This window comes from Mustela putorius, unplaced genomic scaffold (assembly GCF_011764305.1).
Source record: "Mustela putorius furo isolate JIRA1106 unplaced genomic scaffold, ASM1176430v1.1 tig00003869_pilon_pilon_pilon, whole genome shotgun sequence".
Lineage (NCBI taxonomy): Eukaryota > Metazoa > Chordata > Mammalia > Carnivora > Mustelidae > Mustela > Mustela putorius.
In genome coordinates this window covers 32,681,470-32,753,558 of record NW_025422021.1, presented here as the reverse complement: position 1 = coordinate 32,753,558, position 72,089 = coordinate 32,681,470, and the positions used below count along the sequence as shown (strand labels likewise).

At 45.6% G+C, this 72,089-nt stretch overlaps 1 pseudogene; it reads right to left on the bottom strand.

Moving 5' to 3' along the window:
• Positions 1–28,682: 28,682 nt before the first annotated feature.
• On the bottom strand, positions 28,683–28,807 carry LOC123388027 (annotated as a pseudogene).
• Positions 28,808–72,089: the final 43,282 nt, after the last annotated feature.

Genomic DNA, 72,089 nt, shown 5'->3' with positions numbered 1-72,089 from the left:
AGCCAGCCCACATCTGGTTGAACTTCCATCCAAGCTTCCAGCACCCCACCATGGTCAGGAATGGAAACTTTCAAGCCAGACAGACCTGGTGTCAATTGCCCACAGTGAGATCTGGGTGAGGTTATGAAGCCTCTCGTGTCTCTCTGTTCCTGCCCGTTCCTGTGCCAGTGACACAGTGACAGTAATTCCTGCAACAGGCCACAGAGCTGTGCAGATCAGGCTTCTGGGAGCACTGTGGATAGAGCATGGGCTCACGCCAGTGCCTCCACGGGAGGTGTGCCCAGAGCATCCGTACCCTGCTCTCTCCAGGTCCCCTCACTGTGCTCCAGCTCTGCTTCTCATTCCCTCTGGCTGCTCAGTTCATCTATCAGATACTGTCCCAGGGCCCAGGGGAAATGCCGGTTGTCTTGGCCTGGGTTAGGGCCTCCACTTCCAGTAAGGGAAAGGCTCCTATCGGACTGATTAGGCAGCCCCCAAACAACACTCAGGGACAGATGTGAAGGAGATGCCGCAGAGCAGAGCACACCGATGCTCCAAAAGAAGGCAGAGAAGCTGGCTGGAGCCTGGAGACATGCTAGCCTCCAGGGTCTGCCGCTGCTGGGCTGTGGGGCCCGGCTGAGCCCCAGGAGCACCCTAGGATGAACCCTAGACCCACTTGCACAGTCATCCAGTTTCTCCTTGTTCTGAAATCACCTGTCTGGTGTAGACTTGTGCAGCAGGAGGATGGGTTGGCTGCTGTTATGTTCTTCGTCAACCTGGCAGTTGTGCCAAGGAGGGGCTCTGGCTTGTGTGGCCAAGACTGAGGCTGCGAGTGGACCGAGCCCAGAGCCCCCATCCCGCCCACAAGCAGCAAGGCCTGGGGGAGCACGCTGGTTGCGGAGGTGCTCTGGCTTGCGCTGAACCGCACCCCGCAGCAGGGGTCCCAGCACTGAAACATGTGACAGCCAGACCTCTCGGACACTGTCACACTTGCATGTTGGTTCTCTTCTGGAGAAGTCGGTAGCATGGAAGGAGGAGCCAGAGCAGCAAGCTGGTCCACCCAAGCCTTGGGAGGAGTCGCTGAGCTGGTCCTGAGAGACTGCTGTCCCCAAAGCTGGAGGGACCCTTCCAGACAGGGGGAATGGACTGTGAGAAGAGAGCAACACATGCTGTGCTTGGGGAGGGCACAGGGCACACATGGCCAGGGGGGAGTGTGGTCTAGTTCTGAGGGACACTGCCATCACTCAGCGACCCTGTCCCCAGACCAGAGGCTTCCTACTTTACATGGCTGAAAACCTTCTTAGATGGGGTCTCATGTAGAAGCTCTTTTTTTTAAAGTGAGAAGAGGGGGTCTGGAGCCCCATCTGCTTAGGCCAAGCCCTTACTGCTCTGACTAGATGTCTATGTGTGTGTGGTATATGGTGTGTGTGGGGGGTGTGTGTTTACTGTGTGTGGTGTATGTGGTGTATATGTGTGGAGTGGTGTGTGTGGTGTGTGTAGTGTGATGTGTGGTGTGTGTGTAGCATGTGGTGTGCGGTGTGTGGAGCGGTGTGTGGTGTGTGGTATGTGGTGTGTGGTGTGTGTGTGTGTGGTGGATGTGATATGTGGTGTGTGTGTAGTATGTGGTGTGTATGTGTAGAGTGGTGTGTGTGGTGTGTGTAGTGTGATGTGTGGTGTGTGCGTGTAGTATGTGGTGTGTGGTGTGTGGAGTGTGTGGTGTGTGTGTAGTATGTGATATGTAACATGTGGAGTGGTGTGTGGAGTGTGTAGTATGTGACATGTGGAGTGGTATGTGGTGTGTATAGTGTGATGTGTGGTGTATGTGGTGTGTGTGTGTACTATGCGGTATGTGGTGCGTGGAACGGAGTGTGTGGTGTGTGTGTAGTTTGTGGTGTGTGACGTGTGGAGCAGTGTGTGGAGTGTGTGGGGTGTGTGTGTGGCGTGTATGGTCTCCCCAGGCTTCTGACGTGACTGTCCTGAGATGCGCTGAGGAGTGGTGGCGCCCGTTATGGTGGATGACGGGAGCGATTCTCTCCAAGTTGGTCTCGTGTCGTTGGAAGGAAAGCCCAGGGCTCCACAGGCTCCTGGGCTCGTCTTCCTGCGGCTCCAGCTGCCCCGCGAGGGAGACCCCTGTCTTGGCCGCCACTGGGGCTTGTCCTTCAAACCCACCCTTCCTCCCTTTCCGGCACTGGGATGGCGGTTCCTGTCAGTACGAACTTCGCCATTGCGTGGCCTGTTGTGTGGCCCATTGTGTGGCCCAGTGTCCCTGCCACGGACCCACCTGTGCTTTAGATGGCAACAAGGCTAACTCCTTGGTCCTCAGAAATCCCGTGTTCGCCTCACAGCTCAGAGAGTCATCTGTGCACTCTAGCTGTCGCTCTTTTCTGGGGACAGTGGCTGGAGGAGCTTAGCCTGTCCCATGTGGTTGCTTCCCATCGTGTCTCTTCAGGTCCATGTGCATTGAGTTATCACCTCCCAGCCGGCAGTAAATATCCTTGAGTGAAACACAAAAACTCACTCAGCCACACTTCATGGAATGACACTGAGGATGAAAATCCTGCCGGGAGGTTTTTGCTCCAATGGCTCTGGGATCAAGGTCTTCAAGTCTGCCCCGGTAACCCAGCCGTGAGAAATTGGGTGCCATAGGCACCTGGAACTCCGGTGAAGAACACTGTAGTCACCTCCTCTGTGCTGTCCTCTCCTGAGTGAATGAGGCCACAGTGGTTGGTGGGGGGGCTATCCCAGGCTCACATCCAGGGTGATCCTTGCTCCTTCTCCTTTCTGGTTCCCTCTGTCCAGTTAGCACCCTGTGCCCCACCGCCAATGGTCATGCCTTAGTGTGAGACACCAGGAGCTCACGTCCTGAGTCCTCCTGGTGCGGTTTGCAGGGGGTTCCTTCCCTCTGGAGTAGACACGTATCCAGGCATGCTGGGGACCTCTTACCGCTGAGGGACGGCTGTGACCTTCCACACAGAAAGAGTCCCAGAGCCTCTGCTTTCTGGGGCACACAGACCACCCCGAGGTCACTAGAGTTTGCATCACGTAGTTCTGCGTTCGAAAGGGGCCTCAGAAATGAGCAGGTGAGACCCAAGGGGAAAAGAGGTCTGCCTGAGGCTGCCTCTGCAAGGTGGGTGGCCCTTGACCTATCCCCCAGGGCTGTGCGAAAGTGCTGGAAGAGGAGAGGGCATGGAACATGGACAGGGCTTGGAGCTGACAGCTCGCCCCAGGTAGGCAGTTCAGATGTGTGTCTGGTTTTGCACTGACCCCCTTTGGTGGAAGCCCTTTGGGCCTGAGGCACCACACTCCAGCCTGCTGAGGGGTGCAGGCACGAGGGAAAGCCTTGTGTAGGAGGACAGGGTGGTGAGGCCCTATGGGGCTGTGATCCGGGTAACCTTCTTCCTCCATGGGCCTGCTGAGGACAACATGGCCTCTTGCAGGCACTGCTGGCTCTTGGACCTGTGTCCCTTCATGCCCGGCTGTGGAAGGGGGCCCAGGAGCTACAGTTTGGTGAGCGCCGCCCCCCTCCAATGCTGGATGCAACCCACCGACCTCCTATGGGTTGGGGCCTGGGGTCTTTTTGCAAGTGGGGCGACTGGGCGAATGGTCTGTTTCCTAAACACTGTTTGCAAACGTGATGTGTGCCTGCTAGAAATTACTCCTTTCTTCCTCTCGCCTGCTCTCCCCCGCCGAAATACCGACCTGGAAAACATCAACGTTGCTCTCACATGAAGCATTTTTTCGGGCCTGACACGGAGAGGTCTGATGTAGAAATTGAAATTTCACACTCTGAAGGGTCCAAATGGCCCCAGAGGTCAGCAGGCGGCTTTTGCGTCCGCCCACTGGTGAGTCATGGGGAGAGATGCCGCCCCAAATTAGCATCAGCAGACACTCGTGCGTCAGAGGTTCTGTGCGCTAAAAAGGTTTGCTTGACATCTGTGTCCGCACTCCCCCCCGCCCCGCAACCCCAGCACACACTCAACAATATGAAGCCAAGGGGCACGTCCCACTCATCTGGTGAATACATCAGCTGAATGCAATCTGCTTTCACAAACAGATGTGTGTGTGTGTGTGTGTGTGTGTGTGTGTTTGCGGGGGGCGGAGGGGAGGGGCTCTGAACACTGGTTAGAAGTTGCCGGAAGGTTCTTTACGAGGTTCTTGTTTTGTGGGATGGGATGTGGAATGGCCAGAGAGTTTACTGGAATAGAAACACACCTAATTTGCGTGCTCGAGCTAGGTATCTAAAAAGATTTTTTCAAGTCCCCGTCCAAAAGAAGCGGTTCTGTTTTTCATCTCGATCTGTTTCCCTGAAGAGACCAGCAAGAAGTAGAGAGGGCCGGGCGTCCGACCCCGGCTGGCTTGAATGCTGGGACCCAGCTGTGGGCTTGCAGAGCCCCCCGTGGGGTCGAACCTCGGGCCAACGGCCGCGTCCTGGGGGCCCTTCTGAGCCACAATCGCTTGCTCATCCCTGCATGTTCCGCCTTATTTTGTTTGGGGCCCTGGTCTAGACATTGGCTGTGAGCCGTGCACACAGCAGTGGGCACGTGGGTGACACAGAGGCAGCCCCAGCACGGACATCTGCTCCCCACGTAGGCCACGAACTGCATTCCAGACCTTGCTTTATCACTTGCATTCTTCACGTGTTAGCCACTCTCCCCTCCTTCATGCAAACCTCAGATGTCTTGGAGGAATGTTTATTTTATTATGGGATCCCAGAGGAGATTGCCATTTCCTTTCTAAATTTCCCCCGTCTTGCATTGCTCCCCTGTAAAGCGTCTCCCTCTGGGCGCTTCCAGCTGAGGAGCCTGAGGTGGCTCTTCTCGGCCCTGACAGAACCAGAGGAAGGGTGACTCCCAGTTCGAGAAGGTCTGTAGCTGTTGACATCTTCAGGAAGCTGAGCACCAGGACCCCGAAAGTGAGCCGTTTTTCCACGTCAAGAAGGACGAGCTGGTGCAGCTAATCCAAAAGATCGGTGATGCCAGCTTGTCTCAGGTCACCTGACCCAATGGCCACCTGGTCAGAGAGATGGTGGAAACCTCTTTTCGAAGACCAGGCTGCCTCTGAGGGCTGTGCAGTGGGACACTGTAGATCTCACTCCCGGTCCCCGCTCCAGTGGCGTCTATGAGACGGGCCTTTGCTCTCCCTCAATTCACTGTCCGGCTCTGAATCAGGGGGCTGGACTGAGAACATTCCAGCCCTCCAGCTTTGATGTTATAATTCCCAGGCCTTTGGGAGCTTGGATTCCCCCACACCTCCGAACAAGGAAACAAACCCAAGCTCTCAGAGCCCTGGAGGAGGCCTGCATCAGGGAGGCAGTGTGGTGGCGGACTGTGGTGCCCGTCTCCTGGTGTTGGCGCTTTTGTGTGACCCGCCCCCTCCCCCGCACCACAGCTTGCTCCAACCCCTGGGAGGCGAGAGCAGAGTCGTGGGGGATGCTCCCTTGCTGGCTTCGGAGAGTGTGCCTCCGTGCTGTGAGCCAGAGCATGGAGGGGCCACAAGGCAAAGAGTGGTGGTCAGCCTCTGGGTGTGGAGTCGCCGCTGACACCTGGGACCTGAGCCACAAGGAGAGGAATCCTGCCAACCGAGGTGGTAATGTTTTGTTACTCAGCAAAACAGCACCGATAAAATGGACAGTTGATCTCCTCCATGGTAGCCCTTGGTAAGTGACAGCTGGTTGGCCCATGTCCGCGCAATAGACCCCCACCCCCACCCCAAGTTTCACTGGCAGGTTGGCTCATGCTCTTCGGGTCTAAGAGGACTTCACGTAAGCTCCTGCCAGGTTGCTGATGGAGGGGGGAAACGGTGCAGAAGATTGGCAGTCCCAGTGCTAGTGGGGCACTTAGCCAGGGGACCACTGGGTCAGCCAGGAAGTGAGGACAGGGTGACTTGCTCGAGGGGCTTGCGAAGCGAGCCCCAGAAGGAGGAGGAATGCAGCAGGGGGTCCTGGGGGCAGTGGGGGACTGGAGAGCTCTTTCCAACCATCTGCATGTCTGCAGCAGCCCTAGTGTGCCATGCAATTTGAGGGTCAGGAGCAGGGAAGGAGGGAGCATCCCAGGGTAAAGACGAAGGGACTCAGGCAAGACAACAGAGCTGCCTGGAGTCAGACGGGACCATGGTGGGCATGCAGGGGGACTGGCCAACACAATGGTTTTTTACCTAAGCTGAAGGACCTAGGGCCATCCATGCCTCTGTTGAGAGCAGGAAGGGGCGTCTGGAGATAGAGGGGTGACCCGAGTTCTGCGGGTGGGAGCCACTGTCCAGCGAGGGAAGAGGAAAATTAGCTCAACCCATGCTTTGTCACAGTTGGAGTCTACCTGAGGAAGGCTGAACAAATGCTCAGCAACCTGGGGATGGTTTGCCTCTGGCCCATGGCTGTTTGCACAGGCAGGTGCATGGGGAGTCTTTCCCTGGATGGATGGACAGATGGATGTAGCTGTCTCCTGGGGAAGGTACACTTATGGGATGAGAAGGAATGGCTGGCTGACATCCCAGGTGCTGTCACCTTTATATGTAAATTATTGAAATGCACAGACGAGCAGCACCTGCTTTAGGAGGGCGCTGGTCTCCAAAATCTGCCGTGTCCTTGTAGTCTCTGACCACTGGGGCTCTGGACGTGTCTGTCACATGACTCATGGATGTGCGTCTTCTATCTTCTGAGGCTGGCCTGACCTGGCGTCTAGGAAAGGCAAAGGCTTCGGGGTCATCATTTGTTTTCCCATGAAGCTTCCAAATACTGATGTTGCTGAATAGAAAGGAAGCAGAAAGAAACCAAAATGATCTTTTTGGGTGTCCTTTGGGATTCTCCAAGTCTTTTTCACGGATAAGCTGGTGAGGCAGTGAGACCAGCGTTTATCCTGGGAGACCAGAAACCGGACTCCAAGGTGGGAAGAGGCGAAACCCTGGCCGGACCAAATCTCAGTTGTTAGCTCCGGGCTGTGGTCCCATGCATGGCTGGAGTGGGGAGACCGCAGAGCATGGAGGAAAATGACCGTCCGCTCGGCGTCCTGCGCGGAAGGGATGCAAAGATGTCACCCCCGACTTTCGATGGCTTCAGGAATCTGGCCCCCTTGCCCTCTCCTTTGTGCCGGCAGCTGTCATTTGGACATGTAACAGCCGTGCTTGGAGGGAAGTGGATGTGGCCCAGGCCAGCGCTTGATGGACGGGCTAAATTATCTGCAGCTGGTCCTCCCCGCGCCGGAGCCTTTGAAGGTTTGCTGCCTGCAGAAATCAGGCCTCCTGTGGGAGGGGAGCATCCCAGAACGTCAGGGGACAGAGCCTTGGTGTGGGACTGCCGCTTGAGGGTGGCACTCTTCCTTGGGAGTAGCTGGTGGACTGCAGGCACGTGATGGGCCACATCGCTTGAGCAAAGGCTAGTATCCCCGCGGTTTCTAACTCAGCCGGCTGAGATTTTTCCCTGGGTGGGGCCCGAGTCCAGGTGTCTTTCCCAGGTGCCTGGCTCACTTGCCCCCGTGGGACGGGGCTGTCCCGAGGATGCAAGGGAAGGGTCAGGCATGTCTCGTGGACGTGCTGCCCTTCCTCTGGAATGGAGTGCATGTGCCTGATAAAAGGCATTTGCTTCAAGGCCGAGAGAGCCCAAGGTGAAGACCCATCACTGCCTGCGTCCAAGGAGTGTGGCATCTCCTGGTGGTCCATGGGCGCCCATGTGGACGCAGAGACACGTGTCCAGCCAGGAAGGAAGGTACGCAAGCACATCGCATCTCGCACACAGGCCTCCCCTGGGGCTGGCAGGACAGCAGGCCCTGAGGTGTGGGATCATGGTGACCCCAAGGCCCTCTCTTTGCAGGCGAGGAAGAGAGGCCTAGAGAGAGGGAAGGAATGGTCCAGCGGCTGGCTTAAGCAAGAGGGGCTATTTTTACATCCCTGCGGGCAGGACAGGCTCTGCTGAGAGAAATCCCAAGCTTAGGAACAGCTCAGAACTGTGTTTGAACTACCCGGGGTTCCTTTTCCCGAGACCATTGGCAAACCACGCCTTTGAGGTTTAGATTTTTTCTGCTTGATCCCATAGGCAGGTGAATTTTCTCAATTTTCGGGGAAGTCTGAACAAGATGTACTCAGCTACTACATGTTACTGAGAATAAAAACAAAGTGACTTTTCATCATCAGCGTTTGCCGCCAGCAGCTCTTGACAGCCGGGGTTCTGAGTATTAACTTTTCCCAGCGTTTCAGTTCTTGTTAAAATAGGATTTCCTGGTTCATCTCCACCTTGAACCTGAGGTCTATGGAAAGATTCTTCTTAGCTGACATTCAGGACTCCATTTAGAGGCACAAGAACTTGAAATGCTTTGAATTCAACTGTTGGAAGCCTTCAAAGAAACGGAAAAGAAAACCCAGTGCATAGTACTTTGCAGGAGAAAAAGGAAAAGCATGAGGAACAGAACTTACCCCTAGGATTCATTAAAAGAGGGCAATGCGTTCTGCCCGATGGTTCCCCATGGGCAGCCACCTGCACAGTGCTGGGATGTCCGTCTCGCCAAGTCCTTTGCGCTCGCTCCAGAAAAGTGGTTATCTTATAAATCTTCAGTGACCTTTTCCCTATATAAATTAAAGCAAAGAAGTGAACTTAAATATTTAAAGGAGGAAGTTGAAAAGGAGAGTTTTCTGGGGGGCTCCACTTTTCTAGAAGATTCTACCCATCCAAATTGTGCTGTCACCTGCGAATCTCCACACACTGGTTTCCAGGTGAAGTGTGACCTCACACTGTTTCGTGGTCAGCCCAGTGCCATGAGTCTAAGGAAGTGGGATGGAATGCTTTTGGGCTCCTTATGGAACTGGTCAGCTTCGGTGCTGTGGCTGACTCATCCATCCTTCGAATCCTTACTGAAACAGGGTGCAGAGGAAAGTCATAGCTGAATCCCAGGAACCAGCCCCCTCAGGTGGCCCTTCAGATGACACAATCCTGACAAAAGGCCACAAAGACGGGTATTTCCGGAGAGCCGAGAAGTGTGGTGTGCTTTTTGTGATCAAGCTGGTTCTGGGGTGGGGGGGGGAGTCCCCTCATGCTGAGGATCAGATATTAAAGAACCCGGTTCTGCAATACCTGTACCACTTAAAGACGTTCTCAGGGAACAAGGACACATGGAACATCTCAGGAAATCCACTAATCCACTTCGAATCTTCCTTCTTCTGTTCCTATGTAATGCCGAGAGCCAGTTGCTAAAAATCAAACAAGTGGACATGTTGAAGATATCAGCCAGTAGGAGACAACTTTGGGGGGAACTTTTAAATAAAATGTATTCAGATGTGTTTGAATTATGCATTGGTGAAGACATTCAGAATTTCCATGACTGTAGCAACAATGATTACTGTTTGTTCTTAAGGGCGACACACATGTTTCCAAGATTTTGTTTTGTTTTGTTTGTTTTTCCTATGAAGCTAGGCTTTGCAAGACAAACGTGCTTATCCTTTAGAGACACGGGATTTAAAACTCTAAATAAAATGCCAACTTCACAAAAAATTTGGGAGCGTATTTTATTTTTTCTGATTTCATGATCTTTCCCATTGCTGTGGAAAGAATGCCTGTGGCAGTTGCACTTCTGGGGAGCTTGAAAAATCCCAAGCGACTCTCCCTATTCGGGAAACTTGGGGTATGGGCAAGCTCCCTTACTTGAAAGAAAAAAATGTTTCAGTTTTGATTCCTGTGTCTGCAGTTAACTAACTGTAGACTTTAGGGAAATCATTGTTTTCATCTGTAAAATGCTAGAAAGGAACACCTGTCTCATGGGGTTCTGGGACTTTGACATCCAATGAACGATGCAACTGATTTCTTTCAACTGTGGCCACACCACTTGTAGGATCCCACAGCATCCTAAAATCTCTTTGAATGGGGAAGTAAAGAAGAAGAGGAAAATAAGAGATTGCCCTTCTCCTGCACCCTGTATGGCCTGTCAATGACCCATAACAGATACGGTTGGCACTGAAAGACGCAGACCAGCCTCCAGGGTTCAGATGGGTCTTTTGGACAATAATCCTTCATCAGTGGATGTGTATTCGTCCGTCACAGGTACATCCCGCCTCATAGTCTCTCTGTGATGCTAGAGAGCACGTAGCAAAAAACAGATTTCCTCTATCTGTTACTTCATGAGGGAGTGATATATATGCTCATAGTCTTTTCCCGTAATTTCTTCACTTAATTAGTTGGAGTATCTCTATAAAAAGAAACTTCCCTTCCGCTACTATGAGGAAGAGTTTATATATAAGGAGCAGGATACATGCTTGGTTCGTTCCCTTCTTTTGTAGTTTGCAAAGAAATGTGTTGATTTGCTGGCCTCCTCAAAAACTGACCGATGAGTTTTACAGGTGTTCTCGTAAACCCGTAGATGGGAATATTCCCGGTGGGTTCCAAAGCATCGCAGCTTTCCCTTTATCAGTGATGTGGTTGTCTCATCTTTGCGGGGTGGGAGCCTCTCCTGGCCACTTTGGACCCCACTCAAGTGCGCTTGGGAACTTCCTTGCTTCTGACTGCCAAAAGCCATTCCAGGCTCATCCCGTACCTTTCCAGTTCCAGACCTGGGCTCCGCCATTTCTCCTGGTTTCTTTCAGTGGGAAATGGTGTTGGGAGATCCATGGGCCCTTGGAGTGGGCAGTGCTGCTGGACTATCTTTGTGCCTAGGATTTTCGGCAGAGCCAGTAATCTTTCATGTTGTTTTTAAAGATGAAATGCATCATGAATCCATTCTGTTTTTTCCAATTTAAGTCCAGGACAAATTCAAGTTTATTTCAACAGATTGATCTTAGGTTCCTGTTTGCTAACATTATGTTTAGAGCATTTGCGTTGATATGTACAAGTGACGTTGTCCAGAGTTTTCATTTTGCAGTATATATTTTTTTAAAGATTTTATTTATTTATTTGACAGAGACACAGCGAGAGAGGGAACACAAGCAGGGGGAGTGGGAGAGGGAGAAGCAGGCTTCCTGCCAAGCAGGGAGCCCGAAACGGGGCTTGATCCCAGTACCCTGGGATCATGACCTAAGCCGAAGACAGACGCTTAACAACTGAGCCACCCAGGTGCCCCACTTGGGGGTATGCTTTATCAGGTTTGGGAATCAATGTCATGTTTGGTTAGTGGAAAGACATCAGAAGTTTTCTTTATTTGTTAGGATCTAGACTAATTGATGTGGCAGTGGGATTATCTAATCTTTAAAGGTTTGATAGTATTCTCCCACGAAATCATCTTCCTGCAATGCTTCTTCAGAGGGACACCTTAATTCTCCTGCTTCTTCGGTGGTAATTGGCATGGCTAAACTTTCTGTCTATATTAAAGTCGATTTGGGTCTATCGTACTTTTCTGGAAAAGTAGTTATTTCATCTAGGTTCTGAAATATGTTTGCACAGAATTTCAGATCTGTGTTTTGTCTCTTTCTTTGTCTTCTTAATTAGGATAGCTAGCGACTTACTTATTTTGTTCAGATTTTAAAAGAACCAGCTTTTAGGTTTACTATTAGTCCCGCTGCATTTCCCCCGCAACTTCTTAATTTCTGATTTTGTCATCATCTAATTTGGGGCGCTTATTTTATGCTTTTTTTCTCTTTAAAAACTTTCTGAATTGGGCGCACCCAATTCATTTGGTGCACCAAATATTTAATTGATTTTTATTTCTATCTGTAAATATATAGATAGATTTATTTTTAATTTTTTATTATTTTTTTATTTTTAAAATATCTTATTTATTTATTTGACAGACAGCGATCACAAGTAGGCAGAGCAGCAGGCAGAGAGAGAGAGAGAGGGGAAAGCAGGCTCCCTGACGGGCAGAGAGCTGATGTGGGGCTCAATCCCAGGACCCTGAGACCATGACCCGAGCCGAAGGCAGAGGATTAACCCCCTGAGCCACCCAGGCGTCCCTGTAGATAGATTTAATACTATCCTTTTTTACCTGTTTGTATTAGTTTTATCCTTTGGGTTGTATTGTACCTGTGAAAAGGACATATATTCTGAAGTATATGTGCATAAAATCTACTTACAGTTTATCGGTTATGCTTGGGTCCCCTGTATCTATACTATCTGGCCTAGATTTATTGAGAGAGGTGTGTTAAATTTTCCTGTTATGTATTTCTATTTATCTTTTCTTATCTTAGTTTTGTGCTTACCATTGTTGGTGTGTGTATTTTCACTGCAAATTGTACACTTAAGTTTTATAAAGTGTTCTACTTTGTCTCTTTTACTTTGGTTTTGTCTAAATTCTATCTTGTTAGATACCAAGATTACTATTCCTACCTTTTTTTTATTTGCCTTTGCCTGGTACATCTTGTCCATATTTTTATTTTTACTTTTTCTAAATTTCTTCAATTTAGATCTGTCTCTTATATACACAGCCTTGGATTTTTCTTTGTTGGTCAAGTTCAAAGTTTTTTCCTTTTGTAGATGAATTAAGCCCACCAGCATTTATTTAATATGATAAATTTGTGCTCTCAGTTTACCAGATTGTCTCTATAAATTGTCATTCCTTATGTGGTCTATTTTGTTAGTTCTCTATTTTTTGATATATATTTTTGCACTTGGGGAGGTTTATATATTTTTGTTCAAGTTTCCATTTGTATGATACCTTCATATAATATTATATATGTATCATTGCATAATAGTATAATAACATAACATCCAGGGTTCCTGGCAGGAAACAGAAAACACCAGTAATTTGACCTGAGAACATTAAATATAGGAGTTAACTAGTGAAAGAAGTTACCCACTAAGGGCTAAAGGGTATACCATGGAGGATACAGCAAGTGTACGAGCAAAACACCACTTCTGGGGCTGCCGTGGAGACCAGAGGAAGAAACCTGGAGGAAGATTACCCTCCCTTAAGACCACCTTGGAAAGGATGTGGCCCAGTCCCAATGAACATTCTGTTCCTTAAAGACCCAACTGTAAGATTAACCTGTGATAACTTTTATGTAAAATAATCATGCTCATGAGGATGGGGGAAAAGAAAACAGTTAGCAAGTCTAAGTGCACATAACGAGCAAAGAGAAAATAGGCAAGGCTGCCAAAGTTCTCACGTCTGGAGTGGGTCATGAGGTCACGGTCAATATCTTTGGCTTCCTTGTTTAATGATCCAGACCAAATTCCTTCCCCTTAGCTAGAACATCAGCTCGTGGGGGCTCTCTACCTAGTGGAGTGACTCAGACTTTCAGCCTCCAAGGAGGTCCAATTCTCGATCACATTGCCATTTCTTGGGCTGCTATAATTTTATTGACCATAACCATTGGGTGCGGCAGTGCCTTGGATTCCAAGCGTGATTATTCTCCAAGCTGGACAGATGGATGAGTTTTTCTCACCAAGTGGAGGTCAGGTTGCTGTTTCATAGAGGGCATGAAATGACATTAAGTCACGGAGCTCCAGATGAGATGGTCCTCGGCAGGGGAGGACCTCGTACCAAGGCTAGGACCTGGGCTCAGAAGGAGGCAGCTCCTTTGCTAAAGCCTCAGTCTGGGACGTCTGCTCCAACAGAACTTCACTGAAGCCCCGCTCACACCATGTGGGGTCTCGCCACTGTCTGCTCAGGTTCCATGTGAGTCTGTCCCAGCCAGCATCCTTGTGGGCACACGGCGACAGGAGGGGGTTGTTGGGCACCCTCTTCATGAGGCAGGCGAGGAAAGAGGCCCAGGAGACCCTGCATTCTGTCTGCTTTTCAGATTGCTTTCCAGAAGCAAGTTTTTTAGGCCAAGCAGAAGAAAGGGCAATGGTGGGATTTGGGGGTAAACTTTTAGAAGAAAGTGACGATGTTGACTTGCTCATCAGGACTTTTAAGTGTATTTGACAGCTGTGGAGAGCCATGAAGACGAAGAGGGACAGTCCATTTCAGAGAGCTGGGCACACTGAGCTTCTAAGTTCTTTCAGGGGAGACACCCTTCTTTGTGGGGTTTCTTGTAATGTCTGCTTAGCAACTTTTGCTCTCACCAGGCAGGGAGAATGGGTAGCTTCCAACTTCATGGTCCTGCCCTGCAGTAGCCATCCTACCAACCTGCCAGTGGTGTGTAAGTTTCCACTGTTTGAGATCTATTTGTTTTAGTCATTTCGCTGTCCAATGCCAGAGAGAAGAGACCCTTTGAGACAGACTCAGTAACTCACCTGGTGGGACTGACCCCATCAGCTGCCACTTGGTGACAGCAGACAATTCCACTTAGATTGGGAGGGGGCACACCACAACATGTAAGGAAGCTGGAGAGAGGGGCCTGGAGAGTTAGAAACAATTCTGAAAAGAGCATTGGGCTGGGGGACTTCTCCAATGGTTGACAGCACTACCCCAAGCCCCATGCATGGGTGAAGGGTGCCCGACTCTAAGCCATGTCCCCATGGGTGCAGGAACACTCAGGGGGGACTCCCACCACCAAGTCTGTGGAGAGCTTCTCCTTCAACTTCAAGCTGTTCTGACCAAATTCACAGTCTCAGCTCCTGCAAACATACAAATTACTGTCAAAGGAAATAAGACTTATTTCTTGCTAAAATATCTGTAGAAGAACCAAGTTCAGATAATTATTCCAGACCCCACTTCCCTTTCACTGTGCTTCACACATGTAAACACACACACACGCACAAGCACACATGTGTGCACACACAAGTCATATGTTAAGCTTTCTAACATCAAAGAACAGAAGATAAAGAGAAGCCTGAGAGGAGATGGAAAACTGGTATTTTAAAAGTCAAAACCATGAAGACAAAGGAAGGACCAGAAAAACTTAAAAGATTTAAAAGAGCAAATCTCAGTGGCAGATTACTGGAAGATCTTTCCACATCTCCACACCCACCCGGCAATGCACAACTTAAGAGTAAGGGAGAGAGGTGTCCGGAAGCTTATGATATGATTGCACACAACCAAACACAAGAAACTGGTTAAAAAAGTGGAGAAATCCAAAATCATTTTCAAAAGTATATATGCAAATAGAAAAATGGTTAAGAGGCTATACATTAAAATATAAGATGCCATTTCTAAGTAGTGAAAGGATAGATGTTTTGTATTTTCTTTATTATGTATATTTTTTCATCCTATGACTTTGTGAACCAGAACAATATATCGGTTTTATTTATTTATTTATTTTTATTTTAAAATTTTAAAAAAGTTATTTCTTTTCAGTGTTTCAGAATTCATTGTTTATGCACAACACCCAGTGCTCCATGCAGTATGTGCCCTCATTAATACCCACCACCAGGCTCACCCAACCTCCCACCCTCATGCCCCTCCAAAACCCTCAGATTGTTTCTCAGAGTCCACAGTCTCTCATACTTCATCTCTCCCTCCAATTTCCCCCAACTCCTTTCTCCTTTCCATCTCCCCATGTCCTCCATGTTATTCCTTTTGCTCCACAAGTAAGCAAAACCATATGATAATTGACTCTCTCTCTGCTTGAGTTATTTCACTCAGAATAATCTCTTCCAGTCCCATCCATGTTGATACAAAAGTTGGGTATCATCCTTTCTGATGGAGGCATAATATTCCATTGTATATATGGACCATATCTTCTTTACCCATTCATCTGCTGAAGGGCATCTTGGTTCTTTCCACAGTTTGGCAACTGTGGCCATTGCTGCTATGAACATTGGGGTACAGATGGCCCTTCTTTTCACTACATCTGTATCTTTGGGGGTAAATACCCAGTAGTGCAATTGCAGGGTCATAGGAAGCTCTATTTTTAGTTTCTTCAGGAATCTCCACACTGTTTTCCAAAGTGGCTACACCAACTTGCATTCCCACCAACAGTGTTAAGAGGGCTCCCCTTTCTCCACACCCTCTCCAACACTTGTTGTTTACTGTCTTGTTAATTTTGGCCATTCTAACTGGTGTAAGGTAGTATCTCCATGTGGTTTTGACTTGAATCTCCTTGATGATAGGATGAACATTTTTTTTCACGTGTCTGTTACCCTTTGTATGTCTTCTTTGGAGAAGTGTCTGTTCATGTCTTCTGCCCATTTTTTTGATGTGATTATCTGTTTTGTGTGTGTTGAGTTTGAGGAGTTCTTTATAGATCTTGGATATCAGCCCTTTGTCTGTAGGGTCATTTGCGAATATCTTCTCCCATTCCATGGGTTGCCTCTTTGTTTTGTTGACTGTTTCTTTTGCTGTGCAGAAACTTTTGAACTTGATGAAGTCCCAAAAGTTCATCCTTTGCCTTTGATGACATATCTTGAAAGAAGTTGCTGTGGCTGATGTTGAAGAGGTTACTGCAAATTACATTTGCAAATCAATTGATGTGAGAAAACAAGTCAAGAAGAGAAGAGAGAAGAACCACATGGTCCTCTCAATTGATGCAGAAAAAGCATTTGACAAGATACAGCATCCATTCCTGATTAAAACGATTCAAAGTATAGGGATAGAGGGAACATTCCTCAACTTCATAAAGACTATCTACGAAAAACCCACAGCGAATATCATCCTCAATGGGGAAAAGCTGACATTCTTCCCACTGAGATCAGGAATACAACAAGAATGCCCACTCTCACCACTCTTGTTCAACATAGTGTTAGAAGTACTAACAGCAATCAGACAACAAAGAGAAATAAAAGGTATTCAAATTGGCAACGAAGAAGTCAAACTTTCTGTCTTTGCAGATGACGTGATACTTTATATAGAAAACCCAAAAGATTCCACCCCCGAACTACTAGAACTCATATAGCAGTTCAGTAATGTGGCAGGATACAAAATCAATGTACAGAAATCAGTTGGTTTCTTATACACTAACAGTGAAAATACAGAAGGGGAAATTAGAGAATCGATTCCATTTACTGTAGCACCAAGAACCGTAAGACACCTGGGAATAAACCTAACCAAAGAGGTAAAGGATCTGTACTCAAGGAACTACAGAACACTCATGAAAGAAATTAAAGAAGACACAGAAAGATGGAAGGGCATTCCATGCTCATGGATTGGGAGAATAAACATTATTAAAATGTCTATACTGCCTATAGCAATCTATACTTTCAATGCCATTCCCATCAAAATTCCACTGGCATTTTTCAAAGAGCCGGAGCAAACAATCCTAACATTTGTATGGAACCAGAAGAGACCCCGAATTGCTAAGGAAATGTTGAAAAAGAAAAACAAAACTAGGGGGATCACGTTGCCTGACTTCAAGCTTTACTATAAAGCTGTGATCACCAAGACAACATGGTACTGGCACAAAAACACACAGACCAGTGGAACAGAGTAGAGAGCCCAGATACGGACCTGCAACTTTATGGCCAAATAATCTTCTGTAAAGCAGGAAAAAATATCCAGTGGGAAAAAGACAGTCTCTTCAATAAATGGGGCTGGGAAAATTGAACAGCTATGTGTAGAAGAAAGAACCTCGACCATTCTCTCACACCATACACAAAGATAAACTCAAAATGGATAGAAGACCTCAAAGTCAGGCAGGAATCTATCAGAATGTATGGGTTTTTAAAAGAAGAACCATTTGCTGGCCTCCTACGACCAAGAGGCCTCGGTGGGCGCTCCATCCCAGATGGCCATCCCACCCGGTGGAGCTGGAGGGGGACTGTCCCCACCTTGGCTACCCCAGAGCATACAGCACACAGTCCCCTCCCCTCCCCCAAAGCTGATGAGCCTTGCAAGCCAGAAGGGAGAGCACTTTGAAATGATTTTAAAAAGTTTATGGAGGTGAAATTTACAGAAAAGAAAATTAAACCATTTTTAAAGCGAGCAATTTAGTGGCCTTGAATCCATTCACACTGTTGTGAAACCACACCCTCTGTCTCCTTTCAAAGTGTTTCCATCTCGGCAAAGCGCATTAACCATTAAGCAGTTCCCCGCCCTCCCAACCCCTGTAGCCGCTGGCAACCTCTGATCGGTGCTGGGTTGATAGGATTTATTTTTAAGGGAGCATTGTTACCTCTCTTTTGTAGAACAATTTTGGAAACTCGTGGTAATTCAGTTTCAACCTCTGTAGAGGTAAATATTCTGCTGTTGTCCAAGGGTAATGCGTGTCTGGGCAACCTTTCCCAGGTGCAGCCCCCCTGGCGTTGACTGGATTTCTGGCTGTCAGAGCCTAGAGTCCCGAAGCCCAGAGCCCAGCCCCAGCCCCCAAGTCCTTGGAGGGCGAGCACCCAGCGGTCTCTGGCCAGCCTAGTGGGGCACTTGCTCTTTTCTCTTGCAGGAAACCTTATTCTTGGCTTTGTGGTATTAATAGGTGAGTTCAGCATAACAATGACTCCTGCGTAAGGAGGCCTGTTTCAGACCTATGTGCCCTGTCTAGTTAACGCTGAGTAGGCGGACAGCCTGGGGGGCTCTTTCTACCCCCACCCTCCAGGGCCCCAGCGTGGACTACTTCACTTCAGACAGGCTCCAAGGGGATTGGAAACCCCATCAAGGAAACATGACGCATGAGGGATTGTTCTAAACCAACTCAACGACTTTGAAGGTGAAATTTCTTGACAGGCTCAAAGGTCCACTTCAGACAGAAGCATCTTCAATAATTTAGAGTAATGGCTCTTTAATGTTTGCAACAGCCTTTGGAAGGAAGAAAGCGTAACTACCTCATTGGGGCCATTGAGGGAGAGAAGGTGATGGGGGGGCGGGGAGGAGGCAGGTGAAGGGAGGCATGATGGACGGCCCATGTGCAAGGCATTAGCCTGACCACCTCCTGGGCAGGGTACACAGAGGGGCCCTGGGGGTCCCACCCGCATGTTCCTGACATCACTGCAGCCCCACTACATCCTAGGGGCAGGCGAGTGCTCTATTACCCCTGTTTCAGGAATAAGACACCAAGTCTTGGCTTGGTTCCAGGATGCAAACCACCCCCCACCCTCCACCTCCAAGCTCCAGGAGAACCTGTGAGTAGTGAGTAGGAAATCCTGGCTCGGAATCCACCTTCCCTGAGCGTCTCAGTTCAGCTCACCGATCCTTCGGTAGCGCCTCAGTGGACAATTTCAAGGTGCTTTCTGAAACCAAGCTCCATGCGTTGTCTCCCACGACTGCCTCTGCCCTGTTTCTCTCTCCCTACTTGGGCCATCCCCAGGCCACCGTCTTGGCCAGGGCTGAGTTGCTGTTGAGGACAACGTGCACCTGTTGGATTCTCCTTTTGGGTGTCTAGGGGAGAATCATAAGAGGGGGTCAGAAGAGAAGGGGCGGACAACAGGAGAATATATTTTGCATCTTGTCCTGGTGACTCCTGTTTTCACTGTGGGCAAGATTCTGGGCAGTAACAATCTGTTGGTAGTCCCATCCTTTGTGCGCGGACATTTGGCTGTTTTCATTTGTGCCCCTAAAAGGAGCACACATGCCCATTTAGGGTTTTTCCAGCTCTGATTGTACCAAGCCCCTCTACCTAAGTGTGTCAAAAATTCTTTGTACACTCATCCTTCCTTTTAACCTGCTGTGCTATGTTCTGGGTCTTGCTCCAAGATGTTATTATTGAATTTCAGAACATAAGGAACGTCTTCTCGAAGAATAATTGCAATATTTTCATTTTTTTAATGAGTATTCCAGGGGTACTCATTGAAACTGATGTTTTTTGAAAACTACTTTTATTGATTGCCGTAAGTTTTGAAAATACGTATTTTCCAGACCTTTGACCTCTCAGTTTTGGTGACTTTTTATTGATTCAACTACGGATATATATTCTGGTTATGTTTAAGGGACTATGTATGCGCATATAGGACTGTTCTTGAGAATCTATATCTAAAAATGTCTCCTAATTTTTTTCCTCCAGGTATGAGAACTTGGTAGAAAAGTCTCTGCTCACATCTTTTCCCTCAAAGATTTAAAATTTTGATAGTTTTCAAATTTCAGGCATTTTGTCGTATAATGAAAATGTCTCAGGGTGGCTTGACTTTTTTTTCCTTTAAGAAAACCAACACTTTCTAATCAAAGTAAAGGAAATACTTGGTTGAAGAGGTCAAACAAGACTTTCATGCCCTTTGCTATCTCTCTTGAAGTATCCAGAGAAAGGTCTTTGTAATTCTTGGAGCTGTTTCTAAATAACAAGCTTCCGGTCTTGATGTCTTGCTGTGGAAAGAACAGACTCCCTCCCAGGCACCCCACTCCGCCTCCAACCTTTCATCACAAGTCTTTGCCCAATTTTTGGTCAAATCAGTATTTGATGTTTGTTCTTACGCTCATGAAAATATTTTTCACAATGAAGGCACTTGTATCCAAAGCGTACGTTCTTCTATTCCCCTTGGGACAAACTTTTTCCTTTCCTTGATGCGCTCCCCCACCTTAAAATCTGTTTTTCTATGCACCTATTTTTAAATTCAACCTTAAACCTTGCTACAAACTCTAAAACCCCTTCGACATGGTCACTCACATTCTGTAATTTTTTTTGTCTTGGCAGTGACCCCATGCCCTCTGACCTCCTGCCCAGTCTGGTCCTCCTTCAGTCTCAGCACAAGGCTCGCTGAGGGGCATCTCCTCCATCCTCTGACACGTTCCCTGAGCCTCACTACCCTGTGGGCTTCTCTGGTTTGTGGATTTTATACCTTCCTCTTTTGATCTAATCCCTTCATTCCGTGGAAGATATTCTTCATTAGAACCCAAGGAATGGTACATGGGAAGTACACTTTCTGCTACCTTGAAATGTTGCCACATTTCTTTCCTTCCTTTTTACATGTGATCAAAAGTGTGGCTGGGACTCCTGACACTTTCCTTGTGCCCCTGGTATGGTTGTCGAGAAGTCTACGCCACTCTGGGGTTCAGCCTCTCCCAGTGACCAGCTCTTTCTCTCTGAAAGCTTTCTGGGCTCTTCTTTACCCCCAGTGAAGAATCTCAATGGTTCTCAGGGTATGAGGTTTCCTTCAGTCACTGTGCTGGGCGCTGGGTGGGCCCCTTCCACTGAGGATCTCGTATTCTTTAGCTGTAGGAAAGGTTTTGAAATATTTATTTGATAATCCCCTCCTCTCAGCTCTCAGCTTTTCCCCTCTTATTTTTTGACCTATATTTCCACTTTCTGGTGGATTTCCCCAACTTCAAATATCCCCTTTGGGAAGTTCTGCTAGCACGTTTCTATTCCCTTTTTTCAGCATCCCCTCCCATTTCATGGGTGCCAAATCTTCTCTTCGCTTTCGGAGGGCATCCTTTTTATTGATCTTGATTTTATTTCCTGCCTTTTGTTTTATGTGTTTTTTCTTAGTTCTCTTTAAAAATCTTTTTTGTTGATCTTGGTTTCTGTCTCTCATGTTCAATGCTTCCATGCTTCCTTCAGACAAAGGGCGGATCTTGGCTGTCCGTTCCTTGGAAAGGCCATACGGGTGGTGGGCTTGCTGACCACCAGGTCCCACCATGGGGTGACTGGGGACGATGGTCTGACTCTCAATCTGCATCAGTGTGTGGGGGTCTTTTTTGTTGTGCCAGCCAGTTTCTGATAAGGGGACTCCTCTTATGTCCTGTCATTGTCCTCGGAACTCTGTGACAAAGGTGAGTGGGGGATCACACAGTGTGTAGAATGACACCCTGCTTGAACTTCATCCAAAACTCACTGAAAATGAGCTGACATCAAGGATTGTGTGTGGCTCCAGAAACACAGAGATAACTGAAGATTGGCCTCTCTGGGATGGCGTTTCTCTAATTTCATGATGGGTAGGAATCAACAGGGGGACTTGTTCAGTAAGAGCTCCCAGGAGCCACCAGCAGAAGCTCTGATGGGGAAGGACCGAGACAGTCCCCCAGTCTGAAGATTTAGTGGGCACTGGGGGGCTGGATGTGTGGTCTACTCCTGTGCCTTGACCCTGATCTGGTCACAGAGACACAGTGATCATATGACAGGGGGGATGACACAGGTGTGGAGAGGCCACACCTGAAGGATAAACCCCTGCCCGTGGAAGGTGGGCTGTCAGAGTGGGCTCTGGACAGGAGTGGGTGCAGCTGGTATGCACAGCAGGAGGGCTCAGTCAGGGAGACAGTGGGGGGCAGGCTTTTTGCTCCAGGGAGGACAGGGCACAGACGTGGGGCTCCGTGCATCATATCAGCTGGCTGGGTTTCTCAGGAGATGACACATGGCCACCGTTGGGTGGGCTTCTCAAGGCCTTTGTGAGTTAGTGTGAGTCAAGGGCAGAAAGCAGGACTCCAGTCAGTGAGGACTAGTGGGGGGAGGGCAGGGGAAGGGAACCCGAAGGGAAGTCCAGGTGCCCAGGAATCCACAGGGGAGCTGCTGCACCCCCGCTCACCCCCCAAGGGCTGAATGGAGCCTTGTAGGAGCTGGCAGTGGAGGAGGGGTTCCTGGCCTTAGCTGTGGAGGGTGCAGGGAAGAAACACCCCTCCACTTCTTTGCCCCTCCCACCTCTTGCCTTTGCCTCCCATGGGCTGAACCCAAGGACAGTGCCCCTAGGGATCCAGGGATCCGGGAGGTGCAGTTGGCAGCAGTCGGCAGGCAGACTAACGCCCTGGGGACATCTGCTGGAGAATGGTGTACCCAGAGTGCCCTTTCCCATCCAGAATCCATCTGGCCCTTGTTCGGTTGTCTTGCATCTGCCTCCTGGGGGTCAGTCCCTCCCTGCCCCCCACCCCCATCTTCACCACTGGTGCCCTTCCTGTAGGATGGGCGCCGAGGAGAGGATGAAAGAAAGAGAAAGTAACAGAACGCGTGCACAGCTGTCTGGCCCCTGCCCCTGCAGCTGGCATCCTGTAGACCCTGATAGTCCTCACTTCCATCCAGAGCCTGTGACAGGTGGCCTTGCAGGGCAAGAGGTCTTTGCAGGTGGGATTACCTTCAGGAGCCAGATGGGGAGAGGTCCTGGATCACACAGGTGGCCCAAGGTCACCACAGGGTCCCTAAAAGTGGAGTGAGCACCACTGAAGAAGGGTCAGGGAGACATGACCGGAGAAGGGTCCAAGGCCATGGTGCTCCTCCTGAGGTCTGCAGGTTGAGGGCTGGCAGCGGGCCAGAGACCTCCGTCCCCAGCCATGAGCTCGCAGGAGACACACTTGCCCCTGGAGCTTCCAGAGGGAGGGCAGCGGCTGCAGCTTGACTGGAGCCCCGAGCTCGTGGGACCTCTGTCCTCCCGGCGTGTGGAAGAGCCTGTGAGATAAGGAGACGAGGGACAGCTCCCGCAGGAATCAAGTGCACTTGGCTGCTTGGGCGGATGCTTCTGAGGGCACAGACTGCAGACCCTTCAAAGCCAGTCTGTGTCTCCACTCAGGTGTCACGCTGCGGCTGATGACTTTCCAAGGAGGCCTTCTGCACCTCCGTGAGCTCCCAGGGCACCATCTGGGGTGAGGAGCAAGTCCTCAGTGAGGGGGCAGCGGTCTGACCTGGTAGCGGCTCTGAGCCCGCCCTCTGTCCTGAGGGCACCCAGCCCGGTTTGCCAGGCAGGTGGCTCCAGCAAAGCTCACGTTTCCGCAGAGATTGCTCACAGCTGTGCGGCGTGGAGGCCACTCAAGCAGGAGTCTAGTGCGAATCCTGACTGTCTCCCCAGTCTATATTGCCCAGGATTGCAGGAGATGACTGCAGTCCTCTCATCACCCAGTTTGATTGTTCCTTTGGTCTCCCCAATGGAAGGGGGCCTACAGTAATCAAGATGTACTTTACAAAAACCTCGAACACCCCGAGGAAATGGCCTCAGGCTTAGCACCAACTTTAGCCTTAACCCAGCGACCCTTATGCTTCCCAGACCCCTCGCCCTTTGCAGCCAGAGTCATACGGTCCTCCACCTCCTCCTGCCTGCAGAGACACCGCCGAGCCCTGGGGCGTTGTTAGGGCAGAAGAACAGAATCAGTGAATTAAACCGTGTTCACTTCCTCACCGTTAGAAACCGGGGTGAATGCTTGAGAAGGAAAGCGGCACTCAGATGATCTCTCCCAGCCCAACACGGGGGGTCTCAGTTCAGTCACATTCATCAAGAAGGACTTCCTTGCTGAGGGAGATGTGTGGGGTTTGGGGCGACATGCGGAAATGCAGGTGAGCCGGTTGGGGTGTTCGGTCCTTTGGGCATGTCCCCCTGCCGACCCCATGCTGCCCTCCTGGTGAGCTTGCTGTGACCCAGAAGACACCTTTCCCCAGGAAAGCCAAGCTCAGTGCGTTCCTGAGACAGGAGCCTGAAAGGAGCCCAGAGGCAGCTCAGCGGCCTCCGGCCTCCGAACATTTGTCTGGGCTTCTCTTCTGTGTTTACCGAGCCTGGGAAAGGAACCACACACTTTTCTAAGATTTCTAACAGCAAAGGTTAAAACAGAAGAGATCAGTCTCAACTTTTGGTCAGAACTCTCAGACAACCAGAATACGGCCGTCCCCAGGTGTCAGTGAGCTGAGGGCCAACCCTCGTCTCCGAGGTCCCTGTGGCTTCTTGAATGTGGGGGCCAGTGCCCTGGGTGCTGGGGGAGGCGGCTGCACAGGCTCCTGTCCTCTCCTATCTCATATGTCTTGTCCTTTCCTAGCTTGCCCTGGATGCTGCTTTGCCCGCCCACCTGCCCTGCCCTCTGCATCTGGGTTTCCAGCACCATCTGCCTCTCTTCTACAGGCAGGAGGAGCTGATGGCCATCAGAATCACCCACACCACACCCATAAGGTGTACAAAGCCTAGAGCTGGGGTCCCACCATTTAGCCCGTGATGTAGAAATACAGAAACACCTCCATGAGTCAGCCACGGACTCCTGTTCTTCTTCGGCGGGAATGGTACGCTCATCTCCAAGGAGGGCCTGGGAATCTTTGACCAAACTTGTCCACAGAACAGGTGAGGAAACTGAGGCACAGGGACTAAATCCCTTGGCCAAGGCCACCAGTAGAGCCAGTTTCTGGTCCCTATCAGATCTAGGGATCTTCTACATTAGATCTAGGGATCTTCTACAATGTTCTATTCCAGGGCTCCCCCGTCTTCCATGCTTTGTCTTTTCTGTAAAGTTGGACCATTTTGACCAGTTTGTCCCCTGGCTAGGACCTGGGCCCACTGTTGTGGCTTGCAGAGGATGACAAGCAATGACAAGACCCCAGAGGGGGTGACCGTGGGAGTAAGTGGCTGTCTTGCCACCACTCCGCAGGTGCCAAAGCAGACACCAGCCCTCGAGGTGTCTGAACACATCATTTAGTTCATTCCGGACCACTCCCAGCCCAGCAAACAGCAGGAGCAGATCAGGTGGTACTGGGTCTGTCCCCTGAGTCTACTGAGCTGGCTGGCAGCTGCACAAGGAGTGAACCGTACCACAGTCACCGTCCTCCTGGGAAGAACCTGGGAGCAGGGACCCAGCATTTCTGTAGCAAGCAGCAGAGAAACCGGCCCCTGCCCTGGGGAGCCCGCAAACCTAGCTCACTGGGATGTGACCTCCCTAGTTGCCTAGTGACCTGTGATCAAAATGCTCTGCGCCGGGGGCAGCTGGGCATGCGGGTGGCCCACTCAGGGACAGTCAGGCCCTCTCCAGCAGTGCCATAGCCCTACACATTCCCCTTTCTGGAGTTTCGTTCTTTTTCAGGATTTTCATTTTGGGCACATTTTGGTGCATTTGGAAACTCCTAGGCAACACTTCCTACCTTAGCGTCTTGCTGATGGCACGACATCAGTTCCTGCTCCCTCTCTCTCTCCTGCTGCTTTTCAGTTACTTCTTAGAACAATAACTCAGTGAGGTTATTCCCCCCAAATGTTCTTCCTGCAAAGATCCTGTGATGGCCCAAAATCAAACTAAAAAATTGGCATTTGTTTGCTCATGTCGGATCCCAAGGTCAAAACCCAAATGTGTCCAGTCCTTTCTGGAAAAAGTTTGAGGCATGGCCGAGCCAACTACCATGATTAGGTAGCCTTCATGGAGGTGCTGGTGGGGAGCTTGGACAGTAGGTGAGGCTCCCGCCCTTAAGAATTGGAATCTTTCTGTAGTGAGGTTGCCACCAAATAAGAAGTAAAAACAAAGAAATTAGTAACCCAGCAGATCAAGAATGAGGGATTTTTATGTTAGAATGATCCTTAATGTGCAAATAAAATGCAGTGTAAGGGATCCATTGAGGCCAATTCCAGTGCTGGGCTCTGGGGAGCCTGGAGCATTCCTTTCCTCAGTCTTAGGCAAAATTCCTTCCCTCCCAGTGTTCCTGCATTTACTTGTGTCATCTTTTCCTTCTCTCACCTGCTTCCCCCTCAATTGGACTGGGAACCTCTCACGGGCAAGACTCTCTTAGGACTGCGCACCTTGACACCCCCCCTTTGGCAGGGGGCCTGTCCCGGAGTGGGTCTACCTCAACTGTAAGTTGAATGGACTTGAAAGTGTCAGAGACACATAAGAGCCAGTGGGGCAGATGTACAGATGCAAGACAGCCAATGGGGACAGACTGGGAAATGCATGACAGCCGGTGGGGACAGACACACAGACACATGACAGCCAGTGGAGACAGACTCACAGATGAATGACAGCCAATGGGGACAGACCCAGAGATGCCTGACAGCGGGGACAGATGCAGAGACACAGAAGAGCCAAGGAAGACGGACCTTTTACAAAACTCCTGGAAAAGGAGTTTGAAAGAGAAATGTCCTGCCTGTATTTACAGGGGTAAGGAGAGGGTCTTGACTTCGCTTCATCTTTAGAATAGATTGGGCTGGGTTTTCCATGTCAGACCATCCACGTGGGAAGCCGTCCCTGCTCTTCATGTGTGTCTGTGGAATCCGTGTGGTCACCCCAGGAGGGCACCCACACAGCATTGTGGTCCGGCTGAGGTCCCAGCTGGGGGTGAAGAAACGAGGAGAACACTCACCTGTAGCTCAGAGATGCCCCGTTCTCCACTCTCGATGCAAATGGTTCACTGTTAATTTCCATTAAGTTTCACGCATGAGAAAAGGCTCCAGAGAAGCATGTTTCTGCATCTCATCTGATGCAGTACTTCACTACAAATGGCGTGTTACTGCACACGGGGTACTGGGATCTGGGAACCAGCCCGCACTCAGGCAGCACAGTCAATACTCAAGTATTTGTTGATGAATAGATTTTAGTTTTAGCTGAGAAGCTGGCTGAGCAGGAGGCCACATGGAGGAGATTACGGCTGCACGGGAACCACCTCACCAGACGGGTTGGGGAAGATGGTTATGAATGCTGATAGGAATCCCATGCGTGCCTTGGAGATGTGGCGCTTTCCCTGGAAGGATCTGTTGTTGGAGAATAAAGCTTTTTGGTGCTAATAATCGGGAAGAGACAAAAGTGTCCTTCCATCTCCCAGGCTTCAGCCAGCTCAGCTGGAACCTCCAGGAACAGTTCCCAGATCTCTTCACCCTCCTCTCTGGGCCTCTAAATCTTCCTTTTCTGGATTCCTTGTCATGCAGAGTTCTTCCCATTGTGAATGCAGAAGGCTCTCAGGGCTCCTTCCAGGAGATGACCCAGGCTGGGGGTGGAGGGGGTGCTCCTGGGCTCTGGAGGGGCGGGGTTCTCACTTCCGTGATTCCCCCTGCACCCAGCAGCCTTGCTTGTTGTATTGTAAAAGTTTCGGGTTTGGGTCCCTTTCAGGTGGCCCTTGGCAGGGAAGCCACCCTCCCCACAGGCCAAGGCCTGGCACAGTGCCAGGAAGCCCAGCCACGGGCATCTTGCGGGGGTGGGGAGGGCTACACTCGAGTAGTGCAACAGTCCTACCCCTGGGGGAGCAAAGAAGTCCACAGGACAAGAGTTCAGGGGCCACGATGCTCCATGCTTCCAGGAGACTGGGAGAGAGTGACAAGGTGGCAAGGCCTCCGAGACAGGGCGGGGCTGCCCTCGGTTTTGCTGAGTTGGTTCTGGGCTTGGTTTCTTTCTGCAGAAGAGATCCAGATGGACTGTCCCCCCCCCCCCCGGCACAGCAGCTGGAGCACAGAGAGCTGCAGTGACCTTCTGTCCTTGCCACGGGGACGTGGAAGACTCGGGGGAGGATGGAGACCCCTATCCCTCCACACACCCTCATCCAGACAGCTTGAGTGCTGTGGCTTTCCTTCCCCGCAGACTGTGACATTTTGACAGGCACTTCAGAAAGGCTGTCATCATGACCCTCCAACAGGTGGCTCTGGCCCCAGGTGGGCTGAAGGCAGGGGTGGGAAGAACAGGGGCCTTGCGCATGGGGCATGGGGACCCAAGGCAGTTCCTGGGTGGGGAGTTTGCAGAAGGCAATGAGGCCTTCTGCAAAGCGCATGGCTTTAGCTCGTCCTCATCCTAGATAATTTGAGGGACAATTTGAAAATTTCCAGGAGGCAAGAGTACCTTGGGATTTTGGTGGGAAAAGCATTTAATGTATACATTAATAAATGTATTTATTGCATTATTTATTTATTACATTAAATAAATCTAATGTATAAATTAATAGACTGAAGATCCTCTATGGCTGTAGTTCGGAGAAACATGACCAGCTGTCTGTCCAGAGAGGGTCCCTGTGGCTGTTTCTCACTTGGTCCAGGCTCCAGCCAGGCTCACACACTGTGTTTAGGGACCACTCTTTAATCTCTATAAATTGAGAGCAGTTCCCTGTTCCCCCTTTTTGGGTTTTGTGACCTTTTTGAAGCATCTAGTCTGCTGTGTTGCTCCATGTTCCCCAGTTTGGAGATTTAAAGAGAAATGTCAGTATGTTCCCACTAGAATATCTCTGGAAGGTTTCGGGTAGATACTTATTAATAGACTAAGAAATTACCTTCTGTTCCTACTTGGCAAGAATTCTTTCCCTTAATCGTGATTCATTAGTATTATCAAAGCCTTCTTTTGCATTTGTTTAGGTGATCCTGATTTTCTTCTTTGACCAGTTTTTACAGCAAGTCACTTCGCCAGATTATCTAATGTTAAGCCATCTTTATGTTCCCAAGATACATCTAACTTGGTCATGATTTATATTTTTTCTCAGGTGTTTTAGGATTCTATTTGCCAGTTTTTTATTTGGTGTTTTGAGTGTCTGTTCGTAATTTTCTTTTAATTAGCAATAATCACGCCTCGGATAAACCTCATTGGCTATGATACTGCCACTGCGCAAAGCTCGTAATTTTCTCTTAAAAAAATTAATTAACTACTTAACTTCCCCAGATTTATTGAGGTATAACTGACAAAATTACATCTATTTAAGGTGTACGATGTGATGATTAGATGTATGTCTACATCGTGAAATGATTACCCTAATAAGGTTAACTGACACGTCCATTAACTCACGTAGCTACTTTTTTTTTGGGTGCAGTGAGAGTGCTTAAAATCTGCTCTTTTAGCAAATTTCAAGTTTACAGTATCATTTGCTAACTGTAGTGACCTTGCTGAATATTAGAATCCCAGAAATCATCTTTTTTTCTGAAATTATTCATTTTTTTTCTTAAAAGATTTAACTAATTTATTTATTTTTAAATTTAATTGAAATTGTTCATCTTTTAACTGGATGCTTGCACCCTTTGTTCCACATTTTTCTATTTCTCCTACCATCTTGTCATAAGCTGCAGAATTTCCTTTTTTCTCATGGATGAATGGTATTCCATTTTATATGTATGCATTACATTTTTTTTATCCATTTGTCCGTCAGTGGACACTTAGGACTTAGGTGGCTTCCACATCTTGGCTACCGTGAGTAACGCTGCAATGAACACGGGAATGCCGATATCTTTCTGAGATACCGATTTGATTTCTTCAGGATGTATACCCAGAAGTGGAATTACTGGGCCATAGGGCCCTTTTCCACAGTGGCTTCACCAATTCACGTTCCCACCAACCATGCCCAAAGGTTCCCTTTACTTTGAAGTGTTTGCTCACCAACACTTAACTTCTTATCCTTTCGATAATCAAAGCCAACCAGCAGATGTGAATTGTGGTTTTGATTTACATGGTCCTGAGGATTGGTGAGCGCTGGTGCACACCCTTTCAAGTTCCTGTTGGCCATGTGTGTGTCTTCTATGGGCAAAATGTTTATTCGGGTCCTCTGCCCGTTTTCCGATTGGATTACTTGCCTTTTTGGCATTGAGTGATATGAATTCCTAATACGTTTTATATATTAACGCCTTATCAGATGTGTGGTCTGCAGATATTTTCTCCTATTCTACACGTTGCTTTTTTTTTTTTTATCTCATTGATCATTTCCTTTGCTGTGCATAAATTTCATATAATTTTCCTATTTTTCCTGCTTCATCTGGTTTTGTTACCATAGGGAGGCTTGCCTCATAAAGGAGATAGTCTTCCCTCTTCTTCTAGGATTTGGAGCATGTTATTAAAAAGAGAAGCTTCAGTAATTTCTTTCTTTCTTTCTTTTTTTTTTTTTTTGAAGAAAACTGTTCACCTTATATAAGATTCCAAATATATTAGTCCACAATTGTTCATTTAGTTTTGTACCTTGATCACTACTTAGCAGTGATTCTTTTCTTCTTCATTTCTGATATTTATTTAAGCCTTTTTTCTTGGTTAATCAAGAAATGAATTTGTATTTTTTTTTTTTTACCAATCCTTTGTAAAGAATCAGCTTTTGAGGTTTTTCATTTCTCCTTTACTTTACTTTACTTCATTTCTCCATTACTTCTTGATTTGTGATTTCCATAATTGTGAACTTTCTTATTTTCTTATTTTGTTTTTCCTTTGTTTTACATTGATTTTCGTATTTAAATTCTCATAGTGAATGCTTGGCTCATTAATTTGAAATTTCTCTTGTGTTCTAATATATGTATATTCATATTATAAATTCCCTGTATCCTTTCATCTGCTTCCCACAGATTGTTGAGTATAGTTCCTTTGTTGTCATTCAGTTCTCAGTATTTATAATCTCCATTACAATTTCTTCCAGATCCACGAATTATTTAAACATGCTCTTTCGTTTCCAAATGTATGGGTGTATTTTAGCAGACTTTAAAATTTTATTTATAAAATCATTGTGGAGTGCATGTTTTCAAATCATTGGAATTTTTCAGTACTTCCTTTGTGATCCATTATGTATGTACTCAAATTTAAAAAACATATTTTATGAGTTTGAAAAGAATGCATAGTCTGTATCTGTGGCTCTGGGAGATCCCCCCCCTCTCTCTGTCTCCATCCCCATTTCCACCCCTAATCCTGATCTCTATCCCGATCCTGGCTTCCATCCCCATCCCCTCCCCATCCCCTCTCTATCCACATCCCCTCTCCATCCCCATCGCCACCCCATTTCCATCCACATCCCCATCTCTATTACCATCCACATCTTCATCCCATCCCTTCCCATCTCCGTCCCCATTCCCTTCTCCAACCTCATTCCCTTCTCCAACCCTGTCCCCATCCCCATCTTCAGTTCCGTCCTCATCTCCATTCTATCCCATCTCTTCCCCATCCCCAACCCCTTCCCATCCCCATCTCCATTCCCATCCTCATGTGCTCCTCCGTCCCCATCTCCTTCCCCATCTCCATCCCTATCTCTAACCCCAACCCCATCTGCACCCCCATGCCCATCTTTGTCTCCATCCCTATCCCCATCTCCATCCCCATCTCTAGCGCTACCCCACCTCCAGCCCCATGCCATCTTCATCTCTATCTCTCGTCTCCATAGCCAGTCTATCTATATCCCATATGTCAATTAGCATGTTTCAGTCGTTTCTATTCTTGCTGATATGTGGAAAGCTTGATTTATCTGTTAGTGAGAGAAGTGTGTTCGACTATTTTGCTCTGATTTTGGATTTGTTATCCAACTTGTTATGGTTCTGTCAATTCTTGCTTTGTATGTGGTAAGGCTGTCCTATCTGATGTATGTGTACTGAAGATTATTCATCTCCCAGGGAGCTCTTGTTTTTATCCTTAAAAATGATCATTTTATCCCTAATAATACTTTTTGCCTTAAAGTCTCTTTTGTCCAATATTTATAAAGCCAGGGAAGATTTCCTTGTTCAGCGATTGCCTCTTTCTCATCTCTTTATTTACACCTTGTGTTTCCTTGCCTTTGGGGTGTTCAGGGTGTTTCTCTCATGCACTGTGTGTAGCTGAATATTTTGTAACTAGTATGTACAGGAAACACGACTTATGTCACAGTGAGGGCAAGACTTTAGTTTTGTCCCCTGTCTTTGTAAAGTGTGCTTATTGGTGGTCATGGCTTGGGCAGGTCCCATACTAACCTTGACCTCTAGTGTGCCACCTCAAACACATCTCAATTCAGAAATCGAATAAGTGCCTCTGAGCTGTTAATTGAAATGATGGCATTCACTGCCACTCTGTTCCCCCATGAGCTTTGTGGTTGTGGAGTTGACAGCCCCTGTGGAGGTGCCACCCTTGACCAGGCTTGAATCCTTGGAGAGAAGAGAGGAGTGTATGTGTGTGTGTTTGTTGGGGGGTACTTCCTCTTTGCAGGTCTAGTGGAGGTTTTAAACAGCTCTCATGGGGGCACTTTTCATTTCTTCAGAGCTGTTCATGCCCTCACTGGCACCCCTGTGCAGGACCTCTGGGATCTGCTTTGCTAGTTGCCTCTCTGCTTGGATCTGAGAGGGCAACTCTCCTGTGGCTTCTGCTGCTGAAAGTCCTTTAGACACTTTGGGTGGTCCTCCAGGGCAGGGCCTCACGTAGCTGCTGTGTGTGTGTGTGCATGTGTGTGCATGTGCATACCTATTTCTGTTTCTTGTCTGTCTCTTGCCCCTGTCTCCCACACTGCTCCCTTCTCTTTTGTATGCCTGGCATCTGGTATAGGAGGGCTACTTGTGTCTAACCACCTCTGGTTGTATGAGCCTTCACACTCCCGTGAAAGCATCTGGTCACCCTTCATTTTGGACAGGAGGAAGTCATCAGTCTAGAGCAAGCCCTCAGCATCAAACCTATACAGCTTCTCCAAGAACCACAGCTGAGCCCATTCTCTTGGGGGTGGGGGAAGTGTCACCCCTCCGACCCTTCCCTCTCGGGAGGATTCAGCTATAAACACTTCTTCCACCACAGACATTTTCCACAAATCTATACTGTCCCCACAAATATATGTTCTCACCATATTCTTGAAGGTGTGAGTTCAAAGCCAGTTCTCAACTCTTTCCTTTGTGAATCTGATACTTTATTTAGGATTTTCAGATCCCTTTATCTTGGTGTCTAGTCAAGGCTTCAGTTTTAGTATCTGTTCTTTTTTTAAAAAAAATATGCATTTTTAGAAAGAATTTAACTCATTTACATTTATTGAGTTGACTGACATATTGGGACTTATTTCTAACATCATTTCCCCCCCAACATTATTTTCCTTAGTTTTTTTTTCTCTTTCCTGACTTTGTTAGGTTGAAAGTTTTCTTTTTTTTTCCCTGTTATCTGCTCCTTTGAAAGTTAAACATTTTGTATCAGTACTTTTTGTGGTCACTTATAACTCCTTACAACTTTTTAATGATTGATTTAACTTATTTTTCAAATGCATTTGGTAATTAACTCTAAGCCCTCTTTACAAAGAAAAGAATCCAGGAACACAATAATTTCCCTTTGAACTTCCTTCTTCTTATCTTACATGTTGTTACTTAGAATTTTAGTTCCTGAGGCTGCCTGGGTGGCTCAGTGGGTTAAGCCTCTGCCTTTAGCTCAGGTCATGATCTCAGCGTCCTGGGATCAAGTCCTGTATTGGGTTCTCTGCTAGGCAGGGAGTCTGCTTCCTTCTCTCTCTCTCTACTTGTGATCTCTCTCTGTCAAATAAATAAAATTAAAAAAAAAAAGAATTTTAGTTCCTCGTATTTTTCAAATAGGTATGTTTTTCACTATCATTATTATATTTTATAATAAAGGTCCAATTTGGATTTTTTGCTGTATTATTTTAAGTTTAATATTTCATTGGCCAGAATATTTTACTTCTTTGTTCACTATGTTTTGTGATACTCCTTTGTTGTTTTTTGGGCTCATTTTTGTTGTTGTTAAATTTCATTCTTTATTCAAGGGTCTATGGCAATGAATGCCAGACTTATCTGCATGTTAGAAAAATCCCAAAACCCAAGCCACACTCCAGCTCAACTAATCATAATCTCTGGGGGTGGGACACAGACATCAGTGTTTAGGAAGCTTCCAAGGTGATTCCAATATGCAGGCAAATTTTGAAACCACTGGTGCATGCACAGAAACTCTCTTAGACATTATATACCTCTGTATAGAAATGTAATTGAGCATAGATTTCAAGATTGAGAGTTCTATGTCCTTAACATCTGGAACTATTATTTCAGGGCTGTGGCATCTATTTGTATTGATAAAAACTCTGCTGCTAATCTGTTATTTGTTTATTGTGTTTTAAATATTTTACTTTCTCCCTGACATTTCTTATCATATGTGTGTATCTGGAATCTTTTTTAAAAAAAATTCAATCCTTCTCATCTCTCAGTGAGCTTCTTCAATTTGGGGACTCATATTTCTTCAATTATGAATAATTCTATGTTATTATCTGCTTAAGTGTCCCCACTTGCCCATTTTCTCCTTCAGGAATTCCTGTTAGATGAATCTTGGATTTCATCAACATTCATGTCTCCGAACTTATTTTTCTTCTCTCTGTGCTACATTTTGAGTGATTTCCTTAGCTCCATGTTCTAATTCATTGGTTCCCTCTTCTGTTATATCTAGTATACAGTTTAAGCCATCTTTTGACTTTTTGTTTATTTCAATGACGGTGTGTTTCAGCTCCTAGATTTCCAAATGGATTTTCTTAACCTTGAAATGTCTGTTCTCACTTAATTGTTGTCACTCCTTCTATTTCCAGACAGTACAACAATTGAATGTCAAAGTCCTTTTCAAATTGCTTCATTTTCTCTCTATTTCATTAGGTATGAATTCTCCCATGATTTTGTTCTGTTAATTGTGTCCTATGGCAATAGGTTTTGTCAAGAGTTTTATACTTTGTATTCGTAAATTTGCCTTGTCTGAGAGTTTTCCCCCAAGCAAATTCATGTGCAAATGTGAAATTATAAATTTAAAAAACCCCAAACATCTGCAAAAGATAGAGGTTAATATCAAATATCATTATTAAGAGCGAGACTCATGCAAGTAATAAAGGAATGAACTAAGTTTTCAAGAAATTCAAAACAGGGTCATAAGCAGATCTTCTTTACAAAACACACTGACTACTCAAGTAGTCAATGTCCCTGGTAGTCAAGAAATGCAAATTAAATTAAGAGAACAATTAGTTCTATTTTCACCCATGGAATTACAGTGAAGTGAAGAGAGGGTAATAGCTAATGACAGTGAAGGTTTTAGGAGATAGAAATTCACTGTTGGTGGGAGTTTAACTTGTCAGGGAAGCAATTTCTCCATGTCATAACAACACTCACTCACCCTCTCACTTATTCACTGGGCACTCTACTTACTCTGTGTCAAGCTAGGTGCTGAGCTAAGTATATTACAATCATGAGATGTATCCATCAGGACCAAAATTGCTTTTGTCTTGGTGACTTTTGTAAATACCCAACAATAGGAGGATGGTTAATTACATTAGGATACGTTTTGCTTCCAGAGTTTTCTTGACAGGGCGAAAACTGAATACAGAATTTTTAGAGCAAGACAAGTTGGGCTCAACAATGTGAAAACACACAGAGAACATTATCTGGACAGAAATATAAACATATGTCAAGAGCAATTTATTTTGGTCAGATTGAGGGTGATTGTTTTTATGTCTCTTTGTACTTTTATGTACTTTCTGAATTTTCTACAGTGTGACATTATTAGCTCACCCAATTGGAAACATTAACTGATGGAAAACAGGCTTTTAAGAAGAAATGTTTTACAGATTGGTAAGTTTTTGTTTTTTGGTTTTTTTTTTTTTTTTAAATACCTGCGGATGCCGATCTCTTGAATGAAGAAAGCTGAATGTTCTTCTATCCCTTCTTCTTCTACCTACTGTTACCTTCCCATCAGTCTGTGCCAGATAGTTTTCTGACTCTCTTTTCTGTCAGTCACATCTATTAATAATCAACCTTCTATTTCCTCAGGCAGCAGTTTCCTTTGGGAAGTTTTTCTTTAAATTGAACTTCAGATATATATTTGGTGGTATTGGATATTGATTTTGCTGTAAAACTTCCTTTGTGGGCTTCCTGGCCCTGGATAGCAAAGCATACTGTCCCCATTCAAGTCTGAAATGGGCTGCTGATCTTCAATAACATGCTGACAGGTGCCATAGGCCCTCAGGAGATACTGGACAATGTCTGGAGACATTGTTGATCATAACAACTGAGGGAAGGGCTGTGCTACTGATATCTGGCCTGTGCGTAATATCTTACAGTGCCCAGGACAGGCACTCACAGGACAAGCTACTTGTCCCACAGTGCCAATAGTGCTAAGATTGACAGGCCCAGTATTTAAAAAGAATTTAAAAGCCATTCTTTACAAAACCCATAGGTTTTTATAATTGTTTTTCTTTTTCTTTCTTTCTTTTTTTTTTGTACCCCAAAGTACTATTAATGCCTTTTAGGTCAACACATTACACTTAAATAATTCTTTTGCAAATGATTTTTAAGTTTCAAAATGTCTCTTATCAGCAAGAAAAAAATAGTATTGAATAACTTAGTAATCACTACTGACCCTTTGACAAGTAGAGGGATTAAAGCCTTTAGGGACATGAGCCATGAAATGGCATCCTTGGGAAGTTATTTTGGGTCTCCCTCAGCTCTCCCTAGAAAAGGTGGTCTTCAGACTCTGGAGTGAAGCTCTAGGAGTCCAACTGCCGACCTTGAGATGCCCCTCAATGATACATCACCCTCACCGCTCGGCCCACCCTGCAAAGGATCATCAGAATGGGCCCAAGCATGCTCATGCAGAAGATTCTCCTGCAAGGGCAAAGTGAAGACAGATGTTCTGTCTTTGTTCAAAACACTAACACATGAGAATCTGCCTAATTTACGTCATTTTGCATTTCCGTTAGCAACACCCTCTGCATGAAACCATAAGCGGGTTGAAGGCATCTTAGGGGGGATCCTTGGCTCTGCTCCAGGGGTCAGGGACTCTCTGGCCACATGCAGTGCCCTTGGGAAGCTGGACCCTTGGGGCACCCGCTAACCCACTGGGTGGCTTCGAGAAAGTCGCTTCATTTCTCTCCATCTCAGTTTATCTGTAACACAAAGAGATTGTACCAGGAACCGCTGGTTCCTTCATGCCTCTAAAATGCTTAAGTTTTAGAAAGTTGTCTCAAAAAGACAAGACAAGCATCGCCAATTAGCAGTGCAGTGCACTTTGTAAATTAGTCTTTCGCCACTGCTTTCTCTTCAGCTCTGGAAATGGATTCAATTTTCTTTTCACAGAGTTTCTTTAACAAAAGCAGCCTGCATCCCTGGCTAATATGAGTTTACTTGGGATGATTTTAGAAGGAAAACAAGTTCAAAGCATTGTTTGATAGGAAATGAAACCAGAAGTTAGTTGCATATGGATGTTGAAAATAAATATATAAGCTGAAAGGTATGACAAATTTCTCTTCTAGCCAGTGTTTCTGCTTTTCTTTCTTTCTTTCTTTCTTTCTTTCTTTCTTTCTTTCTTTCTTTCTTTCTTTCTTGATACTTCAAAATAAAAGAGTTTAGGATCTTCACATCTGGTTGCTGCATTTTCATTTAATTAATAACTGTCTTTGGCCATTTTTCATCTGGTAAAGCAACCAAACCAGGGAAATAATCAGGAAAGCATTACTCAACATATTGCCAATAAATTAGAACATGGCAACTGAAGACATCTGAGTTTGGTTGGTCCTTGATCTTTTCATGGACCATTAGGAATAATTTCCATAGGGTTCTTGCAGGTGGGGGAACAAGCTGGAAATAATGAAGATTTGAGTCTGACCAAGAAGGCAGAGCAGAGAATTGGTTATGCTTTGACCAACTAGAACTGTAGCCCTCAACCTCCAAGCTGGAATCAAGTTCAAATCCAGCGTCATATGGAAATCAATGGAGCCGACTTTCCTGACTTTGGAGGTTCTTTCCAACACAAACTTCAGCCCTAATGATGTGGTGTTAAGTCTGTGGACCCATGTTTAGGTTTTTGGAGCTGCTCTGGGGCACAGTGGCAGACAGGATTCTAAGATAGTTCCCAAATCTCACCTTTGTGTGGACACCATGGGTAAAGTATGTGTGTGTGTGTGTGTGTGTGTGTGTGTGAATATAATGGGTCTCACTCTGTGATTAGATTGTTCAATAGTGCAGCTGACTTTACAAGGGAGAGATTACCATGTGGACCTGACCCAAGCATGTGACCCTTGACATCTGGGGCCAGAAGTTAGAGACAGAGGAATTGAAGCATGAAAGGAGTGTCTTCTTGCCTGAGGGGATCACATGGCAAAGGGGTGTGGGCTGCCCCTCTGAGGGAAGAGTAGCTGACAACCAGAAAGGAAGTGGGGATGTAATCCTGCAGCCAGAAGAAACTGCATTCTGCCAACAACGTGAACAAGCTTGAAAGCAAATTCTTCCCCAGTCAAGCCTCCAGATGAGAACACAGCCCAGCAGCGCCCCAGATTTCAGCTTTTGAGACCCTGTGAAGAGACCCCAGTCACGGTGTGCCTGGACTTCTCATCTCTCTGGGACTGTGAGTTAATAAACAGGAGTGTTTTAGGGTGATGAGTTGCTGGTAATATGCAGCCATAAAAATGAATGTAGCAGGATTCATGTAGACTGCTGTAATGTAAGCGGCGATGGCAGCAGTAATAGGGAGATGCTCTGGCTACACACAGGTAATACCCCTTTACAAGGTGTAAGCATCTGCAGGCTGAGCAGGTCCTGACAGCTGTATCCTGCCTGCCCAGTCTAGTTGGAACCCATTCTTGATTGTAAAGGGTCCTGTGTTCTGTTTTCTGCTTTGCAATGGCTCATTGGCATCTGACCATGTCACATTACTTAGGGACTGCAGTCTGGTCATCTGTGTAAGAGCAATGAAATCAGATGCTCTCTAAAGTCCCAGGTTCATATAATCTGCTATGGTTTTGTGATTGTTAACACTCCGCTTCCCGAAGTGCTTCATGAGTCTATGCCCGAGCACCTGGAGCAAGAGGGGTGGGCAGCTCCCTGCTTTTCGGACTGCAGTGATGCTCTGTTCCATGCTCATTCATTCCACATATGGTGGCTGTTCTTAAAGCAGAAGCCAATTAGTGTCCTACACAAAGACTCAAGATGAAGTATGGTGTGAAGGGAGAGAGAGAGAGAGAGAGGGAGAGAGAATGAATGAATCAAGAACTAAGGCCGGGAGCCAGTGTGGGTGAGGAGTGCAGGAGTCATATAGAAGAGCTGCACAGGACAGGGTATGAGGACATCTTTAAAATGGCATTCTGAGAACATGCACACAGTGAGCTGAGGGAAAGAAGCAGGATCTGGAGCAGCATGTAAGGGAGAGGCAGCAGAAATTGTGCAAACTGGGTCTATGAATCCCCTCAACTTCTCCTCAGGAAGGGCTCTTTCCACAGTGGAGAAGGCAGCAGGGGCTGTGGGACGTGGCCCCCTTCCACAGGAATGCTTCACGTGGGAAACCTCCCTGGCCAGCACCTGTGGGGCAGACAAGACCAGAGTCACCTCGTGTTTCCGTTATTGCTGGACATACAGTTGGTGTTCTTTCTGTGTGTGCCTGAGTGTTTTTCTGGTCCTCTTATGTGGTAGAATGCACCTCAGATAAAATTTAATGTCTTAACTATGAAGTGTACAGTTCACTGATATTAAGAACATTTGCCACCACCCATAGCCATGCCCAGAACTCTTTAAATCCAGCAAAACTGAAACTCTATAGCAAACAACTTCCCTTTGCCTTCCCCAGCCCTTGGCACTCCCACACTTGATGGCCCTGGGTTGGTGACTGCTCTCTGAACCTCATACTGGGCTGAATGTGGTGTTTGTCTTTCTGCGTTGGGCTTATTTCACATAGTATAATATCCTCAGGTTTATCCATGTTGTAGCATGGGTCAGTTTCTATGTTGTAGCATGGGTCAGTTTCTAGTCTTCTTCTTTTTCTTTTCTTTCTTTCGTTCTTTCTTTCTTTCTTTTTTTTTAGAATTTATTTATTTGTTTGAGAAAGAGAGAGAGAGTGGGGGAGCAGCAGGCAGAGGGGGAAAGCAGGATCCCTACTGAGCAGAGAGCCCAGTGTGGGGCTCGATCCCAGGACCCTGGAATGATGACCTGAACCAAAGGCAGATGCTTAACTGACTGAGCCATCCATGTGCCCCCTCCAAAAATCCAACCTCTTGAAAATAATACATACATACATACACACATAATTGATTAACCAATAAATAAATATTTGATTGATGAGGAAAGGGCCATCTCAAATGCAGATTATTTAAAAAGTAATTACAATGACACTACTATGTATTAGAGCATATAGAATGTGTCCAAACTGGACTCAGAAAAAACCCAAGTCTTAAAATATTTTCTTCATTCCTATTGTGAGGAATAGGAATTCTTCATTCCTATTATTTTTATTAATAGCCATTACTGATAGAGTGTTGATTGTATTTTAAGCACAGTGATAAGCACTGTATATGCATTATCTGAACTAATCACTCTTTGAATCTTACCAGGTCGATGTTAAGTAATTAGCAACCAGAGTGTCCCTCAGAGTTTCCTGTCTTTTTAAAGACTGAATAATATTCCATTGTGTGTCTACACCACATTTTGCTTATTCACTTGGGTTGCTTCCAAAGTGCACAAATCTTATGTATATAGTTCAAAGGATGTTTTTGTTCTTTGGACTCTAGGAGTGCTCATGGATACTAGTATTTTCCTCATAATTAGGTCTTTCCAGTAGACAGAGCAAGGAAACAGTGAATTTTTTTAGATAAAATACTTTTTTCTTATTTAAAGATTATATTTATTTATTTGACAAAGGGAGAGAAGGAAAGCACAAGCAGTGGGGAGCAGCAGAGGGAGAGGGAGAAGCAGACTCCTCACTGAGCAGGGAGTCTGACGCAGGGCTCGATTCCAGAACCCTAGGATCATGACCTGAGAAGAAGGCAGATGCTTCACTGACTGGGCCACCCAGGTTCCCCAAAATTCTTGAATTAAATAATTTTGCTTCCAAATCAAATTTAGAACTATAATGTTTTACTAAACTTAATTGATCCATATGTAGCTTCATTCTCCAAAAAACTTTCTCATTCTCCATGACACCAAAATAATTGCTAATTTGTCTTATGCACACAACTACTTCAGGATAATAATACCAACATTGACTACCAGCAATATGATTCCTGAAGATAGTTTAACTCTGTGTGTGTGTGTATGTGTGTGTGTGCGTGTGTGTGCGTGTGTGTGCGTGCGCACGCACGTGCGCTTGTGTGTGTCCCTGAAGACCCACTAGGGATAGACAGTCAAATAATTATGTTTAAAAGTCACATTCAGTGGTTGCTTTCTGTTTGGTTTATCGTCAACCAGCTACACAGCCTGGTTCATTGGCTTCATTTTGTTTTAGATTTTTAGGAGTTTTTTTTTGTTGTTGTTACTTGTTTGCTTGTTTTTTAAGAATGTATTTATTTATTTGACAGAGAGAGATCACAAGTAGGCAGAGAGGCAGGCAGAGAGAGGAGGAAGCAGGCTCCCTGCTGAGCAGAGAACCCAATGCGGGGCTCCATTCCAGGACCCTGGGATCATGACCTGAGCCGAAGGCAGAAGCTTTAACCCACTGAGTCACCCAGGCGCCCCTAGGAGTTGCTTTTTAACTGATTTTTTTTATGATATAATTATTTACATGGATCCTAAGATAGACCCATATGACAATGTTATCATCGAAGTTCAGCTTCTATATCTCTCCTCACTGCTCTGTTCCTCCACCCCCGCATCAGTAATTTTGTGGAAATTTATATTATATCCTTCCATTTAAAAATACTTAGATATTTTCATAGTCTCTCATATTTTCAGTATGTAGTAATATATCGCACACTTGCTGGTCATGTATCCATCTTGGTTTTTTTCACTGAGGAGGATGTCCTAATGTCTAACTACAGCAGTATATGGAGATACTCTTCCCTTTGTACGGTTGCCTTATAGTACTCCATTTTACGGTTGCATTATAGCATTCCATTATAGAGAGCCGGCAGTTTAGTGAACCACCCCCTTTTGTGTCGTTCCCAGGCATTTGTTATTGTAACAAGCATCACAGTGATTCATCTTATGCATACATATTTGTGTATTTTTTTCCCACTGCACCTTTTGGATATGTTTCTAGAGGTGGAATTGCTGGGTCAAAGGGTAAATGAATATGCAATTTTGCTAGGTATTTTGAAATTCTCATCCAAGGGAGAATGTGCATTTTTATATTCTCATCTGCAATGTATGAGGGTGACTGCTTCCCCTTAGTTTTGCCAAAAATATGTCATCAAACTTTGGAAAACCCAATAGGTTTTGAAATTCAACTGTTTGATCATTGTGCTTTGGAAAAAATCTGAAACATTTGATCTAACATGTCTATAACCTTTTAATATACAAATAACTTGCAATTTGAATAGGCACTTAATCATAAGAATTAACAAACTAATGAAACAGAAAGGGGCTCAGAGCACATACATTTACAAAACCATCTCTAAGAATGAGAGGCAGTGCCTGCCTCCCTGGCTTACAGCTCCCTGTCCCTTTTGCTCCTGTCCTTGTTGTTTGGTTTACTAAATCCTCTTCTCTTCCTTCTGACTCTTTATAGCTTCCCTTTACAACTGCTAATGATTATTACTTGGGAGCCTAATCCTTTCCTAGTGGGGCCAATAATCACCCCTTTATTTGGGAATCTGGACCCGAAACTTCTGAGGTTGTCCCTTGTCTATGCACTCCAGATTTCCTCCTTCCTGCTGCATGCAACCTAGGCCTCCTTCTACACCAGCTGCTTTGCCTCACCTCCTGGTCCTATCTTGGCCTGGACTGTAGGCAGGGTACTGGAGATACTAGATCTTGGGGTCCCCGAGTCTAGGGCTTAAGTGAGAACAGGAATCTGTTTCCCCTGAGTCTGATGTTCTACCAGTGCTGATTTCATTTTTATTCCAGTCTTATTTTAGCTATCTTTCATTTCCACTTGAAACCCTCCTTACCTATGTTTTTTTCTTTATACTTATTTCAGGTATCAGTTTTTTAGGATTGTAAAATAAGTTCACGTTCATTTGTATACTCCTTGGAAAATAAATGGGAGAACGACAGAAAAAAATATATGAACACTATGCCCTGAGGCACCCACTCTGAACATCTTGGCGTGTTTATTTCTGGTATTTTCTGTGCTTTTAAACATAATTGAGCTCATAGTGCATATGCACATTTTTGTTCTGATTTCTTGTCTATTTATTGCTTTTTCAGAGAACACATGGTTTCATTTATTAATGGCATAATTTCTTAATTTATCTTTCATAATGTCTTAATTTATCTTTTCTCATAATGTTTTTCATAATGTCTTAATTTATCTTTGACTCCTTATTATTTCCTTCTCCTTATATTTTTTAATTAGAAGTTTTTTGTCCCCTTCCTACCTATTTTAGTTAAATACACAGATGATTTAATGTTTATAATTTTCATTCAAAATGAAACTTCAGATATTGACTTTTCCTATCCCTGAAGTAGTAGATTTTTAATAAAGTCAGAAAATACAGTGGGACAAACCCATGATAATCCTACTCACTAAAAAAATGACTGTTGGTGGCTTTCAGATTGTTTTTATATTTATGTACACTTTTCCCATAAAAAGTTTCATAACCTGTGATTTCACCTAATCACGTTTTATGGACATTTTCTATGTCAATATGTGCATTGTTTCAATGTTATTTTTAATGCTACATAGTATCTTATTGTGTAGATGTACTAGAGTTTGTATAATCAAATTTTTGTTTCTAGAGAGCTGTTTCTGTTCTAATATTTTCTCCCTAGAAACATTGTTTTGTAATTGGTATCTTTTAAAACTGTTTCTAAACACAGTTTACATTTGAAGAAGAAAAGCATTCAATTTATAGAACTAAAATTCATAGGTAAAAGGGCCTTCCTATATTTGGTGCTTCTATTGCACCTGAATATGGACAATTTTCAGTTCAGATTAATTTCTACTTCTACCCAGACTTCAATATTGTACTCATCTGTCTTCTCACATTTTTACCAATGTGGAACTCGGACATCTAATAGACCTTCTCTGTTTGATAGGAAAGCCCTGGACCATGAGTGAGATTAAACTTGCCCCTAAGCTATGTAACACTTAGATTCAGGTTCTTAGTCCACTTTTTATTCCACTATTGTTTTTTAAATGCTCTTTCCATGTGAAGACCCATAACAATTTGTCTTGTGTATTGCAAATACTGTTTCCATTTTGTCATTTTCCATTTTACTGAAAGGTTGACATCAAGAAGTTTTACCTGCTCTTGTAGACTAATCTGTTTTTCTCTTCATGGTTTTGCCTTGGGGCCAGTCTTAAAATTTCTCATCCTATTTTATGGTTATATAAATACTTAGCTATCTTTTTTTTTTTGAGATTTTCATAATTTTTTAAAAGATTTTATTTATTTATTTGACAAACAGAAATTACAAGTAGGCAGAGAGGCAGGCACAGAGAGAGGGAGAGGCAGGCTCCCTGCCAAGAGAGCCCGATGCAGGGCTTGATCCCAGGACCCTGGGATCTTGACCTGAGCCGAAGGCAGAGGCTTTAACCCACTGAGCCACCCAGGCACCCCTAGATTTTATATTTATCTTATATTTATATTTTATATTTATATTTATATTATTATATATTTATAATTTTATCTTTCTTTAATGTTTCGTGTTTTAAACACAATTGAAATAATTTTAGTTTAAGCCATAAAACCGTGTTTAGCTTTATGAATCTGGAGCTGTTGGTTATCACTTCATAAAGAACCCATGGTTTGCCTATTGGTTTGAAATGCCATCAGTATTATATATTTAATGTATGTTTACATAAATAAATGCTACAAAACTCTTGCAGAACAAGCCTGAGGCAGAAGTTGAAGAAATGGCTACAGAGGTTTTCTCTCTGATCATCTCTGAGAACCAGACTGCATGTGCCCTTGGGCTGGCATTTCCTCTGGGGCCTTGCAGGGTGTCCCTGGGTACCTGGGGCAGTTCTTCCTGGTCCTCAGGGCGTGGTCAGTGTCCTTTGATTTACCCTGGTTTCAGCCACTTCTTCTCAAACCATTATTCATCCTCTTCCTTTGTCTTCTTCTTAGGCTTAGATGCCAAGGTCCCAGGGGGTGAGAACCAGTTTCTTTGTCTAGACAGTCTGCCCACCCCAATGCACAAACCCCTTTTCTTGGGCGGGGTACCCCTAAGAGCAGGCCCTGAGATAAGGGTTTGGGCCCAAGTAATTTACTCTGGAGGTGACTCCAGGAAGCACTGGCAGGTGAATGCAGAAGAAGACATGGGGAAGAAGCCAATAGCAGGAACGCCAGTGCCTCCTGTGGGCAGCTGGGCCCTGTCCTGTTGCAGACCTTGGACTAAAAGTAGGACTTGCCTTAGAACTGGCTCATCGAAGAGCAGGGGAGGGGAGTGGGGGGCAGAACTTTGCCCAGGGGCCCTTCACTTCCTGGTATTTTAGCCTACTCCTCCTGCAGAGGAAGGCTGGATTTGGAGTCCGAGTCCCCTCCAGCTGGAAACCAGGGCGTGGGTGGTGGGGGGTGGTAGATATGGGAAGACCACTCACTGTCAGCACTCAAGCCACACCTTCCAAATGTCCCTGACTGACTGTTGTCCAGGTCTTACTGAAAATACTCCCACAGTGGCAGAATTCAGAGTAGACTGTACCGTGGTGGGGAGGGGGCAGGGGGCTGCTCTTTCTAGAAAATCCTTCCCTCGTTTGAGCCCAAATAAACTTCCCCCTATTGTTCTAGTTCTGCCTCCTGGGGAAGAAAATAATCAAAACACATTTTCCAGAGGAGTTTGAGCAATTACCCAGAAGCACCAGAGGGTAGAACACTGAATTGTATGACCACGGGTCTCTGCCTCCTCCTCGGTGTGTATTTACTCTGGCAGTTGCTAGAACAGCACAATGCACACAGGGGTGTGAGCTAAGGGGAAGCCAACCTCATCTGCGTTTCAGTGGTGGGGGTAGAGGAAGGTCAGCTCAGCCAGCAAGCACCTTGCTTAGGCCAGCCGCTTGAGGGAGTTGGGGAAAAAACATCCCACTCTATGACTAATTCATGAGTCATGGGATGTTTATTCTCATTTTCACATTTTTAAAACTCACCAAATGCTTCCCTCCCACAAGCAAACAATTGCCATTTTTGTTCTGAAAGACTGTAGATTGGCCAAATCTATCATCATTGTAATCTCTGACCACATGTTAATGAAATACATGCATTTAATTTGGCTTAGAAGAAGACGGATTCCGAAGACAAGCTCTGATTTGGGTCTATTTCCTTTCTTGCTCCATAAGCGAATCCCAGATGAAGCAATGAAGGCCAGCGCCCACCACCCCCATCTCTAATGATGAGCCCACAAGCCAATGACGTTGAGGAAGGAATTTGTACTTTGCACGTACTGGCTTTTCTTCAAGTATTCGGGTGGGGCACTCGCATCTCATACTTTAAGGACAGGGAAAGTGATAAATGAGATCACAAACTAAGTTCTATTGTCATCGCTTTGCAAAAGTTAAATAGGACTAATTGCAAAGAATCTGGATTAGGAGTCCCCCTCAAGGTCAGGAGTTGAATGCAATGGCGTCCATCTCATAAGATGATCGATAGTGCCAGAGGACTCTTGTTTCTACCATTTCGTTGGCATATAGTCCTAGATCAGCAGAGAGACTCAGATCTGTGGGGTTTAGGAATTAATCCCCGACTTAGGAGTCAGAGGCCAGGCTAAGCAAACTGTGAAGAGAAGTTCTTATTTACAGAGACAATGCTACTCTTCCTAGTGGTGGGCACCTGAATCCCTGGACTTCTCAGAAATCGCCTCCCTGCTGAGCTCCCAGTTCTCCCTCTCCCCACAGCTGGGCACTGCTGAACTGCCAGGCTGAGCAGGGCTGGGTGTGCAGGAGTCTCAGAGAGGCCCTGCAAGCTTCAGGGATCTTTGATGATACTGGCTGCTGTGTCCCAGCCTGATTCTCTTGGGATCCAGAGATAGCAGAGACTGGGAGGGGTACTCCGTCATGGGAAAGACACAGGTCCTGGCAAAAAGTGAAGGACTAAAGGCTCATGCCATGGCCAGAGGCCATCCCTGTCCCAGTTAGCTGTCAGTGAAGACAGTGATAGGAGGTCTGGCCCATGATCAACAATGCAGCAAGATGGCAGGAGGGAGGCACCATGGGGCCAAGTTGTTTTGTGACACACTGAATGACCTTAGAAATTGCACCTTTGTCTCAGGACCAATTTTTAACAGCTTCTTTGGCATTGTGGAGACGGAGGTCGAGTTGAAACTTTTAAAGTTTTAGGAAGCCAAGAATGAAAGGTGCTCTCTGTCTAAAGTACTAACCTGCCTCAGAAAGCTTTTGGATAGAGATCTAGAGTTAGCAAAATGTCAGTGACCTATAATTACAGTCAAGAACAAATAGACATTTATGTAGAACAGAATATGTAATCTACAGGGTATGTGAATGTATTTTTTTTTTCACATTTTGTTGGTGTTTCACCAGAAAAGGAACTTTTGTTTTGTTTTGTTTTCAACTAACATCATCTTTTTTAAAAATTAGTTTCAGAGGCAGAGTTCAGTGATTCATCAGTGGCATATAACACCCAGTGCTCATTACATCATGTGCCCTCCTTAATGCCCATCACCCAGTTATCCCATCCCCCCTGCAAACTCCCCTCTAGCCACTGTGTTTGTTCCCTATACTTAAGAGTCTCTTATGCGGACTCCTTGAATGGCTTGGTTGGTCGGGCATCTGCCTTCAGCTCGGGTCATGGTCTCAGGGTCCTGGGTTTGAGTCCTGTGTTGGCTTCTTTCTCAGCAGAGAGCCTGCTTCTCCCTCTGCCTGCCACTCCTCCTGCTTGTGCTCTCTCTCTTTCTCTCTGGCTAATTAAAAAAAAAAATAGTCTCTTATGGTATGCCTCCCTCTCTATTTTCATCTTATTTTATTTTTCCTTCCTCTCCCCTATGTTCAAGTATTTTGTTTCTTAGGTTCCACATATGTGTGAAATCATGTAGTCTTTGTCTTTCTCTGATTGACTTATATTGCTTTGTATAAAAACTCTAGTTCCATTCACATCATTGCAAAAGGCAGATTCATTTTTTGATGCCTGAGTAATATTCCATTATGTATATACACCACATCTTCTTTATCCATTCATCAACTGATGGACATCTGGGTTCTTTCCATAGTTTGGCTATTGTGGACATTGCTGCTATAAACACTGGGGATCAGGGGCCCCTTTAAATCACTATGATTATATCATTGGGGTAAATACCCAGTAATGCAATTGCTGGGTCATAGGGTAGCACTATTTTTAACTTTTTCGAGGAACCTCCATACTGTTTTCCAGAGTGGTTGCACCAGCTTGCATTCCCACCAACAGTGTAGGAAGGTTCTCCTTTCTCTGCGTCCTCGCCAACGTTTGTGGTTTCCTGACTTGTTAATTTTAGCCATTCTGACTGGTGTGAGGTGGTATCTCACTGTGGTTTTGATGGTTTTGATTTGTAATTCCCTGATGCCCAGTGATGTTGAGCATTTTTTTTCACATGTTTGTTGGCCATTTGTATGTCTTCTTTGGAGAAATGTCTGTTTATATCTTCTGCCCATTTCTTGATTGAACGTTTTGGTTTTGGGTGTGGAGTTTGATAAGTTCATTGTAGATTTTGAATACTAGCCTTTTATCTGATAAGACATTTGTAAATATCTTCTCCCACTTTATAGGTTGCCTTTTAGTTTTGTTGACTGTTTCCTTTGCTGTGCAAAAGCTTTTGATCTTGATGAAGTCCCAATAGTTCATTTTTGCTCTTGTTTTCCTTGCCTCTGGATATGTGTCTAGCAAGAAGTTGCTGTGGCCGAGGTCACAGAGGTTGCTGCCTGTGTTCTCTAAGATTTTGATGAAGTCCTATCTCCCATTTAGGTCTTTTATCCATTTGAGTCTATTTTTGTGTGTGGTATAAGGAAATGGTCCAGATTCATTCTTCTGCATGTGGCTGTCCAATTTTCCCAACACCATTTGTTGAAGAGATTGTCTCTTTTCCATTGGATATTATTTCCCACTTTGTCAAAGATTAGTTGACCATAGAGTTGAGGGTCCATTTCTGGGGCTCTCTATTCTGTTCCATTGATCTGTATGTCTGTTTTTGTGCCAGTACCATACTGTCTTGATGATCACAGCTTTGTAATAGAGCTTGAAGTCTGGAATTGTGATGCCGCCAACTTTGGTTTTCTTTTTCAACATTCCTCTGGTTATTTGGGGTCTTTTCTGGTTCCATGCAAATGCAAGGAATGTTTTAAGCTTAAGGCAGCAAGTGGCATTTACTGCAATGTCCTCACAATGAGGCTAGGGGAGACAAGTGTATGAGAGAGAATGAAGCACGGTGTTGGGGGTCCTGAATTCTCTGGGGCTCAGCCATTGCATATTCTAATTCCCTTGTCGGCAAAATAAGGTCAACAATGATTCTTACCTGCCTAGATGATACCTAGGAGCTAAAGGTGAGAACTATGGGTCTCTGGGTGGGACAGTCACATATGGATCTCCATGTAGGATTTTCTGAAAAACCCACCCAGTATTGGGATCAGCCAAGCTCATTTCCTTTCAGAGAACCAAGACTTTGGTTGGTGTCTTCAGACTTGTTCATTACCTATTTTCATATTAAAATAATAGAAACTTCATTAACTCATAAAAAGTGGGGGGAAATGTCACATAATATTGGGGACAGATGTTTAATTTCAAAGCATGCATAGATGTCCTGCATTTTCCAGCAAAGTGGAAGCCAGACACTGGTAACAGCCCTTATGGATTAGTGGTATTCCCTCCTCACCGCTGTAGCCGCTGTGCAGTGCACACCCACTGATGACTGGGTTTCCCACCTGAGAGGCAAATCCAGAGGCTGGATTTAAACCTCAGAGCCCTGAGGTTTAAAGGACTTGGTCCTCCCGGGCTGGCCTCTCATCTTACCTTGATGCTGGCCGTGGAGGGCGTGCATCCTTTGACATTACAAGTCCTTCCTCTTCTGCTTGGGCACCTCTTTCCCCTGCCACGGTTTCTTGCTTCTGGTGTCTCCCGAGGAAGACTTGCCATGACATTCCAGCCACCCTTTCAGCTTCTACCAAGCGGGGTTGTGGGAGAAGACACAGAGATTGGATTCCAACCTTGGATCTGCCTTTACTACTCCATGAACCCAGACAAGCCCTCCGACCTGTGTGTGAGCCATGGGTCTTTGAATAGTGGGGACACATACAGTACACATGCACTCGTGTATATAGCTTACATGTGAGGGATAAGTCGAATCCTGCCGGCCAAGGGCCTGAACTGCCTGGCACACAGCTGATGCTTTGTAAGTGGGAGTAGGACACGGGTGGTGCTGATGATGTTGTGGGTCCGGATCTCCGTGTGGGGTTACAGCTGTGAGTCACCACTCACCCACATTTGAGAAAACACGCCAGATGAACACCTCACAGTTGACAAACTGCCTGCAAATTTGTCATGAAGTGTCATCCGTACCACCATCCCGTGGGGCAGGTAGCGCAGAAATGCATGCTGCATTTTACCCCTGGCCCCTCCCATACCCCCCAAGACTCAAGGTCACAGAGAAACAAGCAGGGAGCTGGGTCTGTGCAGGCCTGGGGCTGAGGTCTGTCCTCTCCTGGAGCCTCCCTGTCCTTGTGCAAGGCCGCCCCGCCGCTGCTCCCCCTGCCTCCACTCCTCACACAGTCCACCCTGTCTGCCGGCTTTCTTCTCCTGTCCCCTCTGCCAAGGACAGCCTGCGTCCCCATCTGGGAAGACCCCCCAGCCTCCCAGCCTCTGTCAACACACCTCCTATATGACATCCCCCCAGAAGCCCTGGGTCGAGGGCTAATTTCTTTTCTTTCTAAGTCATGTTACCCTTGAGCTAGTAAAGCAAAAGGAGGAAATACAGTAAAGCATTTATGTGATTTTAGACTGGGGGGAAGACAAATAGCAGACTGAAGGACGAAATGATGAAGAGAAATATTTGAATCCAAAATACTGACCCATGAGTTCTGGAATAGGCACGTCTCAGGGTCAGTGACCCCCTGTGGCTGACAAGGAGTGACCTACTCAGCGTTAAAGTCGGCGGGGGCGGGGGTGGGCACTGATCATTTGGAGAGGCAGGGAAGGGGAGCGTTTAAGTGTCAGTGTGGGGGGAGACCAGATTTGAGAGAGTGAATGGGCTCTGCAGATGCGTCCCCTCTTCCTGGGAGCAGAGGACTAGGGGTGGGGAGCCCCAACACTCCTCAGGAACATCCCATGACAAGTGGAGTCCTTGGGCTTCCCTAGGCCAGCCAAGTCCTGGGGTGCAGGGGAAGCCAGACCACAGCGTGAGTGGAAATAAGAGGCAAAGTTCCAGCAGTTCTGGGTTCAACCCGATGCCGGGGGGCGGGGAGAACGGCAACGGCCCAAAGAGGGTGACTCAGCTGCACCAGGAAGGCCACGCAGGCTCCCTCCGTGGCCCCTGCAGGGTGAGGCGCGCACCCTCCAACAGGGAAAGCCGGTGCAGGTGGGGCCCGTCGGCAAGCCTCCAGCTGGAGGCCCAAGGAATTGTGCCAGCAGCAGAGCAACACACCGTTCCTTGTTTCTGGGGCCGAAAGACGTGGCGGAACCCTCATCTGTGACATCACCCTCAGTTATAGAGGATAATATCCTTCCTCAGTGGGGCCCCGACTCTGTGACCGGCCCCCAGGCGAGGGCTGTGCTGGACAATGAGGCCAAGGAGGCCAAACCGTCTTCCCTGAGGCCGCGAGCAGGTGTTCCTGATCCTTCCAAGAAGAGGAGAATTCAGTTGCTGTGGAAGAGACCGATCTTGCAACAGGCCTGAGGGCGCAGGGGTTAGTTTCTGAAGCCGGAGAATCAACGCTGGGTCCTTCCCTAACACTGAAATACGTTCCAGATGGGTTAAAGGGGTCCGTGTGGCAGATGACAAGGCGAAGGGCTCTGAAGGAAGTGTGGGTGAGGACGTTTACACGCTGGGGGTGAGAAGGCTTCTCTGCTGCAGGACGCGAGCCAGCAAGCAGGAGGGAGCCCTCACCTCACCTCGGGGAGGCCTGTGGCTCCCACCAGAGGTGCTATACGTGGGCAACCTTGGTGGCTCTGAAGGTCACCTCCAGAGGGGAACAGAAGAATCTCTGTAATTCCCAGCAACGCAGCCCTTCCTGCGCCCCCCCGGGCTCTGGGCCTCCAGCAGCCCTGCGATGAGCCCCCGCGGAGCCTGCCTCCCCCCGACAGGGGACCCAGATTCAAAGAAGTTAAGCAACCGAGAGCTTGGGTCCGTTAAGTACAAAAATAACAACCGTATTCTTAGAAGGATCATCTACTTACAACAAAAGAAGTCAAATGGCAAACAAATCTGAGGCAGAAAAAGGTTACAATCCACGTCCATCCAGGACACGGACATTCAGATGGCGGCCCGGCACGGACAGGTGTCAGACCATCTTCTAGAACTACCTGCCGGGGTGCAGGTGAGGAGCAGGGCCCGGGCGGCCGGTGGAGCTTCGGCCAGGTTGCTCAACCTCATGGCCTCTGCCTCCTTGTTGGTAGAGTGGGGACAGCCGTGGCACAGTCTTCCATCTCGTGGCTGGCCTGGACACATGGGGACTGTCACAGCTCGACTATGTCTGTGCCATCCCTGGGTATCCTGCTGGCTTCCTGGGGGGTGTCCAGTCCGGCTTTTGGGGGCCACAGAATGCAGCAAACCTCCAACACCCACAGTTTCTTTCCTGCTTTGTTGGGGGTCTCAGGGCATCTCTGCAGTCTTGAGCCGAGAAAAAAGGGAGGAAGGAGGGAGAGAAGCCCTGCCCCCACCCTCGTGCCGGGGCAAACCCAAGTCACCCCGAGTGCTGGGGTCTCCGAGGTCATTGGGTGGGCTGAGCCCACAAGCGGTCCCCAGCTCCTCGGCGCCCCTACCCCTGTGATCAGGAGTATCAGGAGGAGCCCTACGGTCCCTTCCTGCCCCACCAGCTGTGCTCTCCTGTCGCTGGCTCTTCCTCCTGCCTGTGTTCTCAAGTCTGAGGAGGCCAAAGGAAGAACACTCATTTCCTGGGGGCTGGTTTTCATTTCCCGGGTGGACGCTGCCAACACAGCCCTCACTGAGCAGCTGCCCCAGCCGCCCCCACCAGCTCCTGTCCTCCCCCCACGGAGCTGGGCTTCCAGGCTTCCTGTGGGGGGTACTGGGTGCACCTGCGTGCCACTGACTGGCGCCCGTGCAGGACCTGTCCCCGCAGCAGTGGCTGGAGGCAGAGTCGGGGGTGGGGGTGAGGGACTGAGCCATCTGGATGTGTTACAGGAGAGATGTCCCTTCCCAAAGACCTGCCAGATGGCACCCTCCCCAGAGGCATCCCCATGGCTCTGGCATACTTCCTACAGACCTCGTTGCCTTGGGCTGGGGTAGAGGTTGGAGCTGAAGGCACACGCAGCTCTTGTTCTGGACGTTTTGAGAAGTTCAGTGCATGGGCAGTGGATAGAGGCTTTCAGGATGTGGAGTTGCACAAGGGGAGTTGCACAAGGGGTGCCTGCAATGACAGAGGTCCGATCAGACCTGCAGCTGAGCACCAAGGTTTCATGCTTTGAGAAGGGCTGGGTTGGATCACTCTTTACTCTCTGGTTCCTGAGAAAGCTCAGGCTGCTTTCTCAGGAACCAGAGAACCTGGACAGGTGAACCCTGCCTTCCTGTACAGAATCCTGCTCTAAATGCTGGGTGCCTTTCTTGTTATGGAGAAGTGTAATATAGGAAATCCTCCAGGCATCCCCCTCACCTTTCTCCCCAAGAACTGGAGACTGGGGTAGCTCAGGGCACATTGTGGGACCCTGAGCCTCCATCCACCAAGGGAAGACCCCAGTGAGGGCAGTGGCATGGTGAGAGTGGAACCCCCTGGCTGCAGCCAGGCCAGGAGCATGAAAGTTCAAATCTGTGAGGACCCGGCAGGTGGGAGCCGGAGGGAAACCCTTACTCAGACCCCAGGAAACACCTCTGGGAACTGTGAGAGGCTTGGGAGTGAGTCCCGGCACAGTAGGGGTCCGGTCCTGGTGGAAGGGACCCTAGCAGAATGTGACAGGGGCTCTGGGGGTGGGTGACCCTGCAGCCTCTCAGAGCCAAGCTGCTGTGAGTCTGAGGGGAACTCCTCCCCCACTTAGACGTGGACCAATGTTGGAATTACCAACCTGGCACCTCAGTTCTGGGCCCGCTCAGGAGATCATGCCCTAAAACTCAGGAGTCTCAGCTGAGAGAAGCCAGGCAGAGGGCGAGGTGGGCCTGTCTCAGGCTGCAGAGAGGCCTGCCGTCCTCACATCTTCTTGGACTTTGGACATTTGACTTCCACGTGGTGGTGCTCGGTCTGAGGGGGGCACAGGTGGAACCTCGGGTCCCTCAGGGGAGCTGGTGGACCCGAGTGTCCCGTGCCACTGGCCCAGGGGCCCTCCAGTGCCTCCCTAGGGTCTTAGACATCCAGACAGAAGATGGGGTGATCACACAAGAAGAGAGATTTTAAGAATAAACTTCATTTTTCAAGACTCATTTTAGATTTACAGAAAAATTAGAAAGCTAGTACGGAGAGTTCCCATATACCCCACACAGATGGGGGCACTTGTCTTCTGTTTGCCCAGCTCATGGTCCTTGGTGGGTTCTCTCCAGCAGCAGGTGTGCCTGCCCAGGCCTGGCCCTGGTGCCAGTCCCTGGGGAAGAGGCTGTCCCGTTAACTCTCAGATGGCTCGTCCTTACAGGCAGCTGCAAGGCCTGGAGCGAGACCCCACATGCCACAGACGGGCATAGCTGTGCCTCCTCCAGGAGGGAGCAGGGGAGTCTGGAGGAGCACAGGAGGTGTCCTGGTGGGGACCTAGGGGCACCCCCACCCGGTGGACCACCTTGGTGTTTCTTTTTTTTTTTTCACCTTGGTGTTTCTAAGGAACTGGGCTCTCCCCGGGGTTGTGCTGGGCTGGGTGACAGAATCTGTCAGCCTCAGTGGAGACCATTTGGTCCTATCACACGGCCCCCCGCTGCCCCATGTGGCTGATCTCCCCCATGTGGCGAGCCTCCCGGGTGTGCTCCTGAGGCTGCTCCCTCACTTCCGAGACCCAGTGCCTGGGGCAGACTCTGTGCCACGTGGCCAGGTCAGCAGGGTTCACGGGAGGCTGAATTTGCCCACAGGATTCTTTTCCAGAAGGGGGGCAGCCCCATAATCATCCCCCACCTTCACCACCAATGTGTGGAGTGGGTGAATCTGAGATGCTGCCTGAGATGGAAAAGGGACTCCAGTTGTGTTGCAGGCAGGGCTGTGGAACTGGGAGATTATCCCAGCTTTCCATGAACGCACGGTCTACTCATGGGGTCCTTGTAAGAGGGGCGGCAAGGTTAGAGGGAGCCAAAGCCCCATGACTGTGGGAGCAGGAGGAGAGGGGACACTGGGCTGTGGGATGTGGCTGAGCATCGCAGTAGCCCCCAGCCCAGCAGCCTCGACTGGCTCCATAAACCAAGTTCAGGTTTACCACGGCCATCGGGACGCTCAGCAGATGTGAGACAGAAAGACAGAGAGACAGAGAGGGAGACAGGGGAGTTAGAGAGAGGGAGGGGGGTGGTCAGCAAGAGAGTGTAAGGGGTGGTCGGAGAGAGAGAGGTGGCGGTGGGGGGGGGCAGGTGTCAGAGATGGGGAGGCTCAAAGAGAAAGAGCAAGGGCTGTTAGGGAGAGAGCAGGGGGAGTCGGGGGCTCAGCACTCAGAAGTCCCAGCACCAGCCTTTAAAGGTGATTCCAAGTCTAACAGCTCGCGGCTCCCGTGTGTTGTGTTTCCAGCGGCTCATCTGGGAGCACTTTGCTGCGCAGCTGACCGCGTGTCTTCCTCTCTCGTGAGAGACCACGGGCCAAGCTTCCCTGCGTCTGTTGTGGTCCAAGCTCTCGCAGCCCGACCTTTCCTGAGGATGGAGGACAGAGCTTTTTGATCAAGAGATGTGTTCCATACGTTTGTTTGCTACATGGTCGTGGGGAGAGAAGTGGGGCAAGCTAGCCTCTGCTCAGCCGGCCGCAGCACCCCACCTCAGACCAACCCCTCCAACTCTCCCTGAGCCAGGAGCCCAGCCCTCCCCCGCCCTGCACGCCGCACGTGCACACACACACACACACACACACACACACACTGCACCCTGCATGGGCTCCCTCCAGTCTTCTTTACTCTCTGTCCCAGGACTTCTGTGCCTGTGTGTGCCTTTCTCTGCTTGGAATTTATCAAGAGTTTTCTGGCTCCTTACTCTGCGTCTCAGTCCTCTCTTGTGACTCCTTCCTCAGCTCTCACGGCTCCAGCCAGACTGTGAATTTTCCGGGGTCTGAGCTGTGGGCTCTTTTTCTATTAGGAATGCCTTCTTGCCCAGCCAAATTGGCATTTGCTTCTGGGGCAGGGGAGGGATCTCAGCTTCTGCTGAGCTGCTCACCCTCGTCTCTCCAACTCCCCCTTCACATCCCTGATACCTTCGTCTGCCCTCTATGTCCCCCCCACAACAGACTGTTAGGATGATTTGCTTGTGGTTGGTTTCCATTTTACAACGTACAAGATGTTCTGATGAAGACACACTAAGGCCCCGGTGCACGAGGTCCAGCGTGGGCTGAAACCCATGCAGGTCTCCTCCCTAACTGGTACCTCGGACCCCAAACAGACCTCTGTGTGTTGTCAGTTCTGTCTTGTCCGTGGGGCCCTAGGCTGTTAGAGTCTGTGTGGTAGCTGAGAAGAGACAAACCCCAAAGCTGGGACATCTCTAAGCCAGTCAGCCGGCTGACCTCTACAGAGTTGCTCTCAATGAGCCTGGAGGGTCCTGTGAAAGCCCTCACCAAAGGTCTTGTGTGAGACGGAGCTCATGGATTCTTGTGTCCAAGGGATTCAAGCGTTGGCCTGTGGCTCAGAAACAGAATTCTGGGAAGACAGCTATTTCTACTTTTGGACACACGTTGTACTTCCCCCATCGTCTGTTTGGAACCCGAGCACAACCTGAAGAGGACACATCTTGGCTCCATTCTGCAAGGAGTCTTTGAGTAACCAAACTCTAGCAAGTTGCCTTGGATGGTCTACACAACACAGCATGGCCAGCTGGCAAAGAAATGTTCACGTTAGCAGAAATGCTTGCTTCGCTGAGTTTGAATTTTTAAAAACCCGACTCCTACTCCATCGACTTCTGTGTGTGAACCACAGCGGAGCTGGCGAGGAGACATGATTTCCCCTTTGTCTCCTCTCTAGAGCAGGAATGGCTCTGTGAGGCACACTCTTGCGTCTTGGTCATTTGGAAGGGTAAACATTTGGAATTTTGTCAGTTGGCTTTTTTCTTCAATGTCGAATGGAGACAAAAAAATACAACAAAGAAAGAGACGACTTAACTCAGACACACACAGTTTCAAACTTTAAAGATTATTCTAGAACCGGAAGACAAAAATTGCTTAACTCTTATAATAGATGCATTTGAAGTAAATTAAAAAAACTTAATCCAAGCCTCTTGTCTCTGCAAGCTGAAGAAAACCATCTGTTTCATCAGGCTTGCTCTGGAATGCCGTGAGGCTCGGGCTGAGGCCCCTGGGGCAGCTCCACGCGGGACACCGACTCCAACAAAAGAAACACAGAATGGGAACTGCTTTCGAGTTGCCCAAGCCGCCTTTCCCAAGCGGAGTGGGACAGTGGTCCCTGGGCAGGAATGAGGTCCCACTGTCTGCAGTCATACTTGGAGGGACAAGCAGTTTGTCTGGTTGTCCAGACTGCCCGTGGAAATGAATGCTATCACCATGTGGAAGGTACAGCCCTTCTGGTGTGGGCAGTGGCCAAGGTGCTGGAGAGACTCTTCCTTCCTGCCCGAGCCCAGGGAAGATGCTCCTGGCATCTGTCTGTGAGGCAGATTGCTGGATTCGGGGCCTGACTCCACATACTCCACTGGGTGGGTCCGGTGCTTTTCAGGGTGTAGGTCTGTGATCGTGTTCCATGACTCATCTCGGGAGTGGTCTAAGGAAACTCTCTGTCTCTACAGGGGTCAGTTTTGATAAATTGTATTTTCCTAGGAAGTTCTCACTACTTTGAGATTTTCAAATTTATTTACATTTAGTTTTGCAAAGTGGTTTCTTGTTTTTTAAGAATTCCATTATTTTAATGACTATCACCCTTGTCATTTCTTGTTTTGTGTGTTTGTGTTTTCCTTTTTTTATGATTGGTTTGGCTTGTGGCTTGCTTTATTTTTCTTTCTTTTTTCAAATAACAGGATTTAAATTTATTTATTAATTGCATTGTTTTTATTTTTGTAATGAATTAATTTCAGCCTTTATCTTTATTTTCTTCATTCTCCTTTTTAAAAAATTACTTTCTTTCCCTTTTCCTGGTATATTGGGTGGAATATTTCCTTTTACTGTTTCATCTTCTAGTGATTTAGTTAAGCATAAACTATAAACTTTCTTCTGATTACTCCTTTAATTTTATTCCATTGATTTCACTGCGACCTTTCTATTATCATCATTCTTTTAAGAAATTCTACAATTTAGGCCTAGTTTTAGCCTTTGACCCCCGACTTTTTAATTGACAGGTTTTTCTAATTGTCTCATGGAAAAGACTTTTTGTTATTAATTTTGAGTTTTGTTTCATTATGAACAGAAAATACTGTTCATATTAATTCTGTTTTCTGGGATTTCCTGAGCTTTGCTTTGTGGCTTGGAAGACAATGGGTTTTCAAGAATGTTTTAAGTACACATGCTGTCTTTGCTATAAGATCAGGGTTTGACATGCACCTTACTGGGTAAACCATGTAGGTTTTCTGTTTCCATTTTGGTCTGTTGGTGTTCACCGAACCCATCTTTAGCTGAGAGCTGCACACTGATGCTAACCTTCCTGATTAACCTTTCTCCTTGTATCTTTTGTCGTTACTGTTACGAGTCTTGCTACGTCTTGGAATATAAGTATTATTTCATCTCCACTCCTAATTATAGCTTGTAGCACTAGAAACTGTCATTCTTGTCTCATTTGATACTCTTTTGCCTGGATTCTACCTTGTTGTATATCAAGAGCACAACCCCTGCTTTCTTTCCATTTGCCTGTTCTCTTTTTTTAGTGCCTTTCCTAACTCACGTTCTGTGAGGCATGTCTCTTACACTCAGCATGGAGTTTGGCTTGGCTTTTTGAGTTAGTCTTAAAGTACCTTCCTTCTAATCAGTAATTTTTTCCCTTTAACCTTCCTCCACTGACCGAACTTGGAATTCTCCGCTCCCGTCATATTCTTTAATACATATTGATCTTGTAAAATATGTTAGAGCCACTGAAGTTCTGTCTGTTTTATTTTTTATCTTTTTGTTATTCATTTAGTATTTAGGAAATTTTGTGTTTTTATATAATTTTGTAGAATTTAAATACTTATATTCATATAACATTTGTACTTATACATTATATCCCTTCATATAATGTCCTTAGTCCTTCCCTCCTCTGTTTATTTAAGCTTCTACTACTTGGTTTGCTAGTCTGAATTGCATCTTTTGACCCTCACTCATTACCACTTTTTACCTATAAGTTAATCAAACAACCTATTCCTTTTTTGTCAAAGCAAATGAATATTTCCATATGGCTTTTACTCATACTCCCACTGCTTTTTGGTGGTAGTGGTTTTGATTCCATAGTGTGTGTCTATAAATCTGGGAATGACAATGATATACTTCTGTTTTTAGAGACTGAAGATCTTCTTGAAAACACTGTATACATTTTTCTGTGTTTCCAGATGTTATAGGAATCCTGTGCTTCATTCTGTGAAGAATCCCGATTCTTCATTCCGAAGAATCCTTCGCTACATTCTGTGCTTGCTGAAGTTCTGGTACATATCTCTTTCCTCCCTCTGGAAACTGAATAATGCCTTAGGACTTGTTATCAAGTGTTTCATTACCTATGCATCTCTGTTTGTCAGTCTGGGTATTTCCTTCTGTTCTTAAGTTCTCTAATTCTCTCTTCAGCTGTGTCTAACCTTCCACTGAATTCATCCACTGTGTCCCTGTGTTCTGTTTTCTCCCTGCCACAATTTCCATTTTTGAAAGTTTCAAGTTCTTTGAAAAAAACTTCCATCCTGTCTTTTATTTACTTAAACATACTTGTGATCATTATTTTAAAAAAACATTTTATTTATTTATTTTTATTTATTTATCAGAGAGAGAGAGAGCAAGAGAGAGAGAGAGAGAGCACAAGCAGGCAGAGTGGCAGGCAGAGGCAGAGAGAGAAGCAGACTCCTTGCTGAACAAGGAGCCCGATGTAGGACTTGATTCCAGGACCCTGGAATCATGACCTGAGCCAAAGGCAGCAGGTTAAATGACTGAGCCACATGGGCATCCCTCCATGATCATTATTTTAAAGTCTGTCTCATAATGCCATTATCCAAACCCCTTAAGGTCCATTTGTTTCCCTTGATTGGTCTTTTCTTTTTCCTCTTCTTCTTCTTCTTCTTTTTAATCCTCATCATCTCATAAGTCTGGTTATTTGTTTTTACTGAGTTCCAGATAAGGTGTATGAAAAACTGGGGAGGTAATTGAGGTATGGAATAACATTGTTGTTTTTCTGGAGGTAATTTATGTTTGTTTCTGAAAGGTGGTTAGAGGCATTCATAATCCCAGATGACTTTAACTGATTAGGGTCTGAGAGGAAGCTGGGTGCTGTCCTTGTAAGAATTATTTATTTCTGGTTGTCTTGTATACTCTATAATCTTCAGATATTCCTCAAACTATCTCCTTGGCAGTCTTTATTTTTCTTCTTATCCCTGTGACTCCGAAGCACTGCTCAGCTTCTCAAACGTTTTTGTGGAATAGATATATGGCCCTGGGGAAAATCTGGGCTTTCTGAGTTTCTTTCTTTTCCTGGAGCATTGCCTTATGTTTCTTCACATTATTAGCCATCTGATGTCTTCCAATAGATTTTTTTTTAATGGTCCAGCTTTTCTAGTTTTTTTCTCAGCTGAAAGGTTGGCAGGAATTACCTATTCTATCATTCCTGGAAAAAGAATTTTTGGATAACTTTCATACTATTTGGCATTTTCCAGATTTTGTTTATAGTAAATATGTATTTATTTCATAATTATAAACAATTAAGGAATTAAAAATACCAGATAGATATAGAGGAATATTTCAATGGGCTATGAAAGAGGACCCCTGCTCAGTGCACTCTGTGTTTCATTAAAGAGATAAAGTCGTTGATATGGGGCTGGTTAGCCCCCCCTCTACAGGGTTCACTATCCATTAGTTTTGCAGGAAAAGAAAACAGAATAACCAGGAGACTACAAACAATGAAAGAATGTATACTTAGCTGCTCTATCCACCAGATGTCTGTACGGAAGCCCTGATACATATCAGGAATCCAAAGTCTTTCCGAAATTCAGTCCAGTGTTTGTAAATAGGAAAGTTCCAATATGGACAGTGGAATTACCTGAACTGTTTTTAAAAAATAAACATTTTGAGTATTTCTTTCCGTGTATCTTGAGCTTTTGCCTCCTTTTAATTTAACTTAACTTTCTCTTCTTTAGCTGTTGGATCACTTGAAAGACCCATATAAGTTTACAACATTAATAGCATATAATGCTGTGATATTTTGCAACTTGAAGCCAAGTTAAACATATGGCCATTTTAATGTTATTTTGCTGAAGACCTTTTTCTGGAATGCTTTTTATTCACTCTTAGGCAGAGCTAATTATAGATGGATTTTTAGCTTGCGTGTTAAGCACATGATCTGGTATGTCTGAACAAGAATAAAGGGGCCAAATCTCTCCTATGGGAACAGACAAATCCTTTGGTTGTACAGGAATTTTTTTATATTAACCATTGCTCCAGTGATATTAGTAAATTTGGGGGGCTTCCAAATGTCTTACTTATAACAATTCTATTATCATAGGACTTAATCTGAGTAATTAAATGTGTAAAATTAAACGGACATTCTCAATTTTATGTTTATCATCAATTTAAGTTTTAAGAGAGACAGAATTTGCCTGTTGGAGGCCCAAATAACTATGGATATAGCATGCCCTGCAATATGCCTTCAGTCCACCTGAATCACCAGTGACCTTGGCAACAAATCATGGGCCATCCTTTATTGGGCATCTGCTGTCTGTTTATTCCAGTGCTGAGTCCTCTGAAGGCTATGAAATTAAAAAAGAAATGTGGTTATTGAATGTAGCTAGATGGAGAGGATCCTGTGGGATAGTTTGGAGGTGGTGAGCCCAGTGTTCACAGAGTATTTTATGTAGGTAGGTAGGTTTCCTGAACTCCATCCAAAACACTGTCTATACCCTAGATTTGGTTAGGGAGTTAAGTAAGATAAAACATGGTAATAAACTTAGTTCCCTGTCTGGCTCATGGAAGCCAGCCATCCATCATCTATCTATCTATATATCTATCTACCTATTATCTATCTTCTCACTCTCTCTCTCTCTTATCTAGCTGGCTAAGGTAGCTGGCTATATCTGGTTCAGAAGTTAGTTTATTATTTTATTTTATTATTGATAAACACTTTCGGTTAAATATTAGTTTCATTATCTTTCTATTCCACTGAAGGCTTCTAACCTTGTTTTTTCACCTTTATTGACATATAACTGACACACATGGTTGTAATACTTGAATGTGTGCAAATACTAATGTATGTGTATATTACACAACAACCACCACAGTATGCTTTCTTAACATCCTTCACTTCACGTAATTATGATTTCTTTTCTGTTTGTGAGAAATTTTCAAATCTATTTTCTTCGCAGCTTTCAAATATATAATACAGTTGTACTAACTATCGTCACCTGCTGTACACTGCATGCCCAGGACCCATTTATCTTATAACTGGAAGTTTATATCTTTTGACTTCTTCACCCATTTCAGCCATCATCCTGCACCTTTTCACTGGAAACCACCAATTGTTCTCTGTGTCTAGAAGTTTTGTTTTGTTTTGTTTGGATTCCACATAGAAGTAAGATCATGTGGCATTTATCTCCATCTGACTCATTTCACTTAACATAGTGCCTTTAAGGTCCATCCACGTTGTTGCAAATGGTAGGATTTCCTTCCATTTTTGTGGCTGAATAATATTCCCCTGTATACACTATACCACATCTTTACACATTCATCTGCTGATGGACACTGGGTATTCCCATGCCTTGGCTGTTGTGTATAACGGTGAAATGGGTGACAGATGTTGTCATATACACTGTCCTTGTCACCACAGGAGCAGTGGGGAAAGTAGCAGCAGGTGAGAAGACAGCATGAGACCACTGGGGTGAGAAGCAGCACCAAAGGGGGAGGAGTGTGAAGGGGAAGGAGAGTATCCAGGGGAACTATGGGTTCATGGGGGCCACAGGAAGCTATCTGTGTCAGGTGCCATGAGGCTTTTTTCCTGTGATACAGTAGCAGTGCATCTTTCTGGAACACAAGTCTATTACCTTTCTAAGGTCCTTTTCCTTTCCCATTTCTTGCCCTTGCGATTGCTGTAACCATCTCTCTCACCCCACTGTTCAACACTGGCTGGGCTTTGAGGAAGGGGGGAGGAACAAAGCAGGTACACCCTGTGCTCATGGGGTAAAAGCTCAGTGGGGAGAAACTTTGACCTGTGTTCTCAGTGCAGGGTGAGAATAAATATTATTTGGGGATATTTGGGTAGCAGAGCACAAACTTACTCCTCACTGTGACCCCAAAGGGATGGAGAGGCCGCTGGATGGGAAAGATGTGATGGGTTAGCACAGAGAGGGAAGGGGATCCAAGCAGAACAAACAGCACATGCAGAAAGCCACTTACTCTTCAGAGTTGGGGAAGAATATAATTCCTTACAGTTACGTTCAAGGATGAATGGTCAGATTTGTGAAGGTTAACGATATTTTGGGGAGGGAAACCTTAACAAAGTTTTATCCCCAAGTTTTTTTAAAATTCTTGCCCTAATTATTTTATGGGAGCTGTTTCTACATCTTCTGTATCTGAACATGTTATATATGATCATTTAAAAGCAAACTGATCCCACCAACAGTGTGAGAGGGTTCCCCTTTCTCCACATCCTCTCCAACACATGTTGTTTCCTATTTTGTTAATTTTGGCCATTCTAACTGGTGTAAGGTGATATCTCAATGTGGTTTTAATTTGAATCTCCCTGAGGGCTAATGATGATGAACATTTTTTCATGTGTCTGATAGCCATTTGTATGTCTTGATTAGAGAAGTCTCTGTTCATATCTTCTTCCCATTTTTTGATATGTTTGCCTGTTTCGTGTGTGTTGAGTTTGAGGAGTTCATCATAGATCCTGGATATCAACCTTTTGTCTGTACTGTCAGTGTGGAGATTCCTCAAGAAATTAAAAATAGAACTTCCCTATGACCCTGCAATTGCACTCCTGGGTATTTACCCCAAAGATGCAGATGTTGTGAAAAGAAGGGCCATCTGTACCCCAATGTTTATAGCAGCAATGGCCACGGTCACCAAACTATGGAAAGAACCAAGATGCCCTTCAATGGACGAATGGATAAGGAAGATGTGGTCCATATACACTATGGAGTATTATGCCTCCCTCAGAAAGGATGAATACCCAACTTTTGTAGCAACATGGATGGGACTGGAAGAGATTATGCTGAGTGAAATAAGTCAAGCAGAGAGTCAATTATCATATGGTTTCACTTATTTGTGGAGCATAACAAATATCATGGAGGACAAGGGGTGTTAGAGAGGAGAAAGGAGTTGGGGTAAATTGGAAGGGGAGGTGAATCATGAGAGACTATGGACTCTGAAAAACAATCTGAGGGGTTTGAAGTGGCGGGGGTGTGGGAGGGTGGGGTACCAGGTGGTGGGTATTATAGAGGGCACAGATTGCATGAAGAACTGGGTGTGGTGAAAAAATAATGAATACTGTTTTTCTGAAAAAAAAAAAAGGCAAACTGATCATTTAAAAGTAAAACTTTCAATGTTCTTAGACCAAGGATGAGATTCTTGACCTCTAAGTATTGCAAATACATCAATACTTTTTAAAGTTCCACATCCATATACACAACACACACACACACACACACACACACACACACTTTCCCCAGTAGCCTCAACATTTTATGAAAAGTTGCTCCTCTTAAGCAATATTTAATTTACAAGTTGATTTATGTGCATTTCTACATTTTTCTGCGGTGTATAAGCTATTGTCTGAGGCTTTAAGACTTGCCAGTTCCTGAAAAAGCAGAAGCAGCAAGGCTTTCAGGTTCATATGTCCAATTCTAAATAGCTGAGCTGTGTGGGTTTCACTTGATCATGCTAAAGATTTAGTAAACTTAGACAAGAGCTAAAACTATCAGAAACCTAATGTGTAAGATAGACTGAATTTTCTAAGTGAGCATCCCCTCCCCTTTCTCTGTGGTGCTAAGAAATTAAGGATCTTGTGTTTGATGTGTTCCTGGGCTGCCCGCCTGCAGTCTCCAGGGGTCCATGCGTGTGTCTGAGTAAAAGCAGAGGCACAGGGCTTTGGCTGGAAGCCCACAGCGGGCAGACAGATGCTGTGCAAAGGAGGCCAGCTCAACCTCATCCTCACACATCCGGACAAGCCCAGCCTGCATCCTGAAGACAGCAATTATGTACAGAAGATCCAAATTGCTGCATACTTCCAAACATTTGGAATCTTAATCCCTTCAGGAAGGAAGCTTTTTCTTAGATGCCAAACCTAAATGGCAGAAATAATCCACATGTTTAGAGCAGGTTGTGTTGTAAAGGAAAAGAACTCTGAAAAAGTGATCTGAGTTGGGGTCTGAAAAGGTAGGGGGTGTTGGGCAAGATCCTTTGGTGCCTTGGTCTCAATCTCCTCAACCAAAGTGGGAGAGATGAACCAGATAAGGTCACTCCAGCTGGAGGAGGTCTCACAAGAGAGGAAGGTTGCTGCAAATTCCGTGACAGCCAGCATCGGTGACCACTTGGCAAATGTTTCTAAGCAAAAATGCAAATGGGAATACTTCCAAGTTGTGAATCATTGTGCCCCCTGCCCAATAAATAGGAGTGATGAAGAATGAAAAATCCAATAAACACTAGAAGTCTCTGGAAACACCTGATAATACAGCCCATTGTAGAGCAGGATGACACCACACTTGTTCACATTTATCCCTTCCTCTCACTTCAGCTAGATGAGACAACCATTCCTACCACACAACCCAGTGCTGCATAGGGAAAGGAGAGCTGGTAAGAGGTGTCTCCTCTCACTCAGAGGGCAATGGGCTCACCCAAGGGGCAAGAGGACATAAGGCCAGCAAGGGGGTGAAGGATTGTGTTTTCTACATCTGTACCAACCAACTAACAAAAGACTCACAGACCAGATACTGTAGCACATTTAGAGACCTTGACAACACAACACCCATTCCCATCTCAGTCTGCTAGAGCCACATAAATGCCTCTCAACTATCAGAACTGAACAGGGCTGGGCATTTTGTAAACTTTGTGCATGAAAACAAGTGTAAAACAGTTCTCAGGAAGGCAAAGATGTAGACACTCCACTAACCCTCATTCCTGAGAGTCATGTCAAACCTACAGTAGGCTACCAGAAGATAAATCAAGATTGAACTTCCATGCCCAGATGGAGAGTCCTGATACACAATGAGGGGAGGTAGGTATTGATCATTAAGAATTAGAGATGAACAAAAAAAGAAAGAAGCAACTGTGAGCATGAAATTGAGTAACATTCAAAAATCAATTAATGTAATCCATCACATCAGTGGCTTGCAAAAGAAAAATCACATTATCATCATCAATAAATGCAGAAAATCTTTTGACAAAATCCAAAACCCACTCATGATAAAACTCTTAGTAAACTAAGGATCAAGAGGAATTTCCTCAACCTGATAAAGAATATCTGCTAAATCCACAGCTAATGTCATGCTTAATAGTAAGAAATAAAAAGATTTCCCACTAACATTGGAAACAAGGCAAGGATCTCCCCTCTCACAACTCCTGTTTCTAAACTGTGCTGGAAGTCTGAGCTAATGAAATAAAGCAAAAATAAACAAACAAACAAATAAATAAAATTTTAAAAAATACATAGACTTTCTCCTATGGAGAGGAAATAAAACTATCTTTCTTCTTAGATGATAAGGTTTGATATGATTGTTCATGTGGAAAATCCAGAAGGATTGACAAAAGCTCTTGGAATTAAATGATTATAGCAAGATTGCAGGATGCAAGTTAATATACAAAAGTTAATGGCTTTCTTATATATCAGCAATGAGCAGGTAGAATATGAAATTAAAAACACAATGTAATTTACATTAGCACTCCCACCCCAAATGAAATTCTTAGGTCTAAATCTTACAAAATATGGATGAAATCTATGAGGAAAATAACAACACTGATGAATGAATTCAAAGAACTGAAGAGATGGAGGGAGGTTTCATGTTAATTTATATGAAAGACTTGATATTATCAAGATATTAGTTCTCTCCAATTGGTCTACGGATTCAATGCAATTTCAATCAAAATCCCAGAAAGTAATTTTGTGCATATTGACAAACTATTTTTAAGGTTTACATGGAAAGGCAAGAGACCCACAATAGCTAAGACGATATTGAAGATCAAGGTTGGAAGACTGGCACTACCTGACTTCAAGACTGACTATAAAGCCATGGTAATAAAGACAGTGTGGTATTGGCAAAAGAACAGACAAATGGACCAAGGGAACATAATAAAGAGGCCAGAAATAGAAATAGACCCCCATAAATATAGTCAATTGATCTTTGACAAAAGAACAAAGACAATGTGATAGGGCAGGTAGTCTTCAACAAATGGCACTGGAACAACCGGGATATCCACATGCAACACACACACACACACACACACACACACACACATACACACACACCCCAAAACAATTAGACACAGATCTTATACCCCTTACAAAAATTAACTGAAAATAGACCACAGACCTTGTATTTAAATGTGAAATACAAAAATGTAAAAACTCTTAGAAGATAAGATAGGAGGAAACCTACATGACCTTGGGTATGAAGTTGACTGTTTCCACACAACAACAAATACGTGATCCATGAAAGAAATCATTGACAAGCTGGATTTCATTAAGGTTAAAAACTTCTTCTTTCCAAAAATACAATGTCAAGAGAATGAGAAGACAAAGCACAGAATGGAAGAAAGTATTTCCAAAGGATACTCTGATAAAGGACTACTATCCAAAACATACACAGACCTCTTAAAACTCAACAACAAAATAAACAACCCAATTAAAAACTGGGTCAGAGACCTTAACAGGCATCTTACCAAAGCAGACATACAGATTGAAAATAGCGTATGAAGTAATGCGTCACACCACATGCTATCAGGAAATGCAAATTAAAACAATGAGATACCACTATGTACCTATTAGAATGGCCCAGATCCAGAATATTGATGCCATCAAATATGGCTGAGGTTGTAGAGCAGCAGAAACCCTTACTCACTGCTGGTGGGAATGCAAAATAGAGCAGCCACTTTGGAAGACAATTTAGTGTTTTCTTACAAAATTAAACATAGTATTACCATATGATCCAGAAACTGCACTCCTTGATATTTACCCAAAGGAGCTGAAAACTTATGTTCACACAAAACCTGCACATGGATGTTTATAGCAGCTTTATTCATAATTTCTCCAAATTGGAAGCAACCAAGATGTCCTTCAGGAGGTGACTGGATAAATACATTATAGTACATCCAGATAGTGGAATATTATTCAACACTAAAAGGAAATGAAATAAAAGCCATGAAAAGAAATAGAGGAATCTAAAATGCGTATTTCTAAGTGAAAGAAGGAAATCTGAAAAAAACTACATACTGTATGATCCCAACTATATGACATTCTGGAAAAGGGAAAGCTATGTGGACAATAAGAAGATGAGTGGTTGCCAGGGGTAGAGGGAAGGGAGGGAGGAACAGGTGGAGCACAGAGGATTGTTAGGATGGTCATAAGGCTCTATAGTATGAAACCATATACATACATATATATGTATGTATATATATATATAATGAAATTCTAATGATTGACACATATCATTATACATTTATTTTTACTCATCAGGGTTTGTTGTTTTGATCTATGGATTTATAATTTATAACAAATTCAGAAATATCTCAACCATTATTTCTTCAGATATTTTTTCTCCCCTCTGCTTTCCTTCTGATATTCATATGCTAAATGTATTGATATTGGACTCAAATTTCTGAGGCTCTGTTCCTTTATTTGGGGTCTTTTTATCTCTGATGCTTTAACTGGATAATTTCTATGACTACGACTTCAGGTTTATTAATCAAGTTTTTTTAAAAGATTTTATTTATTTATTTGACAGAGAGAGAGAGATCACAAGTAGGCAGAGGCAGGCAGAGAGGGGGGGGCAGGCTCCCCAATGAGCAGAGAGCCTGATGTGGGGCTCAATCGCTAGACCTTGGGATTATGACCCGAGCTGAAGGCAGAGGCTTTAACCCACTGAGCCACCCACCCATTAATCAAGTTTCTGAAGTGTAGACTGATAATCCCATTAAGTAAAAATTTCCTTTTGGGTACTGTATTTTTTGTAGTTATAAATTTCATGTTAAAAAAAATTTCTTTGATCTCTCTTCTCATATTTTCTTTTAAATCCCTGAAAAGTATGGGCATAGTTGTGATAGTTATCTGAAAAGTCCTTCTCTTCTAATTCCATAATCTCTTTATTTCCCTAATTATCTTGACTTATTTTTCTCCTGGCTGCAGGCTGCATATCTCTGCTTCTTAACATGTTCAGTAATTTTTGGTCAGTTGCTGGACATTGTGTATATGTTGTTGAGTGCTGGATTGTGTTCTCTCCCTTTAAAAAATGACGATTGTTTTGTCAAGTATTCGAGTTGCTTGTGAATCCACCTAATCATTTTTAGGCTTGTTTATAACCTTTGTTAGGGTAGATCTCAGTGAGTCTTTACTCCCCCAGTGTTCTATCCACTTTGGCTGGTTAGAACTCAAGTATTCCCAACCTTGTGTGAGTTCTAGGGGTTATTCTGCTTATAATTCCCCAGAATTTCAGCCTACCTCATGGAGTTTTACTGCACACACAAGCAGTTTAGTGTGGAGCAAGAAGCCTAGGCGACACCTTTGAGATTTGTGGCTCTTTCTCTGCATAGCTCCTTTCTCTCTGGATCTCTGCCTACTCAGCCTTCTGAAACTCTGGTCTCTCACTCCATAATGCACAAGACTGCCAGACCCTTGCACTATAGTCCAGAAAGTGCCTCTAGGTACAAATTTAAGTAATTGTAAGGTTCACGGCTCACTCACAGAGATTACAGCTCTGATCCCAATGTCTTTTTAAGAAAGTGCCTTTATTTTTACATATTTGTCCAATTTTCTACCTGGAGGGGAAGTCTTCTTCTAGTTACCACATCATGGCTGGAAGGGGGAAATCCCTCACAGTATCTTGAAGCTTGTGTTGATATTTTACCTCTTCCTAAAGCCACTTTGGGACAAAAAAAATATGCTAGAATGTTTTATAAATTGTTTCTAGAAGAAAATATCCCTTACTTACTCCCATCCTTCCTTTGCAGTTTAGCTTAAATTTAGTCATCCTTTTCAGTATAAAACAATTCTTTATAAAATAATTTTTATATGGTTCAATCTTCCTGAGGCCTTGGTTTGAATACAAAGTTACCTATATTTTGATATCTAGGATAGCCATGGAAGTGGGTCCAGGTTACATACAATAAATATTGAGGGGTTTTTTTTTTTTTTTTTTTGGAAAAAGTACTCAGCTTTCAAAAGACACCTGCTCCAGAGGTTATATATCTTGACGCAAGAACTATGGTGCCAATAAAGGGCAATATTTTAAAAGGGAAAGAAATGTTTAAGAGTTCATAAGACTTAGTCCCCATGTAAATATTAGCTATTAGGAACAGGAGAGAGAGAAGCCTAGGGCGTCTGACACATTTTTGGTTCCTGAAAGTGTTTGGAGTTGTACCCAGGAGGAGTAGAAGGTTTGAGAGGAAGATAAGCTGCTGTTTCTCAGCCACACTAAACTGAAGAGGCCTTCGGGTGGACCTTGAGGTGAAGACAACTCAGTCGAAAACGGGCTCTGTGGAAGCAACTGGGAGAATGGGGTGGGAGTCGAGTGGAATAGAGGAATTTGCAACATAAGGGTAACAGCTGGCATGTGGGTGAGCACATCTGGAGAGAGGGAAGGGAGGAGAGACAGAGCAGAATGAAGACTTAGGGCAGACGTAGAAGTCTGTTTTTTAGTGGTTTATTGTCTTTTTGAGATAAGTATATGAAGCATGTTTATGTGCTTATATGGTGGTTAAACACCATATACCCAGCAGCGGGGGTAGGATGAAGATTCGGAGGGGAGAAGAGACCATTGATGAAAGGGGTTTCCAATGAGAGGTGTGGTAAAATCCAGAGAGATAAGAATGAGTTTATGTTTAGACCAGAGGACAGATCCTTGCTCTTAAAGAAGGGGAAGGACTGTACCACAGGGCCCTTACACATCCCATGCAGACCACGGAGTCAGGGTTCACTGCTGTCTGATATGAGTCTTGGCAGAGTGCCTGTGATCCTTCCAGGAATATGGCAAGGGAGGCAGCCTTGGAGGAGCTAGTCCTGAGGCCATTCTTACTTACCTCCTTGCCTTGTAGGAAGGAGGCTCGTGGTCTCGTGAGAGGCTGCCCAGGACAGTGTGTCATGTACTTCCCTGTTCTGGTGGGACTTGGTCTTCCCCAGGTCCCCCTTAGGGCACAGGCTGGAGGTAGAAAGCCACTAAGGCATATTTTAGGATCAGGTCTGCTGTGACAGAGTGACCTCAGCTCATGACTGTCACCTGGCTCCTCCAGTTTGATGTCCTCCCATGAGACTAGGACATAGGAAACTGACACTGCTTCTGCTTGTTGTGTAAGTAACAAGCCATCCACAACTTTCTCCTTGCTGGTTGAACCCATGCAAGTGTGGCTTCAGCCAACCTGTGATCCAGCGGTTGCCGCTGCTTGGGGACAGCTGTACGGCTTCACAGAAAGTAATGCGTGAAGACACAAATGTCTGGGGGACAGAGGGGGGCAGGAAGCACATGTAATGCGGTTCACTCTGTCCCTGAGAAATGGGCAAGGTTTTCCGGGGGTGGTGGCAGAGAGAACACTTATGAGAGGGAGAAGGTCAGTGTGGAAACCATGAGTGACAGAACTGACAGGTGCTGGGTGGTGCTAGGTGGCATGGGTATCTGTGTCCTGTGGGAGGGCTCACTGCCTGAGGAGTACAGGCCCAGACGCCTGGAGGACGCTCTGGAAGATTCTCATGGAAGGCAGAGCTCTCCCGTGCTGAATCACAGATGTCCTGGGAGAGGTAACATGTCTCCATAAGGGGACATCCCTGTCCCTCACAGCCCAAAA